The 69,791-nt window shown below is 44.6% G+C and overlaps 3 protein-coding genes and 2 long non-coding RNA genes across 21 annotated transcripts in view; 3 read left to right on the top strand and 2 right to left on the bottom strand.

Moving 5' to 3' along the window:
* kif11 (kinesin family member 11) overlaps positions 1 to 7,334 on the top strand; it is an 11,491-nt gene extending 4,157 nt beyond the window's left edge. Inside the window, exons 9-27 of the mRNA XM_049735340.1 lie at positions 314 to 459; positions 530 to 626; positions 807 to 902; positions 1,211 to 1,299; positions 1,365 to 1,452; positions 1,675 to 1,748; positions 1,815 to 1,908; positions 2,136 to 2,207; positions 2,351 to 2,486; positions 2,617 to 2,789; positions 3,020 to 3,145; positions 3,260 to 3,415; positions 4,214 to 4,353; positions 4,446 to 4,606; positions 4,905 to 5,023; positions 5,209 to 5,431; positions 5,955 to 6,112; positions 6,888 to 6,998; positions 7,121 to 7,334. Coding sequence (XP_049591297.1) covers positions 314 to 459; positions 530 to 626; positions 807 to 902; positions 1,211 to 1,299; positions 1,365 to 1,452; positions 1,675 to 1,748; positions 1,815 to 1,908; positions 2,136 to 2,207; positions 2,351 to 2,486; positions 2,617 to 2,789; positions 3,020 to 3,145; positions 3,260 to 3,415; positions 4,214 to 4,353; positions 4,446 to 4,606; positions 4,905 to 5,023; positions 5,209 to 5,431; positions 5,955 to 6,112; positions 6,888 to 6,998; positions 7,121 to 7,234 — 2,373 coding nt within the window. The 3' untranslated portion in view covers positions 7,235 to 7,334. The remainder of the gene's footprint in view (positions 1 to 313; positions 460 to 529; positions 627 to 806; positions 903 to 1,210; positions 1,300 to 1,364; positions 1,453 to 1,674; positions 1,749 to 1,814; positions 1,909 to 2,135; positions 2,208 to 2,350; positions 2,487 to 2,616; positions 2,790 to 3,019; positions 3,146 to 3,259; positions 3,416 to 4,213; positions 4,354 to 4,445; positions 4,607 to 4,904; positions 5,024 to 5,208; positions 5,432 to 5,954; positions 6,113 to 6,887; positions 6,999 to 7,120) is intronic.
* A 17,736-nt stretch (positions 7,335 to 25,070) lies between these two features.
* LOC125978220 (uncharacterized) lies at positions 25,071 to 29,025 on the bottom strand. Its single transcript, XR_007484930.2, has 6 exons — positions 28,879 to 29,025; positions 28,119 to 28,175; positions 26,387 to 26,423; positions 25,696 to 26,292; positions 25,467 to 25,558; positions 25,071 to 25,338 (listed from the first exon to the last, which is right to left on the bottom strand). It is a non-coding gene; the product is annotated as an uncharacterized lncRNA (long non-coding RNA).
* On the top strand, positions 28,964 to 49,505 carry slc22a15 (solute carrier family 22 member 15). Of its 6 annotated transcripts, none has more exons than XR_007484929.1 (14): positions 28,964 to 29,099; positions 35,630 to 35,758; positions 35,860 to 35,992; positions 36,667 to 36,831; positions 37,010 to 37,139; positions 37,203 to 37,263; positions 43,810 to 43,967; positions 44,039 to 44,179; positions 45,738 to 45,823; positions 47,045 to 47,153; positions 47,230 to 47,302; positions 47,705 to 47,831; positions 48,808 to 48,932; positions 49,374 to 49,505. XR_007484929.1 is itself a non-coding variant. In XM_049735369.1 (13 exons), the coding sequence occupies exons 1-13, from the start codon at positions 29,016 to 29,018 to the stop codon at positions 48,832 to 48,834; spliced, it is 1,443 nt and encodes a 480-aa protein (XP_049591326.1). In that variant the 5' UTR covers positions 28,964 to 29,015; the 3' UTR covers positions 48,835 to 49,372. The 6 variants fall into 6 exon arrangements, 4 of the variants coding, with proteins under 4 accessions (XP_049591326.1, XP_049591327.1, XP_049591324.1 ...); XR_007484928.1 differs by having other exon boundaries at positions 47,676 to 47,831; XM_049735369.1 differs by lacking the exon at positions 49,374 to 49,505 and having other exon boundaries at positions 43,810 to 43,958; positions 47,676 to 47,831; positions 48,808 to 49,372.
* Positions 39,637 to 43,428, bottom strand: LOC137840826 (uncharacterized). 9 transcript variants are annotated; one of them, XR_011087912.1, is made up of 5 exons: positions 42,325 to 43,428; positions 41,510 to 41,882; positions 41,320 to 41,373; positions 41,132 to 41,237; positions 39,637 to 41,042 (listed from the first exon to the last, which is right to left on the bottom strand). It is a non-coding gene; the product is annotated as an uncharacterized lncRNA (long non-coding RNA). The 9 variants fall into 9 exon arrangements; XR_011087917.1 differs by having other exon boundaries at positions 41,132 to 41,373; positions 41,510 to 41,607; positions 41,703 to 41,882; XR_011087918.1 differs by having other exon boundaries at positions 39,637 to 40,190; positions 40,520 to 41,042; positions 41,132 to 41,882.
* On the top strand, positions 49,416 to 60,326 carry LOC125978201 (TBC1 domain family member 12). 4 transcript variants are annotated; one of them, XM_049735353.1, is made up of 14 exons: positions 49,416 to 49,461; positions 49,578 to 49,677; positions 54,493 to 54,619; positions 54,947 to 55,041; positions 55,941 to 56,023; positions 56,115 to 56,232; positions 56,391 to 56,497; positions 56,639 to 56,725; positions 56,813 to 56,907; positions 56,977 to 57,048; positions 57,497 to 57,625; positions 57,692 to 57,801; positions 57,873 to 58,131; positions 59,086 to 60,326. In XM_049735353.1, exons 3-14 carry the CDS (start codon positions 54,506 to 54,508, stop codon positions 59,155 to 59,157), a joined length of 1,341 nt encoding a protein of 446 aa, XP_049591310.1. In that variant the 5' UTR covers positions 49,416 to 49,461; positions 49,578 to 49,677; positions 54,493 to 54,505; the 3' UTR covers positions 59,158 to 60,326. The 4 variants fall into 4 exon arrangements, with proteins under 4 accessions (XP_049591310.1, XP_049591309.1, XP_049591308.1 ...); XM_049735352.1 differs by lacking the exon at positions 49,416 to 49,461 and having other exon boundaries at positions 49,537 to 49,677; XM_049735351.2 differs by lacking the exons at positions 49,416 to 49,461; positions 49,578 to 49,677 and adding an exon at positions 49,699 to 51,146.
* The last annotated feature ends 9,465 nt before the right edge of the window (positions 60,327 to 69,791 follow it).

Below are 69,791 nucleotides of genomic sequence, written 5' to 3'. Positions count from 1 at the left end.
GTCTTCTTTGAGAGCCGTGCATCGAGTTGAAATCGCTTTGCCTTTGGAGAGCTTTTGCATGTTGCATCTTTCAAGACTGGAACATGCATGCCGCCGACTCAAATCAAAGCGTTTCACTTGAAAATGTGCCGTTCTCCCATCGTATCGTATCCGCCTGTTGAGCTCTTCTTTATTGGAGAGACACGCACGTCTAGTTTACTTTGTGCTCTCGTTCCATGTCGCAGGCAAAGGACGACGGCATCTTTGCACTTGTGCCTTTTTCAAACCTGGTTGTTTTTTTGTTGTTGTTTTTTCTGTCACGTGTGCGATCAAGGTGGACCTGGCAGGTAGCGAGAACATCGGCCGCTCTGGTGCGGTGGACAAGCGGGCGCGCGAGGCAGGGAACATCAACCAGTCTCTCCTGACGCTGGGCCGCGTGATCACAGCTTTGGTGGAGAAGAGACCTCACGTCCCGTACAGGTGCAGCTCCCATCCTCAATGTCTGTGCCGCTGATGAGCCAACTGGTGCTGATAATCTTCCTTCCCGCAGGGAGTCCAAGCTGACGCGCATCCTCCAGGACTCGCTGGGGGGACGCACCAAGACCTCCATCATCGCCACCGTGTCCCCGTCCTCCAGCAACCTCGAGGTGAACACTCCCATGAAGATGACGCGGCCTTGGACTTTGTTTCATTGATTCCACTGTTAGGAATCAACGAGTCATTCTTGTTTGTACGAGTTCTGCCTCAAGGGACCGCCGTCGCTCATATGTGAGCCATCTGCTTTTCAATGCGCCAATTCTGTCTGAATCCTGAGTGGCTTTGTGCAGGAGACACTGAGCACGCTGGAGTACGCCAGCAGGGCCAAGAACATCATGAACAAGCCAGAGGTCAACCAGAAGCTCACCAAGAGGACACTCATCAAGGTGACTCGCACAGGGATTCCGCCAATCAGCTCCTGCTGTGTCAATTTGCCGTCGCGGCGTGCACTCATAAGGCGGAACACGGCTCCGGTCTGGTCTAAGTTGAGCTTTAGTGCCAGCCCACGCTCGGTTGCTGAGAAATAAAGGAAGCGTGGACGCTCTTTCTTTTTTTATGGGGATGCCCCTTTTGTGACCATAATGAGCTAATCGCTTTGTTAAGCGGAAGAGCTTTGCAGGGTTGTGGCAAATCTCCCCACAATGATGGCGAGCTCGCGACTGAACACCGCCGTTGTCTTTTTGTCCTCACTCAGGAATACACGGAGGAGATTGAGCGCCTCAAGCGAGACCTGGCCGCCACCAGGGACAAAAATGGCGTCTATTTGTCAACAGAGAACTTTGCGTAGGTTCTGGCGTTGATGCGCATCGTCTGCTCACGCTTCTTGAGCAAAGTTTTTTTCGTTTCAGGAACATGATGGAGCAGCTCACCGCAAATAACGAAAATGTCCTCGAGTACACCGAACGCATTGCCGTCATGGAGGACGAGCTGAAGAAGGTAGACCGTGACCTTCTTTAATGGATCTACTCACAATTAGAGGTGGTCATGTGAAAGTTTGGTACCTTTCTGGTTTGGCTTTTTCTTTTTATGTCCCCATCAATTCCTCTAAACAGTAATGAAGTTGATTACTTGAAGGGGAAAATTCTGAAATGTCACGCCAGGATTTTTCTGGAACCAGATTGTGTCCTTCTCAAATTCAGATGATGTGCGTGTGTGCAGGTGAGCGAGTTGTTTGTGGACACTCAAAGTAAACTGGAGCAGTGCGCCGCCGAGCTAGACGACAAGCAGCAGAGGTGAGGAGGCTGACGCCCACGGCAACCAATCGGACGCCGGGCAATGTTGACTTTCTGTGTGCGTAGGCTGGAGGAGGCCAAAGACAAGCTAGCGAAGGAGGAGTTCATCAGTGGGGAGCTGCACTCAGCCCAGGATGAGCTTTACACCGCCGCCACGCAGGTCCTCCCCCTTTGACCTCGTAGAAAGTCGCAGTCTGTTTGAAGGCTTTTTTTTAAAAACATTCCGCTAAAAGCCCACGTAAAAAAATTGTCACGGTCCAATTTTCCTAATTCTTTTCTTAATTTCTTATTCAACTCTGGTCCAAATGGATCTAGATAGTGATGAAAGATTCACATGTTTTGAAAAGACATTTTCAGTGAAAAACTTTTGGCATGTTGTGTGCACAGCTGCTGATCGCGGCAGATGCCAGCACCTGCGACGTCTCGGGTTTGCACGCCAAGCTGGACCGAAAGAAGCTGGTAATGCTAACTGCGCTAACGGGCTTGTGTAGCGTAGGAATGAATGCAATGTGTCCAGACAGTATACAATGTAATGTGGGCCACATCGCGCTCTTCTGGGCTGGCACGTGTTGTATAAATGTGCCTGAAATGTTAATACGCAGGTGGAGCAGCACAACACAGCGGAGCAGCAGAGCTTTGCCGAGCGCATGGCGGCGGCCTTCGATGATGTGCAGCACGGCGTCCAGCAGCAAGGCGATAAACATCGACTCGTCCTCAGCAGCTACTCGCAGGCTATCGGTACTCGCGCTACCTTCTCAATCTTTGTTTTCTGAAATGAGTGCATTTTGTGGTTTGGCTGCGCGGGAGGCATTCCCTTCACGACAGGCGGACGCGCTAAGCTAATGGAGAGCGCCCTGCTCTGTCTTAGATGGCGCTCTGGCGGGCAGTCTGGCGGCGCTGACGAGCGCGGCGAGTGGTGTGGAGGGTCTGGTAGCCGACACGGGGCGACTGCTGGGCGAGGGCCTGGTGCGCTGGCAGGAGCGCGCGCAGCGCCACCACCAGCTCAGCCAGCAAGACCACGAGGCCCTCAAGGAGCTTCTGGTGAGCTCACACGTTTGTTGTTTTTGCCCACGGCCTTTGCTGTGCTTGTCTCTTTTTCTGTTTTTTCTCACTTTTGCCGCCTTTTCTCTTGTTCTTTCTTCCAGTTTCTCTGGCTCCCGTTTTTCTTTTGCTCACCCCTTTCTCACTTGCTTGTTTTAAAGTTTTCTCTTTTTTTGTTCTCTCCTGTGTTTTTTTCTTATTTTCTCTTTTCCCTCCGTGCGTGCACGTAGGAGGAGCACCAGCGAGATATGGAGGAGGTCCTTCAGGTTCAGACTCTGATGGGTCTTTCAGTGCTCCAAGAGCTGAACGCCTCCCTCAGGACCACCGCGGAGGCGCAGCAAGCCCTGGCCGACAAGGTCGTCGAGTCTGCTTTGAACAAAAACACACAAAAGCAAGCAATGTTGTATAGACTGCTGCGCATGTCACCGTCATCTCCTCACAACCTGCTTTGGCCATATTCCCTGCGTCAGATGGAGGCCATGAAAGAGACGGGCAAGTTCTTCAGCGGCCTGGTTGCGGAGCTCGCGGCTCTGCGAGAAGCCACGGTCGAGAACGTGACCGTCCTGCAGGACCAACGTGACCAGCTAGAGGAGCAGATTCAAAAAGCTCAGGAGAGGAACCGGCAGGTAAGGAATGCGCGGCGGTTGTCTTTTGATTCTTACGTACAACATGATAGCGAACATTAAAATCTAACGCCTCACTCACACCGGGTGCGGAGCGGCTGTGGTGCGGTCTTGCGCCACACATCGCAAGGAATAGAAAGCATTGGAGTCGACGAGGCAGCTTACACTGGCCGCCGTCCGCAAGCCTTCTATTTTTTCCGGACGCCGCAAGCGTATTTTCATGAAGCTGAAGCAATTACACGGCTCAGACAGGAAATTTAGCGTCGGCGTACAAGGTGGATCAGGTATATTTAACAATAAAACTGTTCTGCGAACTTGTTTTTCTTTTAATTCACGAAAACATTCCCATATCTACAACATACAGACCTTCCATTTCAGCTAACTGCCTAGTTTGAGTCGGATATTTGAAAAGGCAAAAAACAAGTTCAAAATAAATTAAACATGACAAAAAAACACTACATAAACACAAAATGTGCTCAACCATGGTAAAAGAGCCAAAGTCCCAGAAATAATGTCCCAAAAACTTGTCAATTTGAACAAAAGGATGGTTATTGTTTACAAGTAGCTCTCCTTTATTCGCTTTCTATCACATGAACTCAACTCTTCAGCGTGTCCTTCCTTCATGGTCTCGTTGGCATAGTCCCATACAATTTCAATAATGTAGCGCTAGTTTTAAGAATGGTCTCTGTATTTTTTTTACAGAATAAAAGGAACAATATGAGAATAAGGTTCCATTTTAATAGCATAATATTTCTATTTGATCTTGTTTGCAACTCGCGCGCTTGCTGCCACCTTCTCCAGAGTACCAAGCAGACCATCCAGATGCTTCAGGACCAGCTCAACCTTCTTGCCGCGGACTCACAGGAGGACTACGACAACCTGCGCTCGTCCACCAGAGCCCTGAAGGCTCCCCTCTGCAGCCTTCGAGAGAAGCTCAGCAGGTGAACTGCCCCCAAGCCTGACAAACCTCTAGCGGGTGAGCCGCCCTTGACTTTGAACGGGCCATGTGCCGGCCTCTTACGTGCCTCCTCAGCGCCTGCGGCTCGGTGGAGCATCGGGCGTCCACACGGGTGAATTTGCTGCGCTCCGATTCCTTGTCGCTGGCCTCCACGCTGCGCTTCCATGTGGACGAGAGCAGGCGGAACCTGGAGGAAACCGCCGGTTGCTGTGAGCACCTGCGGCGCAGCGTGTCAGGTACCCACGTCTGCTCCTGCGTCCTGGTCAGAGTTGATTGACAGCGAGTGAACAATTTGCTCATTGCCTACGCCATCGTAATCACTTCAGGGAGAGCCCGGGTGCAAAAATATCACGTTAAGTGCCTTTTATAATAATCTTGATGCTTTGAAGTTATTGCAATTATTACCAATTATGTTGTTGACAATATATTGAGCCTGTTTCTTTTTTGCTGCATGAAAAAATTTGTTTTGTTGTTTGCACTGGATTGGCGCAATGTTAAATAGCTGGCAACTTGGTCGTGTGTGTGCATATGCAGACGTGCTTCAGCGAGACCGGGCCTGGAGCACAGCACTGGAGCGGCACACTGACGAGCGAGCTCAGGAGCGCCTCTTACTGGCGGCCGAAGAGTCGACCCACGTACAGACCCTCCATCAGGTAGCAGCGGGCCGTTGTGCATTTTTTTCGCATTGTCCCATTTCATTCACCTCATCGCGGCGGCACAGTTGTACAAACCATGCAAGGAAGGAAACTAAAAGACGATACGTGCCTTGAGAGGTCAAAGCAGCTGCGCCAAAGGTTGCTGGGCGCCACTCAGGCTTCCTCCGCCGTCCTTCCTCCAGAGTGTGAAGGCACTCGGTGTTGAACGAGTCCGCGCGTTGAAAGTGGAGCTGCTGAGCCAGCAGGAGGAAGTGCAGCGGGCCCTGGAGTGCACACGGGGCCAAACCACCTTGGATGCCGCTGCCCTGGACCGGCTGGAGGCCGACGTCCTCGAGCACCTGGAAGCTGGTCGGCAGCTCGTGCAAAACTTCCTGCAGGAGGGGCTGCGCCTCGACGTACCCACTGGTAAAACCTTTTATACGAAGCCTGGGACACGCATTCCAAATGTCATTTCCGATGACTGCGGTATAGAAGAGGGATGGATGGAGAGATGGATTTACTTTTTCTGTAAGGGGGAGGAGGAGATTTTCACTGAATAGTTTTTTTAAAAAAATGTTTTTAGGATTAAAGAAACCGATCAAAGATGTTTAATGTTCATCCCTTAATGAAAAAAATACATTCCAAATGAAAAAAAAACACTTCTAGTTGCGATTGGCTGGCGTCTGATTCAGGCTGTACCCCGCTTACCGCCCCAAAACTGCCACAACCCTCGTGTTCGGGTGACAAATGGATGATTCAGTGACTCGTTTTGACGGTAACAACACGTGTCAGAAAATGGATGCAAATGTTGATTGTTTGCAAATGGCTTCATTTGTGAAAAACATAGTCAGACTTCTTTTTGACTGGCTTTAAAATCTGAGCACATGAAATAGCATCATTGGGCCCTTGATTGACACCTGTCCCTGTGTGGCCTGCGACGTGCTCTTAGGTCAGACGCCGCAAAGGCGGGACTTTGTGTACCCACGCCAGATGGCCAAGGCGAGGAGCCGCACGGAGATCCTGGAAAGTCTGAGGCAGCAACGGGACGCCACCAAGGAGGTCGAGCAAGAGCGCGACCGGGGATCTGACGATGACAGATGCAGCCAGGTGCGATGCCAATCAGTTTTTGGCTGATCATTTTTTTTTCTTTCTTTTTTTTCTCCCCCTGCTTTAGTAGATCTAAAGCGACACCGCATTCGGCAATGTCCTTTTAGCTTTTTATCAAATGGGACGAACGCAACGGGAAAAAAATTGCTTGGAGCAGTTCTAGGCCATAGCTCGCCTCTAGACACTCGCATGCTGATTAGACACTGAGCCTGAGTCCAGCCTCTGCTTATTAAATACTTTAGTATTCTTTTTAGAAAAAAAAAAAATGTTGGTTTTAGAAAACCCTGCCATACAAAAACAACGTGGAACTCCACATATTTGAAGTTTTACAATTTTTTTTTTTTTTTTAAACTCTTATTTAGGTTCCAAGTTCCTTCCCGTTTTTTGTTTTCCATGCCACTTCTAAGGAGCGTTGACTATTTGTCAATTTTTGGACTTTGTGGTCAGGCCTGGTCCCTCACCCACCAATAATGGGGCTCCTCTGATTGCATTTCAATTAATTTGAATAGGGGAAATTTGATTTTGACAATGCTATTTAGAAAAGAATTAATTTAATGTGTAGATGAAGGTTTAACATTTTTTGAATTTCAGGGCTCAGTTATTTAAAAAAAAACAAAAAACAATTATTACTTCTCAAAATAAGCTACTACACACATACAGACTCAGTCGCTCACTACAAATGAGCTGGTCCAGCTGCCAGTCTTGCACTTAAAACATGGCCCTCAAGCACAAAAGTGTGTAATGTTGGCGTGTCTCCATCCTGTGCCGTGTTCAGGACTCCCTGGAGGACGAGCTGAACATGTGCAACGAGAACGCGGCCACGGAGGGCTCCTTCGTGGATGAGAACCTGGTCATCAACGAGAACCAGCGCCTTCCCTTCTTCAAGGTGAGCGCCAGCAGGCATGTTCAGTATGAAGGCATAAGTCCCGTCCGGGCAGCGCCATAGCGACGGTGCCTCTCGTAACAACGTTTTAATGTGCTGTGCCTTCATTTGTGTGTGTGCTCTAGCAAAAGAAGGCCAGCAAAAAAGACGGCAAGGTCCTTAGGCCCAAAGTTTGCAACACCCCACAGAACGAGACCACCCCACAGAAGTCCAAACTCCCGCTGCGCTGTCACAACTAGATTTGGCCGTGTTGGCTTTTAGCTGCCCGTTAGCCTTCTTGTTCATCAATTAATCGTAGTCTGCTTTATAATCTGTCAAATTAAACATGGTTATGTGTTCTGTGGTTGTGCTTTTTGTTATGAAATGAGCAACAGTTGTACTGATTCTATATATTATATATTCTCCCACGAAGAATGTGGGAGACTCCCAGGGGAAGTTTCCAAACTTGCGGATGTCCCAGTCGGCGTGACCTTGTCTTGTGATTTTGTACTTGTACTCATCTCTTTACTCAATACTGTGCTCCAAAAATGGGGGTGGTTGTGTAGTTATGGAACCAGTTAGTCAAGGTACCACTGTATGTGAATTCCTATCTTTGTACTGCCATTAAAATGTTAGTTTGATGTTATAAGTACAAGTTTCTTAAGTGTACGCATAGATAAACTAGTGAAATGGTCTACTTCAATTTCGGGGGTTGTTTGCTCATGAACAAAAATGTTTGGCTAATTCATTTTAAATTCTTAGTACTCCTTGAAAACTTTGGATAGTTTTGAAAGGGAACTTGTTGGTCAACTGAATAGATTTTGAATTCATCCCCTGTGAAATGGTCCCAACAGGCATAAGCACTGTACTTAAATACTGAGATTAAAGAAAAACCTAAGGTTTTGAGGAAGGCATTGTCCAATAATGCTCATATTTGAACTATAAGAATATAGAAGTGTGATGTAAGAAGGTTTACAATCAATATGGAGTTCATCAAACATCTATTGATATGCACATTGCACAATAAGTGTACATTGAATCTTTAGAAAAATCAAAGACAAAGTAAAGAAACTTAACACATTTGTACGTTTGAACACCAGTAGGCACGGCTCCAGGAGCTCCTTCCGCTGAGAAAATAATTTCTAAAATCGATGTGTTATTTTAACTAGTTTAACCTCAATTCAATGTTGTGTATTTTTTTTACTTAGTATTTTTTTAAAATTTTATTTAAATTGAGTTTGCTGTTTTTAAAACGCAAGATGCTCCAATATAAAACCTGTCAACAATTTGGTGCTGCCCTCGTCGCGCCAGATCGCAAATCGGCATTTACAAAACCAGGCAATGATCCTTTGTACTTTACAAGCTAGTACTAGCTAGAGTACTCATTGTTTGAATTGACGAATAAAATATTGTTGATATGAAAAAGACAACACGTTTTAAATCAGGCATCGACACAGGCAGTTAGTTCGCTTCCTTCCCCTTGAACGGGTGAGTGGCTTAATTCTCCTTTGGGCCAAATAATACAAGCCAAGCCAATTTATTCTCAAATTGCTGCTGTCTAGACTCGATTTGGGGGCGTTTGAAGTTCATTTCAGGGTGCCATCAGCAAGTTCGTGGGTTTGCTAGGGCTCTGTTATTACTTTCGCTTTTGACGGTGCTTCCTTGGTCGCGCCCGAGTGAGCGTGAGCCATGAAGTAGCTCTTCGGCCACATTAGCTGGAGTGTTAATTGTTAGGGTTTCCAACCGAGCTGGTGCTGAAAGGGCGATCACGGACAACTAGAAAGCTTAGTTCCTATTTGAGGTGGCAGCACCGCGCAGTTGTGTCATCGAAAATCAAATCGGTTATTTAGTTTCAATCGGCAGAAAAACATGAAGCGCCAGGTTTTTTGGTGTCTATTGTTGTGGTCACAGCTTGGCTGCGCCGTGGACGTGTACGTCGCACTGGGGCAAACGCTGACTGTACAGCCTGAGCTTCAAGGCCCCATCAAGAGCTTAGAGTGGAAGCGGAACCGCAACCTTCTCGTTGAATGGGACGGAAAGAGCGTCACGCCATACGACGACCGAGTCTCTTTAGACGTGAGCAACGGCGTGCTGAAGCTCGTGCCCGCGGTGGCGACGGACGCGGGCACGTTTACGCTGTCATTGAACGCCATTCAGCACGATGAGGTCTTCGTCGTCAAGGTGATCAGACACGTACCTGAACCGGAAGTGCAGCCGAACCCTCTGGCGTGCTCCGAGGAATTCGAGAACTGCACGCTGCACTGCGGTGGGAACACAAGCGGCGCCGAGCCTATCACGTATTCATGGAAAACCGAACCCGTAAACAAAATGACAGGACGGAACTGGAACATCAACCGGACAAGCGACTCGATCAGGAGTTTTATTTGCATCATGCAGAACCCGTTGGGCCATAAGGAGAGCCAAGCATTCCCCAATCCGTTCTACCGTGCTAAAAAAAACCCTGAATCTGGCTTGGAAGCCGGTGAGATCGTGGGGGTGATCGTGGCCGTGATCGTGCCTGTGGGCGTGATCTTCACCGCTTTGGTCTACTTGTGGCGCAAGAAACAAAGCAACGTGGAGATCAGCGAGCCCAACGGATCTGCACGTGGTACTAACTTGGAAGCGTTAAAACCGCTACGCAGCAACAATTGACCGGTGTGGTTGCCAGGACAACACAAGGACTGTTACTTGATCGGGACTTCCAATCCAAGCGCAGTCGCCACAGAGACGGATGTCGACCTTTCTGTTGACAGCTTTAAGACTTTCTACTGGCATGAAGATGAAACTCACACAACTTGAATATGTCAGTTGTGACACACAGGAAGTCAAATGTAATCAACTGCTCTCTGCTATGTCTTCTTACATTTAGAGCTTCTGTTTGCTTGTGAAAGAACGCTTGCTCTGCTTTAAGTTTTGAGGGCTATCAAATGTTTCTATTAGTTAATCCCTGTGTGACTTTTGTCATCTGTGTCAAACATTTCCCCCTCAAAATGAAGCGTTCAGTTGAGTTCAGAGCTCCCCCTAAGGCCCTGAATTTTGATCTACACAACTGTTCTGTCTTCATGTACTTGGAATTAGTGAAGGAATGAGGTCAAAATGCAAAAAGTCCTGCCTAGCTACAAAAACAGATATGTTCAAACCTCATTGAATAAAGTACATAAGCAGACAAGTATATTCACATATTAAATAAATAAAATAAATATTTTAAGCATATAATTATACCTACACACCAAATCAATAAAGAAGACATAACTAGACATTTTTGATAAGTGGTGATAAGAAAGGTTTTTATAACTTTATGATCTGATATATTTCTGAGGACTTTGAAATAACAAATGACTTTTGATATATTGCCTACATAGCTTAATGACCCTTAAGGAACTGTGGAATGCATGCCTGATGTTTTTTCTCTGAATCATGGACACGGCCAGAGTCGTCTTGACCGTCCAGTACTTGATTGTATCTTATGTTTTGACTAATGCTAGACGCCAGTTTTTGATTACTACTGAACGCTCTGCACAGAGAGAAATAGTTTGCCTAACAAAGAAAAGATACGGTTGAATGAGGTAAGACAGTGTATGTCCAAGATTGGAGAAGAATGTTTACAGGAAGGTCACGTGGAGATAAAACCAGCAGGTGCCAGAAGGAGCCACCCGAGAACTCGGCCAAAGATGATCGCCAAGGTCGAGAGACGGGATGGAAGACAACAGCCCCCTCCACACACACACACACACCAACAGCCCCCCACCAACACACCGAATCACCCATAACCAGCACCACTCCCATGGAGGCAGACTCTCCTTCGAACTTGCCCCACCCCGAAGACTCATCGCCCATCAATCCCGGCCCACAATGTGCTACTGAATATAAAACTGATCTAACAACCTTGGACTTTGCCTTTTCTGAATGGAGACTTTCCGCTCTTGAAGGGCCCAGCGCTGTATTGTACTTTCCTGAAAACAGAGCTTTTTGAACAAGAATTGTGATTGAACTTAACCAATCTGTGTAAGTCTAATTTCTGCTTCAGTGTCTTTGCATTTTCCTAAATCTGAAGAAATCAAACAAGCACGCAGTGAGTAAATTGGATAACAGGTGATTGGCAAAGGCTTTTGCCATGAGGCGCAGATAACGCGCTCCTTAAATTGTGGACAAAATCTGACAAATGGTAACCCCGACGTGGTTTCTTCAGAAGGGAAAGTGCGTGCTCCAAAAAGGATTCTTCGTTCTCCGCTCTTGCTCAACAGTATTGCAGTCCGATCGGCACAAAAGGTAAGGGGGAAACTTTTTTTCTCTCTCCCAGTTCAGCAATATTGTGGAGTGAAAGCGGAATACAAAAATTAATAATTTCAGCTCTGTGTTCAGGAATGGTGGTTGTATAGAAGTGTGTGTTTGTGTGGAACTTGGTAAAAGTGATTTGTGGAAAAAATTAAAAATACAAAAACAGGTGAAGGCGTCGCTGATATAGCAGGACGGATGCCGAGCGACTCCAATAGTGTGACCTTAGAACATTATAGGGCTGTCTAAGGCGAGGGACATCTGGGATGTCCGAGTCGTGGTGAATTAAGAAAGGTGGTGAGGACTTTGTCTGATCAGCAAAGGGCGCTCACACCGCTGGAACTTGTGGGATGCCAGTGACTAGCATATGGGCACCTGAGTGGCCTCAATAGTAGACACTTAGGAACTTATACTGTTGCCTAAGGTCGGGGTCGATTGGATCGGCCAGGCCACCAATACGAGTCGGGAACTCGTGAAAAAAAAAGAAAGAAAAAAAAATGGTGAAGGCATCGCTGATATAGCAGGACGGATGCCTGGCGACCTCAATAGTGCGACCTTAGAGACTTATATTGTTGTCTAGGGCGAAGGGTAACTGGGTTAACCAGGTCGCTACATAATTGTTGAAGTGTGTCTATGATGATATTGTGTGGAAAGCAGGCTTGGCTGTCAGATGGGACAGCGGCGCAGCTGAAGAAGTGAGTGATTAGTTGTGGTGCTGTTCATGGGATGGAAGTGATGATTTGTGGTTCATGAAGAACAATAAGTTGATTTGTATAAAATTGTTGATTTTATTTTGATTTTGCATGAGAGTTGGAGTCAGAAAAATGGCTTAACAAGAATTTGATAAAGAATGTATATTTAATTAGCATGAAGGTTATATCCCATTGTGTAGTGGAGTTAAACTGTAACCATTTTTGTTTTCAAAAGGGTGCGGCTCTAAAGTTTGGGCCAAACGGTCAGGTGGGCACAAATGCATATTTTGGACAGAGGTGGGGGGTTACATTGGTGGCGAGGCTCTCCGCACTTCAGTTGCCTCCTCCCCCCACCCTTGTTATCAGCTGGGAAGATTGTCATGTCTATGTTGTGGGCCCGTGTGTTTGTTTATGTGTATGTTTGTCTTTTTGTATCAGTTCGTTATAAAGGATGGAATTGCGTTAAATTGGTGCACGGAAACGGTGTGCTAGACAATGGTTGATCAGATTTGCATTGTTAAATGTAAAAATTAGAAATGATAGAATAATCTGAGGGTCGTGGTCAGAAACTCGTCCAACGAGGAGAGTGCCCAGCCCTCATAAAAATGTGAGAGTAAGAGAGAACATACATTGTAGAATTGGATAAAATTAAATTATGATTGCAGATTTTAAATTTAGGAGGAATTATTGATTGGTTATGACATAAGACTATACAAGGACACATGTAAGGATAAGTCAAAGATTTGAATCACTTAGGGTTAAAAACAACAAATAAAAACGACATTGCAAGGGGGGCACTTTTTATCAAAAGAACACCAAGTAAAGTATTAAGTAGTGGGCATTCGTGATTGGGATTAAATTAAGGATAAAATTAGGTCAATGATTAGAAATCAATGGTGCTCTACACAAAAAGGCTTAAATTTTAATGGGGAAATATTTGGAGTACTGTGTTGGTCTACATAGGTCATGGGCCTAGTTTATTTGGTTTTGATTGTGGTTTGGGTTTATTTTGTTTATTGTTAGGTTTTCTTTGTGTTTATTGCTAAGGTGTTCCTTGTTATTCTCTTATCCCCTGCATTGTAAATGTCTTCTTTATGCAGATAGGTTAACAGGCTAGGAATTTAGTGAGGAGATAATTGATCAATTGATGGTGGTTAATAATTGTCCAAATCCTAGTCACATGTTTTGAGGGACCACAGCAACAGCATTATATTTAATTTGCAGGCCATTATTTCGTATGTGATGACAGTGTCTAGATAAGTAGACTGTTTTATCAAAAATGTGAGAGTGAAGGAGGAGGTTTGATTTGTAATCTGGCATTTGGGTGCCACTTTTAAGAGTCTGTGCAGGAGCATAGATTGTTTTTGTTTGTTTTTAAAGATATATTTAACAGTTTATCTCGGTGCAGTAAGGATATAGCAATTTTGAAAGACTTAAAATTAAAAGCAAAATTCCATTTTAATTCTGACACATGCCAGCTAACATGAGGATGGGAAATAAATAAAGGAATGAATACTAGCTCAAATGTGGCATGTGTTTTAAATTGGGCGATAAGACATTCACTTCCAAGCACTATCCTTTAGCGCTGCTGACAATAATAACTTATGAGATGTTAAATCAAGGAGGAGTGTCATATTTGGAACACCGGCGCTGTATGACCTATAGATTGAACAATAACATTCACCGCATATACAACCATGTTGGTAGATTGTTAAATTACATTACAGTTTATTACAAAGGATTTCGGAACTTTATTTGATGATAAACACTGGAACAAGGATTTTAGCCGTGTTAATGGGTAGGGTGGATGGATTACTCAAAAAAAAAAAAGCTTTTGATAAGGGCGGCTTGATAGTAAGATGATGAGTGTGGGCAACTGATAGGATACAATATGTTAATGGGAAGATCTGGGGTGTAAGGAACAAATACTACACAGGAAGATTGATAACACGAAGATAGTTTTGTGAAATTTGTGTCCCAGTGTGTTCTGCCCGACCGCATGGCACAAGTCCTGAACTGAGTCCTTGTACTCTACTGGCTGCCTCAAAATCAACAGAGGACTGTCCCTGGTCATGAGACACCTTTGACCTTTGGGAGAACAACAGGAACTATTATCATGCTTGAAGGGGGCAAGCACAGCTCTTCACAGGACAAGAACCATATAGTTGGTGGAATACACACAGTTGCAGATCAAAAAGAAAATGGACTGAAAGAACAAAGACAAGATGGACGCATTTGAGAATGGCGGACGGTCCAGCCCTGAATCATCATCATGAGAATCTAAGAGGAGAGGCTGCTAAAGACTTGCACGAGTCACATGAAGTCAAACTGGACACATTGCTAAAGACTGCTGAAGCATTACAAAGTTGGTGGAGTGTGGGACAAAAGGGATGGAAGTGTGTTTGGGTGCTGGGGCAGACATAACTGAGGAGTTTTGATAAAAGAGGGAATAATAAGGCTGCTTATTGACACTGAAACGGGGATAAAAAACAAAATACATAGATATGGACAGTGAAGATGCACTGACAAATTATACGACAGCGTGATCAGAAACTTTGTAAAGTGGACATTGATCGATAGAAATTAAATAATTTGAATCATAAATTTTTATATGTAACTTAGCATTTCGAAGACATAATTAATCTAACTGGAATAATGAAATTTCATAATTGGACCAGTGAAAATTTTGATTCGGGCAACAGAAGGCTGAATTGCTAAACTTAATTGACCTTTATCAAAACAACAGAATTTAATTACACATCAACTGCGACTGATTTATAGGATGCATATTTCAGCTTGAAGGGGTGAGGGGCCATAAGAAAGTTGGAATTCTGGATAGTCAGCAAAATAGTAATACAGTAGGGCTTTAAATAACCAATACAATGACATGACCCTTGCGACAATTGATTTAAATGGCAATTTATGATAGGCACTTGGGGTTAGGATTAACAATCCATCCATCCATCCATTACTGGTGCGGCTTGTCCTTACGAGGGCCACGGATGATTAACAATAATAACTAGAATTATTCATTTCTGTAGAAAATTGGGTGTGAAAGCGAAGAGGCTGAATAAAAATTCGGGCAAAGCTACAAGATTATGTTTAAATTTGGAACGTGTTGAATTGGCTAGAAAATTGATAAAAATATAAAAAGAATTTTGTAAAATTGGGCGTGAATTTTAAAGTTGAAAATTTGAAATTTTCCACAAGTGAGAAGTTTTGGAATAGGATGAACAGTTAAAAAATTGAAATGGGTTGAGTCAGTGGAAAAAAAAAAAAAGAAAAAGAAAAAAGGAAAACTAGAAGAAATTCGAAGGGAAAAAACGAAATTTTGCAAAATTTTACCGCAATGTTGGAAGTGAGGATGTGAAATTTGAATTTGAATCTAGAAGGTTAAAAGTGTAATGGAATAAATCAGATGAATTATGTGGAAGTAGTTCAGATAAAAATAAAATAAAAGGAAGAAGAATGCAGAAGAAGTTGAATAATAATAAAGTCAAGGCAATTCAAATTTATTTATATAGCCCACAAGCAAGTCTCAAAGGGCTCCAAATGTACAAAAATTGCCAATTTAAAATACAAGAACAATAAGTGTGAGGGCCACAATGATGATCATGACAGCAAAAATATTTCTAATTGGTTTTGATAGGTACAAAGGGGGAACATGGAAGAAGGTTTTCAAAATTTGTGATATAGCGTGACTCAATTATCAAGAGTAAGTATTTCTTTTTAATTCTAAGAATTGGCATCAACAAAAAATGAGAACGATAATCCAAGGTTATAGTGTAAGTGGCAGGAGGAAGCTGTGTATATTTTTTAAACATAATTTTCAGTATCATTATTTTTTAGGAGGGTCAGTAATGCTTGTGAGAAGATGAATGAAGGAACAAGGTAACAGTAAAAGGGAGTGCTCTAAAAATTTTTGGTTCTTTGCCAGAGGTAGTTATTTGGAGGGATGAATTTAAACTGAAAGCAAAATGGAACTGTTTAGTGGAAGAAATATGGGAAGGTGGAAATATGGAAGTTACAGCTCAACACAAAGTGTCAAATAGTCTAAGTGTGAGATGTGAGCAAACTAAATGGGGAGTTAAATCATGTTCCAGTATTATGCATATTGGCAAACGATGTGAGGACAGGAGACCAGACAATTAGATATTAATTTTGGATTTAAAATAAAAAAGGGAAATTTTAATTGGGGAGAAAATTTTGCGTAGGGAGGGTTCTTTTTACAATTTAATATTGTATGTTTTATGTGTGTGTTGTGGGATGACAGTTTGTCTGTAATGTTGTATGAATGTCAAGTCTGTGGATTATTATTTTTATCATTATGAATTTTATTTTTTTGGTATTATGGATGTTTATTGTACGGAGAGCTGCATGCGCAGCTACAGGTGGGTGGTGGCTTTTGTTCATACAGCCATGTGAGATGCTGCCAGTCGAGTTTCAGGGACTGAGAATTGGTGATTCCAGGCTAGGATGGCATCTGGAGGTACACCGAAGTCCAGCTGGCGATGGGTATGTCACCATGGACATTGTTATTTTTACTTTATAACCATTGTGACACATGTTTTAGAATGTGTCAAAAGGGGGAGGTAGAAAAAAAAGACAAAAAAAACAAAAAAAACCAAAGGGGGGAATTGTGAGATTTTAAGTGTTTTCGGATTTGATGGTTTTTAAGTCTTCAACATGCTGGATGGAGGAGAAGAAGCAGCTTGGCAGAAATGAAGTGAATGGGAGACAACATCATGAGATGGAGCCAAAGCCTGGTAACAAGTGTGAAGAGTTTCAAAATAGCTTATAATAAACTGTAGACCTTCACAAGATAGGATCAAATAGGTGGGAGAGTATTAAATGTAAAAAATTAGAACAATAACATACAGACTCCAAACGAATTGGGGACAGGTGGATTATGAACGTTAAAGTTTGAATAACACATTATTCACGTGATTCATTTGCAGGATAAACAATGGAAGGGATTGATAAACTGAACAAATTTAAGATGATTGCGGAAGTATTATGTCGGAAACAAATAGATTCGACAAGTTTTTTTTCCCTATAAAATGGTGCCGTTTGGGTTTGAAGAACATAGTCGCTTCAAAGGAGGAAAAGCATGATTTAAGATACGTGATTGATCAATGAGAAGGCTATCCCTTGTACCAGGGGGGTCAAACACATTTGTTCACGGGCCGCAGTGTAGTCATAGCTTCTTTCGGAGGACCGGTATGACTGTCATACCCAAATAAATGTGTGAGCACCTCATATTATATAGAGTAAAAGCTACAAAACAAACTGACAAGTAACTCGCTTTCAAATCAGACAAAAACTGGTCTAATATTTAAAAATAAAATATTATTAAAAGTGAAGACAATTTGCAATTCGAGTAATGACACATGAATAAAAAGCACAATTTGTATTCGCGGGCCGCATAAAATCATGTGGCGGGCTGCATCTGGCCCCCAGGCCTTGAGTTTGACACCTGTGCCTTATACAAAGGTAAAGTAGGATTAGAATTTGATAAAACAGATATGGACATCATCATATTCCATTAGTTTAAATTGCTTGCAATACAATTACAAATTAGTTAACACCTGTGTGATTGATTGATTGATTGATTGATTGATTGATTGATTGATTGATTGATTGATTGATTGATTGATTGATTGATTGATTGATTGATTGATTGATTGATTGATTCATTGATTCATTGATTCATTGAGTGACTGAAGGGCTGAGTGACCGAATGGGCAATTGTTTGATGTCTGTCTGTCTATACGTATGTACTATATATGTATGTGTGTATTTCGTTATTTGTTTTACGTATGTATTTCGTTATTTGTTTATGTATTTCTCTTTCACATTTTCTTTCTCATCTTCCACTTCTTTCAGCTGCTCCTGTTAGGGGCCGCGACTGCAGAGCGATCGTTTCCATATCTTTCTGTACCACCAACCATCTGCATGTCCTATCTTTGTCTCTGCCACACTCTCCATAATTTTGGCCACTAGATTTCCAAGCCTCGCTTCTAACATTCTTTCCGATAACTTCATGCTTTGCTTAATCAACATAACACCTCTGTAGCTACTACAGTTCTGCGCATCGCCGTGGTCTGAATTAAGAAATAGAAGTCAACACCTTTCCGGGGAACTTCTCGCTTTTTAAAAATCTCCCCTGCCATCTCTCCTTGATAGTTCCATGCTGTCACTGGAATGTCGTCTAGGCCAATTGCCTTTCCACTCTCTATCTTTTACAAATGTCTGGGTATGAATTTTATCTATATTTATTTTTCTCACTCATTGGCGGCCCCACAGAGGGACTTGTAGCGGCTCCACAGAGGGACGTGGTGTGCCAACAGAGGGACCCTGGTGGCATCAACGATTTTGGTGACCTCAGTAAAACTGAGGTCAACAGAGGGAGTGAAGGAATGAGGTCAAAATAAAAAAAGTCCTGCCTAGCTACAAAAACAGATATGCTCAAACCTCATTGAATAAAGTACATAAGCAGACAAGTATATTCACATATTAAATAAGTAAAATAAACATTTTAAGCATATAATTATACCTACACACCAAATCAATAAAGAAGACATAACTAGACATTTTTGATAAGTGGTGATGAGAAAGGTTTTTATAACTTTATGATCTGATATATTTCTGAGAACTTTGAAATAACAAATGACTTTTGATATATTGCCTACATAGCTTAATGACCCTTAAGGAACTGTGGAATGCATGCCTGATGTTTTTTCTCTGAATCATGGACACGGCCAGAGTCGTCTTGACCGTCCAGTACTTGATTGTATCTTATGTTTTGACTAATGCTAGACGCCAGTTTTTGATTACTACTGAACGCTCTGCACAGAGGGAAATAGTTTGCCTAACAAAGAAAAGATACGGTTGAATGAGGTAAGACAGTGTATGTCCAAGATTGGAGAAGAATGTTTACAGGAAGGTCACGTGGAGATAAAACCAGCAGGTGCCAGAAGGAGCCACCCGAGAACTCGGCCAAAGATGATCGCCAAGGCCGAGAGACGGGATGGAAGACAACAGCCCCCTCCACACACACACACACACCAACAGCCCCCCACCAACACACCGAATCGCCCATAACCAGCACCACTCCCATGGAAGCAGACTCTCCTTCGAACTTGCCCCACCCCGAAGACTCATCGCCCATCAATCCCGGCCCACAATGTGCTACTGAATATAAAACTGATCTAACAACCTTGGACTTTGCCTTTTCTGAATGGAGACTTTCCGCTCTTGAAGGGCCCAGCGCTGTATTGTACTTTCCTGAAAACAGAGCTTTTTGAACAAGAATTGTGATTGAACTCAACCAATCTGTCTAAGTCTAATTTCTGCTTCAGTGTCTTTGCATTTTCCTAAATCTGAAGAAATCAAACGAGCACGCAGTGAGTAAATTGGATAACAGGTGATTGGCAAAGGCTTTTGCCGTGAGGCGCAGATAACGCGCTCCCTAAATTGTGGACAAAATCCGACATTAGCATTATCTTTTTTGCAGAGAAACGAGGGGGGGGGGGTGCTCGCGCGCGCGGTCTGGGAGGGCAAAACGTGTTGATCATGCCTGTTTTTTTCTTCAAAATATGATAGAAATCAAATTATTGGGGAAAACGTTGGGCGTCCCACAATGACCTTTTGTGGCACAATTGCCTCAGTTGCTGCTGTGCTCTTTTTAGTTCCACTTGTTCAAAACAATACAAGTTTACATTAAGAATATACATTGTGTGTAAATTACATTATGATGCTGTCAGTGACGTGTGGTGAGGTTCATGACTGGGGAGGCACTGACGCACAGTCCAGAGTAAATGCAGAATTTAGAGCACTGCATGCTTCCGTCTGCTGAAAAGCTCTATGCAGATTATTTCATTTTCCAGCATGATCTGGCACCTGCCCACAGTGCCAAAACTACCAGTAAATGGTGTACTGACCATGGCATTAAAATAACTATAAAAATTCATCGATTTTGGTTCAAAATGATACAAAACTACTGAAATTAAAAGGAAAATGAATTTATAATAAAAACAAATTTTGTTTTTACACCTTTTCATGATGGCAGGGGAGACGTGGCCTCCCTTGCCTCCTCCGACCGCACGTCCCTGGATGCTGTTCATGAGTTGTTCATCATACAGAATGCTTTTCTGAAGATTGTCTATAATTCATATTACTCTCATAAAGTTTATGTTCATAACATTACACTATGTATTTTTTTATACACATGGCAGTTAACCATCAAAATTGTTGATTTTAACAATACAGGTTACCAGAACAAGGTGCCTGTCACAAGTTGGGTGAATTGAATGTTTCTTTCGTGTGAATGTTTGTGTTGGAATAATTGTTTTTGCAGAAGTGCTGGTCGGCCTGAACCGGAGGCCTCATATGTTCGCTCAAGCAAACATATCTGTCTCGCTCTGCTGTGAGAGGCCCTCACTAGTTATGAACACAACACCTTTGTTCTTTGTTTAGTTCAAGAGAAGTTCATTCTCTTTTATACCTTGTAGTTTCTATTCAGAAATTGTTGTTGACCGGGAAAGTTTTTAAGTTATCCCATATTTACTCAATGTTTGTTTAAGTAGACTTCATGCAAGTTATCTCATATTTACTTAATGTTTGTTGGAGTGTTTCCACGAGAGGTATCTGATTATCCATCCATCCATTTTCTGAACCGCTTAGTCCCCACGGGGGTCGCGGGCGTGCCGGAGCCTATCCCAGCCGTCATCGGGCAGTAGGCGGGGGACACCCTGAACTGGTTGCCAGCCAATCGCAGGGCACACAGAGACAGACAACCAATCGCACTCACACTCACACCTAGGGACAATTTGGAGTCTTCAATCGGCCTACCAAGCATGTTTTTGGAATGTGGGAGGAAACCGGAGTGCCCGGAGAAAACCCACGCGGGCCCGGGGAGAACATGCAAACTCCACACAGGGAGGGCCGGAGGTGGAATCGAACCCGCACCCTCCTAACTGTGAGGCGGACGTGCTACCCAGTGCGCCACCGAGCCGCCGGTATCTGATTATTTACTTATTATTATTATTGTAAGAAACTTAGCAAGAAAGTCTAGAGCATTGTTTTACAGGGACACGGCACCCAGCACGTTTGGAGATCGCAGCCAAGGATGAGGCTGCCAACCAAAAGTCAAAGTCAAAGTCTGATTTATTTTCAATTTCTTTACATGCCAAGACATACAAAGAGATCGAAATTACGTTTCCCACTATCCCACGGTGACAAGACATGATGCACACTTGCTCCATTTTTTCTCCTCTTATTTATTTATTATTTATTTATCGCTCTTATTCATTGTTTGTGCCTTCTTGTTTTTACTTTTTGTTTACTTGTATGTATATTGTGTACTGTGTGCATAGAGCAGAATATAGCGCAAAAGTACAGGATGTTGCGCAGGAGGGGGGGAGAGAGTTCAGGATCCGAACATCCTGGAGTATGAAGCTGTTAGGGAGTCTGGTGGTGCGGGAGCGCAGGCTCCCGTACCGCTTCCCAGAGGGCAGAAGATCAAACAAAGAGTGAGCGGGGTGACTCACATCACACACAATCGTGGTCGCCTTGCGGGTGAGATGGGAGGTGTAAATGTCCTTCAGGGAGGGTAGTGAAGCACCAATAATCTTACCAGCTGTGGTCACTATGCGCTGCAGGGTCTTCATGTTGTATTCAGTGCAGCTACCACCCCACACAGCGATACAACTGGAGAGGATGTTCTCAATGGTGCCACGGTAGAATGAGGTCATGATGGCCGGAGAATTTTAACTAAATGTTAAATGAAGAGCAATAACAGTTGTTTTTCAGAGTTAAATAAAATACACGCGTTGATACACCTGCTTTTGGGGGAATGAAAACAAGGGATTTCAAGCAAGACTTAACAGACATACGTCTTGTTTTGTTGGAACACAACGCACTGAGCATTTTCCGGTCTGAAAGCCATCTATTATACCGCTATATGGTGTCTAGACATCTAGGCTAAAATCAGGCTAAAACACGTGAAAGTTTCATAGACGTCTATTCTTAGACGTCTAGGCATAGCCGTCTATTCATCTATTATTTTTACGTATGTATTTGTTGATTGAATTACGCATTTTTTAAATTACGCACTTTTACTACATTATTGGCCCGATATTTAAAGAAACATGGCCAATTTACTTGCCTTCCACATATTTGCCCAAGTCATATTTCAATATTTTTGGTAAAACAAGAAAAAACAATTTTTACAACACTAACTGGTATTTTTCATTTTCCGCGTTTCCTTATGCTCGATTGTTAACATATCTGGTTGAACTTTTTGTTACAATATCAATTAAAAGTAGACTTCAATCACTTCACTGGATCTGTAGAGATTGAGTGCTGAGGGGTTCAGTCCGTGGGGGTCCATGCAAATCGCAATTCTTACCTTGACTCGTGCCAAAATGACATATTCAAAGTGCATTGCGTTGTTATAACATGACACCATACTATCTGTGTGTATCCATTTTTTTCTTTGTGTAATGTTTTCTTTTTTATGCTTTATGCTTTTTTATACTGTGAATTAAAGAATGAATGTGAAGGAATGGGGTCGAAATACAAAAAGTCTTGCCTAGCTACAAAAACAAATATGCTCAAACCTCATTGAATAAAGTACATAAGCAGACAAGTATATTCACATATTAAATCAAATAAAAGAAGCATTTTAAGCATATAATTATACCTACACACCAAATCAATAAACCCATGTGTTTATGACAACAAGACATAACTACAGACAACAAGACATAACTACACATTTTTGATAGGTGGTAATTGTTAGTAATTGGTAATTGCTTCACTCGGCATGGCGTGCTAGTTGTCTCTCGTCGCCCGTTTGCCTTCAAATCAGCAAATTTGCAAGCAGAATCAGGACGCAGTGTGGGCCCCTGCTGTGCCGTCCAGCTCGCTTGTGTTTTTCGATCGAGGAATCAACAAAACCTTGAGCTCCAAGCGATTCTCTTAGAACGCCGGAGTGACTTGATTGAAAGATGGCGGACCGGCGGCGAAGGAGGAGGCGCGCGTCCCAAGGTAGTGACGACGATGACGACGATAAAATCGAGATTAAGATGGCCTTGAAAGACCTGGCAAACAAAATGGACGGAATGGTGGAAAATGTAGGAAAAATAAGTGGTCTGGTTGAAGATGTGAGGAAACTAAACAAACTACTCGCGCTGAAGGACGAGAAAATTGCGGAGTTGGAAAAGAGAGTTGACGAGTTGGAGCAATATACACGGACAGATGACGTGATCATCAGCGGTCTGAAAACCACACACCGCACATACTCCAACGTCACCCGAGGAGAGAACAACGAGGAGGACTTGACTGAGGGAGAAAAGCAGTCGCTGGAGGAACAGGTGATTCAGTTTTTAACAGAAATGACATCACCATTCATAAGGAGAGTATCGCCGCCTGCCATACTCTTCCCAAAAGAAATGCACAATCAGAGCGAACCATCATTCTGAGATTTGTAAACAGAAGACACAAAACGGAGCTTTTGAAACAAGGAAGGAAACTGAAGAACACACAGGTGTATGTGAACGAACACCTTACGAAGAGGAACGCCAAGATAGCCAAACGTGCGAGGGTTCTGAAGAAACAAAAGAAAATCTATTCAACATGGACAAGAGACCGTAAAATTTGGATTCGCACAAATGGTTCACTTGGTGAGGAGGCGAGGGTCCTGCTTATCCGGGACCTCAAAGACGTGGAGAAATATGAAACTGCATAGCCGAATAAAACATCCTCTTGCTGCCCAGATTTATTATTTTTGTAACTGTTATACCTTCGGCCAATTGTTTTTTGGAATTACTGGAAAAAGTTTTATCCTATTGTCGCTGGACTCTTCTTGGAAGTACTCTTTTTTTCATATTGTGGATGCCTTTTTTGCATTTGAAGAGCACGGCTTGGTAGTGGTGAGTAGGTATCTTGCCGGATTACTGGTAATCAGTAGGCGAAGTGGATGTATGTGCAAGAATGGTTTACAGGAATGAAACATGGAGATAAAACCGGTAGAGGTGCCAGAGGAAGAGCGGCAAGAGAAAAACAACCAAGAACCCGGCCATAGGTGATCGCCAAGGCCAAAGACGGGATGGAAAACAACAGCCCCCACACACACCGAATCACCCATAATCAGCACCCCCACGGAACCAGCTCTCACCGAACCAGCACCCACTCCCATGGAATCAAACTCTCCTGCGAACTTGCCACACCCCCTGACTCATCACCCATCAAACTCGGCCCACACTGGCATGTGCAACTGAATATAAGCTGACCAAAGAACCTTGAACGTTGCCTTTTCTGAATGGAGACTTTCTGCTCTTGAGCATGGTCGCACGAAAGGCCCAGCGCTGTATTGTACTTTCCTGAAAACAATAGATTTCTTAACAAGAATTGTGATTGAACTCAACCAACCTGTGAAAGTCTACATTTTGTTTCGGTGTCTTAGCCTTTTTCTAAAACTGAAGAAATAAAACGAGCACACCTTTTCTTTCTTTATTTCCCAGTCACGTCAACTCTGGAGCTATATGTGTAGCACGCTAGTTTAATGTAACTTAGCGCTTTGTCCGAGAATAAAATTAGCATGAACAGACCCTCATCATGGAAAATGCTAAAAGAAATGGATAAGAGCGACAACGAAAGAGAGACTGAGAAAGTGTGTGACGAAGTATATCTGATGCTATTCCAATCCGACACTGAGGAGGTGGTTTCAGTGCACAGGAGGAAGATGAAGACGGCTCTCAGTGACTTTTACTGGTATTTTTTTTTTAACCAGCCCTGTTAGTGCTGTGCTACCGGGTTGCTACTTTGTTACCGCCGTCTCAGTGACTTTTACCGGTATGTTTTTTTTATCCAGCCCTATTAGTGCAGTGTTACTTCGGTGTTGCTGCGGTATTACTGCCGCATTACAGGCAGTGTTTGTTAAGAAATGTTAAGGTATTTTATTAAAACTTTAAAAAGGCTTTCTGTGTACCGTCTTTCTTTGTTAATAACTCGCGTGCACATGCAGCTTTTAGTACCTTGGGGCTTATTTATGAAATAAAAAGAAAATGTTCCCCTAATTTTTGCTCGTGCGGCTCATCATCAGGTGCGGCTTACAGTCCAGAAATTACGGCACATACTCTTTATGTAGGACATATCAAATAAACAATACAATCTGCTCGGCCAAACACAAGGGGAAAACAAAATAAACATCACTCTCTTGTGGGCTTTTGCTAGCCCCATCTGCCACTCAGCGCTGGAGCCTGTTTTAATTCTAAAGCCATTGCTGTCCTTGTTTTATCACCCGAGGCCTTTTTGTGCATGTCCCCAACAGCTTCTACAAAGATGAACTCGATGGACATCGGGCACCACCCATTGTTGACCTTGGGATTACTCTGTAAAGAAACATATGAAAAAAACGACTACCTGTAAAAAAAAAAATGTTCAAAAAATGTCAGTCGCACATTTTGAATATGAAGCAATCGCACACGTATGAGCAGACAGGTTTTTTTTCTCCATTTACCAGCGCTAACAAAGCAGTCTTCTTGATGGCCCTCTTTGCACGAGTCACACCACCACGCATATTGAACGTTGTCATTGTCATTTGTGTAGAGTCTACAACAGAAGAAAATGTCAACATTGAGAGCAATTACACCACCACATCGTGAGGCTTCACAGTCTTACAACAGTCAGACAACAGTCAGACAACAGTCCCTTTATAATCTACAGTACCGATGTCAAACTAATCATACCTGTCCATGGTCTTCTTAGAAACATGCATGTCTTCAAATGGCCCCTCCAAACACAAGACTGCTTTGCAATCTGTATATAACAAATTATGAACAGTGTCTCAGAAGAGTGGAATTACTTTGGGCCAAAATTGAATTGAGGACTTTTTTTCTCGTAAATCAAGAAAAAACAACAGAAAAGTCAGTAACTGTGATAATACAGCAATTAAACCAAACAGAACCCTACAGGTTCCATTTGTACGTTGTCAAGAGTGAAGGGAGGACCACAACATGCAAAATTTTGACAAACCAAGCTTAATCATTCTGTCATTCAGTCTTGCATTCTTTTATTTCGATTAGCTTCATAATGTCTACTGAATGCTATCCGTAGATTCTTTTATTCAGACAAATGAAAGAATTTTGTTCTTTCATTTGTCTGAATAAAAGAATCTACGGATAGTCTTGCATTCTGTTTGTCATTTATTTCCTTGGACATCATGTCAAAGGTCTCCAATCAGTCTATGGACAACTGTTCACTCTCCGTGCCACATTATGAACGAGAGTTGAGAATCCTCAGCCCAGGGATTGCCAGAAGGGTCTTCACGATGACCTTCAGAAACTCTGAGAATAAACAGAAATAAAATACTCACTTAAATTACTGCAGCTATGACTTCTTTTTAAATTACTAATGCCTACGAAAAAAAACCTTCCTTACTTTTCCCTGTCATGGGCGTTTCACACTCACTTCCTAGCTGTTGAAGAATGAAACAAATGTTAGCTGCAAGATTTAAATCAGTGGTTCTTAACCTGGGTTCGATCAAACCCTAGGTGTTCGGTGAGTTGGTCTCAGGAGTTCGGCAGAGCCTCCACTCTGCGGAGGTCTGAACACACCTGATTTATCGTGTAAATTCATGATGACGCATATCTGAACTGGTCTCACAAAGGTAACACCAGAAGTCACACTGATTTGCAGGTATGTACTGAGGAGCCTCGGTTTTCGACCACAATCCGTTCTAGAAGGCTGTTCGAGAAGTGAATCGTTCGATTTCCGAATCATGTTTTCCCGTTACAAATAATGGGGGAAAGAAAATCCGTTCCAAGCAAAAAAACAAAACAAAAAAAAACGCCTTTTTTAAGCATTTTTTCATTTGCGCATTTTTGTCCGATCGCGCAACTGCAGCGCGCTGGTCGCATTATTGTCACAGAGCCGTCCTGAAATTTAGAAAAGATTTTTAAAGTCCTGATGTACTTTCCAAAGTTTAAGTGGACCTCAGTGCGCAAGGAGCTTAATTTTGTCCGATCGCGCAACTGCAGCGCACCGCCGAATGCGTAAACGTAGCGCGCCGCCGACCGCGCAACTGCATCGCGCTGGTCGCATTATTGTGACAGAGCGGTCGCTAAAATTTAGAAAATATTTTTAAAGTCCTAATGGACTTTCCAAAGTTTAAGTGGACCTCAGTGCGCAGGGAGCTTAATTTGGTCCGATCGCGCAACCGCAGCGCGCCGGGCACTCACTGTCGCATTGCTTTAGGAGCTCTTTGTGTTTTAGAATAGGCTTTAGTGCTCCCACTTGCTTCCTTTGGAGGCATGATTAGACTTTATGCTATCCTCAGAGTAACGAGAATGTAATAACGAACGGAGTCAGTTGGCATGCGGGTCCTCTCGGCTCATCTCGCGAGGTTCGACAACCGAATTTCGTCCGACATCCGAAGCAAAAAAATCTCGATTTTTTTGTTCGAATACCGATTTGTTCGAGAACTGGGACGTTCGAAAACCGAGGCTCCACTGTAATTTGTTTGCAAGGTCATGCATTGTGTTGGTTTTGTTGTTTGAACAAGGTGATGTTCATGCACGGCTCATTTTGTGCATCAGTAAAAAACATCCATGTCTTGAATTTGAAAAAAATTAAATATTTTTCACTAAAGAGGGGTTCGGCGAATGCGCGTACGAGACTGGTGGGGTTCGGTACCTCCAACAACGTTAAGAACCACTGATTTAAATGAACCATTTTCAATTATAAACTTTGCCCTGTTTGAAAAAAAAATGATGGCATTCTGTCTGTGCCTTTGAATGTGGTACAGTTTAATTTGGCTGTTGTACATATCCAATAACGTTATTTTAAAATAGTACTGTGTAGAAATAAAATTGCTTGTTCTAGTTGTTATCCAAATGATGAAAATGTACAGGGTAAACCTGTTTTTTATTTTGCACTTTGATATCCGCCCCGGTTTCCGGAGTGTGAAAGACAAGGCAATGAATGACATGTCATAAATGCAAGTTCGATATTGAAGATTGCAATTACAACATACGCTTTTTGCATATGCTCGACAGTGGCTAAGCATACATAAGTATATTCAAACCACCAATAACATATCAATTTCAATAGATAACACAAGGCAGTTGAGATTACTTCTACAATCAAGAATAATTCTACAATCAATCTGTACCTTGTGGAGTTCGGTCAGTTTTTAATACAAATGCTCCTCTTTCTCCAGGCTTGGAGTCTGTGTTGTTAAAGGGAAAAAAGAACAAGTCTTATTTGACAATTCACCCATTAACCGCTGTTAATCACATTACACAACACATTTTTAACTTTTGAAGTGATTTGCCTTAGAGTTCCAAGCCAGCACCAGCATCGCCGAATGGACAAAAAAAAAAAAAGAGTGAATGGTTTTGTAACTTTTTTGTACCCCTGGGTTTTAACATCATTGCCATGCCATCAGAAAATCTCAAATTAGTGATCTATACTTACAGTTTGATCTCTTTTTTTTTATAATAGCATCGCGATTTTTGAAAGCGAGCTGGTGACATCTGCAAAAGCAATGCCATTATTTACATTAGTTTTGAATTCAAATATGAATTGCAAATGCATACAGCATAACCACTTGTCAAAAATAAAATTTACTTTTTAAATGTAGGCTACTCATACAGTTATAAACTTTCAAAAATATTTTATTCACTTTAGATTTTATTTACTTAAGAAAACCATTAGATACAATATGCAGCGACATGAAAGAAACCTTTTGGAATATGAAGCAACTTTACTTTAGCTACCATTAACATTTGTGTCAGAAGCTCTTCTCTTCCAAATGATAAAACAACTAGTCATGTAGCGAATTATGAGAAAACGAAGTACAAGCTAGCAGGCACGTCAAGGACTCAACTCTAAGCAGCCTTCCTTGGTGTATTTCAGGAGGGATGATTTACCTTATAAGAAGCAACAGTCGTCGACTTAAACTCCAACAAAGGCGCGGGTAAACTTTACTTCTTTGAAGCTAACCCGGAAGTGCTCGTCGTCGTACCTCTTGTTTGTTTCATCATCTGTGCTGCAGCTGTCTATCGGGATGGACGTGGAGGAAGCTTTTCAGGTGGTCGGGGAGTTCGGCGCCTACCAGAAACGAGCCGTCGCCGTCCTGGCTCTGACCCAGGTGAGAGTTGGCCAGCCTCAAACAATCGACTTGAGTAAAAACAACTGCAACACCAAAAACAGTGAACCCGAGCAAAAGCAGCAAACACGTCCGAGTGGCGTTCGTGTAGTGACGTGGCGATTTTCGAACTCGTGTATGTTTGCATAAAGACGCGACTCGTTCATATGTTGGGCCACTATGCAGGGAAACACTTAACCCTTGTCGCAACCCATATTGTGCCAAATTACGCTATTGGGTTGAGCTTATTTTCTATTGCGATGTTTGCGACAACGAGTCAGTAATTTATCCGAATCACTCTTTCGATTTGGCTTTCGTTGAACATGTTTGCGTTGATTTGCTAAGGATTTGTGAACAAATTAGTCCAGGGTTTGTTGATTTTGGTCCCTCTGCGCGGACTCACGGCGGAGTTATTTGAAGTCGCAGCTGATGACGTAAACCACGAGCGCCCACTGATTCAAGTGTCAAATGTATGCCTCCACTTATATTAATGACTGCACAGTCTGTATTCTCTCGTGTTTTCTTGTAAATTGAAAGATCGTTGAAAGAAACGTTAAACGTAATCGCTTCATGTGATTACAAACCGGTGTTACGGTTCAACTCGCTCCCTTGTAAACTGACTCCCCAAATCCAGTTGCGGCCGTTTGGGCAAAGCCAGTTCAGTAATCTTGTGTTTCGTAACTGCAGATTCGTCACAAGCACCATTAAAATTGTCGGACTGCAAAACTGTTCAAATCCTTAACGAGTGGAACGAAACATCCCGTTTACACTTTCGACTGGCTGCACGAAATTGGAAACAGTAAAAAAAATAAGATATATAAAGCGGGACTTGAACCCGTGACGCAAAGTAGTACTGATTCACCCGAAGTTCGATCACGTAACCACTATGCTACGAGCCACTTTCTCGGAAGGTGGCAAATTACAGTATTTATAATTAAAACCAATTTACCGAGCGAGGGTCAGCGTTGATCTGGTGCCTAGTGTGTATACACGCCCATGTTAACTGGCTCGTCCGAAGCAACTTGACATGGTCGCGTTACCAGGCTTCACGACGTCCTGGCAGTAGGGCATTATGCATTTATGACATGATCAACTTTGCAGATACATAAGGAAATGTTCAAAACACAAAAACAACGGTATTACCAAAGTTCTATTTATCGGCTTTGCGTATAAATGAGTGTTGATGCGTGTTGTTTAAGATATTCATTGTTGAGCAAGGAAAACAAAGATGTGGAGTAATAGTTGGTTCTTTATTGGCAAGATCTTGGGTTGTTTAATGGCAGCCAGTACACGAGGCATGGCAGCAGATGACCATCCTCATTCTCTAGGTCAGGTTTTATACTGTCCGGAAAAGGCGGGAAAGCGTCACCTAACCATTTGGTATCTGTGTATTGGAGACACTGCCATGTGTGCATGTTTGTTTGTTGTTGATCTCAAATGACGTCACGTTCGCTCATAAATATTCAGCGGATGCGAGCAGTCGGACAAACATTGGACTGGGTGACTACAGCTGCACGCATCATTTTGGAGGAGGACGACGTACCAGGAGCGAAATTCCAACACGGTTTTATTGCCAAACATAGTGTGGAACAACTCAAACGTTGGCTAACATGCAGATGCCGCAAAGTCAGCGGGAAAGAAGCCGTTTTGGTCGAAAGGTAAGCTTTATTTTGCGATAGCGCTCTCACTCCGGTAAGGTCCTGCTAGGTAACCTCGTGTTGCTTACATTCCTGACAATTAATCGACAAACATAGTGTGGAACAACTTAAACGTTGGCTGACATGCAGAGACCTTAAAGTCAGCTGAAAGAAAGCCGTTTTAGTCGATAGGTAAGCTTTATTGTGTGATAGCTCTCTCACTCAGGTGAGGTCCTGCAAGCTAACCAAGCTAACCTCGTGTTGCTAACTTTCATGAAAATTAATCAACTAACATAGTGTGGAACAACTTAAATGTTGGCTGATACGCAGAGACCTTAAAGTCAGCTGGAAGAAAGTCGTTTTGGTCGAGGGTAAACTTTATTGTTTGATAGCTCTCATTCATGTGAGGTCCTGATAGCTAACCTCGTGGAAATGAAACATTTGGAAGTCACAACTTGTTTGTTATTATGTTATCAATAATATTATATATATATTATTATTATTATTATAATGATGCAGCTAATGCAAGGGAGGAATACACAGGACCTTTACCGATCCATCCTTGAAATTATGATTGTAAGTGATTTTAAAAAATATACTGATCCATCCATTTTGTTTGCACAGATGCCAGCATGCGGTCAACCAAAAGCTTCCCATTGATCCATCTGTAGACGGCGGTGCGTGGTACGACGTAAAAGCTGCATCAACGTCAAGTTCAGAGAAAGAAGGTCCTCAACCACCGGATGGAGATTGGAAAGATTTCCCTCAATGTGGCATTCCGAGACATCTAAAAATTCTGAGTATGAAATAACAGTAAAATCTAGTCTATTGGGGAAAAATTGGGAAATGTAATTTATTCAATAAACAAGCTTGTGAATTTCTAATGTATCTGTTTTTGTTCCAATGTGTTAAATATTTTGTGATTGTGCAATCATTAAAAGGTTTAAATGTGCAAGTTTAAGTTTATTGACAAGTGTTTTTAATGCAGGCAGTTTGCACAGATGAAATTTTTTTCCTCTCTAATACACAATGCCTATTAAAATTGGTATAGTAAAGCTGCCTCAATTTATATAACATGTGGTTCTTGAAAATTAACTAAGTAGCCAGCAACAAAAATCATTTGTGAAAAAACTGGCTGCAGAGACACAGTCTTTAGGTCTATATATAGACGTAATTTAGACATCTATAAAATAACGTAAAATAACCTAATATAGACGTCTAATTTAGGTCTATATATAGACGTAATTTAGACATCTATAAAATAATTTAAAAAAGACGTCTATATCAGGTTACAGAAATAACCAATTCACATGTACGGATCAATATGCTTGTTAAACACAAATCCAAACAACTTCTGTACATTATTTATACAACTTACAGCTGGTTCAGACATTAAAACGTCGAAATATGATCATATTTGTTTTTAATTTAGATGTCTATTTTAGGTCTATACCATAACCAATTTTAGACGTCTAAATTAGGTCTTTACGAGACCAGACGTCTAATAGACGTCTATGGCTGACGGGGTACCCTGAATTGGTTATTTCTGAAAACTGATAGGTTATTTTATAGACGTCTAAATTACGTCTATATATATATAGACCTAAAATAGACATCTAAATTAGGTTATTTTAGGTTATTTTATAGACGTCTAAATTACGTCTGTATATATACCGAAAATAGACGTCTAAATTAGGTTATTTTAAGTTATTTTATAGACGTCTAAATTACGTCTATATATATAGACCTAAAATGGACGTCTATATTAGGTCTATCTGTAGACTTAATTTAGACGTCTATATTAGGTTTACACATAGACCTAATTTAGACGTCTATATTAGGTCTATAGAATAACCTAAAATAGACGTCTAAATAGACGACAAAATTAAATGCATCAAATATGAAATATTAAACCCAAAACCGATCTGAAATTTGAATTTAATTGAATTGGATTGAATCAGGGATGAGAATCTTCCGTGGATCCACGGATTTCCGGGTTTTTTCCGTCGAGAGTATCATTTTCATGAATCATGTAGATCCGTTGTGAAAATAGTTTTTATATGGGGGGGGGCTGGCAGCAGTATTGCGACAACAGCCGCCTTATTTTCGGCAGCATTTTGGCGCTACTTTCGTCACATCATTTGCCTAATTAGCAAAAGTTTTAGCCAGCATGGCGAAAGTTTTAGAGAAAGAAGACAAGGATCGTGCCAGGGAAATAGACAAGTCGAATGGGATCAGGAACTGCTTCAAATGGGCCTGGCTCGAGAGCAGCGTCATTTTACAACTCGGAACACAGTCCGTAACCACCTGCCTGACGGAACATATCTGTAAATTAGATGTCCCGGGGAAGGTTTCGTGCATTCTTTGTCAAGATGTGATCAGCTATGGAGGTCGTGGCGCTTCGAACATTAAGGAGTACATCAAAACAAAAAACACAAAGGTACGTTTTTACTTTTACAAGCATGTCGGAAACATGATGTTACATGTAAGCTAATGTTAGGCTATTGTCATGATATCGTTAAAGAATAAATCTTCAATGATAGATAGATGGATGGATGGATGGATGTTGCAAAAAATTAACAGTTTTCATGAAAAGGAAAAACTCCAGAATTGATTGTGCCATTTTGATGCATTATATTCACCTCGGTAGCCCACCAAGCAGGAATATTTTTTTAACAAAACTGTTGAAATTGAGTGATTAATGGTTTTGGGGTTGCTATACTGCCAAAATCCAGGAGTTTCCGGGGAGCTTTGCCCCCTGAGCCCCCTCTGGGGGCATTGCCCCTGGCCCCCTGCGGCCCCCAATGGGGGCCTGTGGCCCCCAATAGGGGCCTGTGGCTACTTTTCAGAGTTTTTTTTTCATTTGCCGTTCTTATCCCTGTGTACTGACCATGGCATTACTGTCCTCAATTGGCCTGCCAATTCCCCTGACCTGAACCCCATAGAGAATTTGTGGGGTATTGTGAAGAAGAAGCTGAAAGACACCAGACCCAACAATGCAAATGAGCTAAAGGCCGCTATTGAAGCATCCTGGGCATCCTTAACACCTCAGCAATGCCACAGGCTGATTGCCTCCATGCCACGCCGCATTAGTTGCAGTAATCCGCGCAAAAGGATTCCCAACCAAGTGCTGAGTGCATTTATGGACATTTTCAAATGTTAGATTTTGTTTTGCTGTTATAAATCTTTTTTTTTTACTTGGTCTGAGGAAATATTCAAATATTTTGAGATAGGATATTTGAATTTTCTTAAGCTGTATGCCATAATCAGCAATATTAAAATAATAAAAGGCTAGCAATATTTCAGTTGATTTGTAATGACTCCAGAATGTATGACATTTTTGTTTTTTAATTGCATTACAGAAAATAAAAAAATATGTGCGTGTTTGGTGACATTATTTACTGTAAATCCCTGCAGTTTTCAAGTTCTACCCAGCGAAAGCATTTCTCTCGGCTCCTCCACGGCTTTGGAAAAGATATGAAGAAAACTCCCCACATATGATCCCGGTCAGCATATCGCGAGTCGCTCCGGCAGACTCTAAAGCAACAGTGTTTTGTTGTAACCATGATAGGTCCGTTAATGTTATTTCAGATAAAAAATAGCGTGTTGGTCCTTTGAGCTCCAACTGTTAACTACCTGTGCGGCTCTAGTATATGTCCGATTGCGGCGCATGCGCAGTTCGCTGTTCTAAAAATAGTAACTTTGGGGTAATTGTGACAAGCCCCATTGGGAGGCCACAAAGCTCTGGGTGCTGTATCCGTGTTCTGATTTAGCAGTTACGTTTATATACGATAATAAGAGGATTTGCATATATATGAACATGAGTTTGTCTAACTTAACAAAATATGTACACGTTGCTGTTTCTTCTTCAGTGTGGAGAGGACAGAGTTTCGCAAAGGACTGTCTGTCATGCGACGCACGAAGAGGAAGCGGGTGGGATACAGAATTGTTCACCACTGAAAAAGTACACTTCCACAGCCCCCCAGCCAAGGATGGCAGATACTTAAGGAATGGGTCAAAGGAATGGTTCACCACTGAAAAGTTACACTTGCACAGCCAGGGATGGCATAATGTTTTGTTAAGTTTAACATAAGAGCACTCTGTACAATACTGAAATTAAAAAGGCCATATAGGCAGGTGAACACACACGCACAAACACACACGCACAAACACTCTCACACACACACACACACACACACACACACACACACACACACACACACACACACACACACACACACACACACACATTTAGTTTAATATTCAGTATTCTATATTGTGCAAAGAGTGTTTTCATGTCAAACTTAACAAAACGTTAAAGCATCCTTGGCTGGGGGGCTGTGCAGTGTACTTTTTCAGCGGTGAACAATTCTGAAACACAAGATTACTGAACTGGCTTTTCCCTAACGGCCGCAACTGGATTCGGGGAGCCAGTTAACATGGGAGTGAGTTGAACCGTAACACCGGTACAGCGAATAACCACGTTTTCTGATCAACATATAAGACAAAGGCATTGGGTCACCTACAGCAGTTTGATCACTACATTCATCAGTGATTTGGTGTTTATTATATGAACAATGGGGGAAACTCTGTTCGGTGAAAATCTTTGCTGTTCATTCTGATGGCAACAAGTTAGGGTGTAAGAAAGAGGTACACAGATAATACTGACAGATAATAATGACCTAAAGCAAAAAAACACCACAAATAGAGAGAGGCATAGCAATTTTTTGCGAAATAAAGGAATAGTTATGGGTTGTAAAGCTAAAGGAGGAACAGTTTCGAATATGTCCTTTCTATCCTACGAGAGGACTGTGAATGTAACGTACAGAATACTTGATGATCGAGTCAGCACATGTAGTGCACATGTCTGACCGCACGTGTGTGCGTGTGTTTCAGGTGTATATGGCGTGCCAGTCCATGTTGGTGGTTTTGGTGGGAGCGCCTCCAGAGGTGCACGTGGAGAAGCACGATGGCGTTCATTCGCCGGTCACATTTTTCGGGGACGTGGACTCCATTGTGACGGAGGTGAGCGAATGTCCATGCGCTGCTCCCGCTCTTCCGGATCTTCCGGCTCCTGCTCCTCCGGTTCCCACTCTTTTTATCCCGCTTGTGTTCTTCCTCCGCAGTGGCTCCTGGTCAGGCAGCAGTCCTACAAAGTCAGCTTGGCTGGATCGCTATTCTTCGCTGGCCTCCTGCTCGGGAGCTTCGTTCTCGGGCCTCTCTCTGACACCGTCGGCAGGAGACCCGTCTACCTGACGGGTGAGGGCGCGTCCAAACCTAACCCAACGGCGTAACGATGAACAGCGTGACGTGTCTCCGTCACCCGTGACATGAGAACGTGACATATCACATAACGTAACACGCGGGACAAGAAAGGCCTGCCATGACAACGTGACAGCAAAGTTGTGATCGTGACAAGACAGGAAACAACATGAAATGCACGCCAGTGCATGCTAACACGCAACCAACATGAGGCACGGGCACATGCGATGACATGTTGTGACATCCTGACATGACACCACGTGACATACCAACACAACAGGACAGGAAAAAAGGAGGAATGACCACTTGGCCTGAAACACATGACAGTGACAACATGACACGCAAAGACAAACCACAAAGCATGTGATGATAAAATTGCACAAAACGTGACACACCGGAGACAGGAAACGTCCGACATGTCATGAAAGCCATACGTCGTGACATGAAAAGCAGCACATTGACATGACGGAAAAATAATAGGTATGAAACCCATGACATGACCAGATGACGTGAAACATTGTTTTGTTCATTGAACGCATTTAACGTGTATGACGACACATTTGACCACACAAACCCGCGAAAACGAAACAACACAATGCATAAGGCGACACGACAAGAAGCGGCGCCCTTTTTGTGACGAGGCGTGACTAGCACGACGTGTTGGGCCGCAGCGCTGTTCCTGGAGGTGCTCCTGGGTTATGTGACGGCGGCGTCTCCGAGCTACGAAGTGTTCGCCGCCTCTCGCCTCCTGGTGGGCCTGATGAACGGCGCCATCGGCCTGGTCTGCTTCATCCTCACGCAAGAGTACGTGGGCAAGTCCTACTGGGCCGTGACTGGTACGCCACCCGCTTCCTTGTCCTCACTTAGCCACCCAAAATTCCGCCTTTGAAGCTCTGGGGTAAGCCGAGCCCCAAATGCACTTTTCAATGTTTTAGTACTTAAAAAAAACGAGGAGCCGAATGGAATGGCGTTATTTGCATTGATTTGTTGTCTCTTTTTTTTCCCCCACGCCAGGGACGCTGACTAGCATGACGTTTGCGTTGGGAATCGCCCTCTTTGCGGCTCTGGGTTTCGTCATAAGGCCATGGAGGACGCTCGCGATAGCGGCCAACACTTGGGGAGTCCTCTGCTTCGTGCTGTCCACGTGTGTGCCCGCGCTGCCGCTGCGGTCCCTAGCCTGCGTCTGACCCCTTGCTCCTTTTGTCAGAACGCTTCTGGAGTCTCCTCGCTGGCTCTACTGTCGCCGTCGCACCCGGCGGGCGCAGGAGGTCAGTAGAAACCGTTTGCGGGCTCGCTTTTTGGAGGCTTTTGCGTTCAGCTGAACCGTCCTAAGCAGAACTCACGGAATACGCCAGTTGAACTTATCCCTTGACCACACTCGTAACTGAAAACCCTTACGCTGCATTGTAAAATAGTATTTCTTGAAACAGATTAATTGATTTTCAACATTGTTTGATGTAAGGTGGCTCGGTGGCGCACTGGTTAGCACGACCTGCGTGAACTTGGCCCCCCCAACCTCGCAAAATTTAAGGAAAATAGTCCGATTCGTTTGTGCTTCGTTTGTGCCGGTTTGTGCAGCAAAAATCATCGTTTGTGCTGCTATGGTTTTTTAGTTATAAACGATTATTTTATAGGTCATCCAGAGTTCACCCAGCCCCCCCTTTCCCCCCAAATGGACCCAAAATGGTACCGTTCGTTTGTGCTTCGTTTGTGCTGGTTTGTGCAGCAAAAAGTTTCGTTTGTGCTGCTTCCGTTTCGGAGATATTAGACATTTATTTTTTAGCGATGACGTCATCGAGCCCCCCCTTTTCCTCCAAATGGACCCAAATTGGTACCGTTCGTTTGTGCTTCGTTTGTGCTCGTTTGTGCAGCAAAAATTTTCGTTTGTGCTGCTTTCGTTTCGGAGATATTACACATTTATTTTTTTAGCGATGACGTCATCGAGCCCCCCCTTTTTCTCCAAATGGACCCAAATTGGTACCGTTCGTTTGTGCTTCGTTTGTGCTCGTTTGTGCAGCAAAAATCATCGTTTGTGCTGCTATGGTTTTTTAGTTATGAACGATTATTTTATAGGTCATCCAGAGTTCACCCAGCCCCCCCTTTCCCCCCAAATGGACCCAAAATGGTACCGTGCGTTTGTGCTTCGTTTGTGCTGGTTTGTGCAGCAAAAATTTTCGTTTGTGCTGCTTTCGTTTCGGAGATATTACACATTTATTTTTTAGCGATGACGTCATCGAGCCCCCCCTTTTTCACCAAATGGACCCAAATTGGTACCGTTCATTTGTGCTTCGTTTGTGCTGGTTTGTGCAGCAAAAACTTTCGTTTGTGCTGCCTCCGTTTCGTAGATATTACACATTTATTTAATAGCGATGACATCACGTAGCTCCGCCCCCGTATTTACTTCCAAATGGACCCAAAATAAAATAGTGCCGTTCGTTTGGGCTTCGTTTGTGCTGGTTTGTGCTGCAAAAAGTTTCGTTTGTGCTGCTTCCGTTTCGGATATATTAGGCATTTAATTTCTAGCGATGACGTAACCTCCAAATGAACCCAAAATGGTACCAATTGATTGTGCCGCAAAACAAATTTGTTTGCATGATTATAATCATACATCTTCATTAACCCCGTGTCATGTATTTTATTCTAACAAATTTTCACTTGACATCATAACTCTTCAATTCTTACACATGTATTATCCAACTAATTACCATGCAAAGTGACCTCTGCAGTCCGGTAAGACATATCGCAACAGGGTGGCGAAAAACAAAGACGCGCAACTTTTTCGAGCGACAAATACACAACTGATTATATTTGTCCTTCAACTAGATGCCCAAACAACCATCAGTGGACAATGATTTAATTGTTGCAGTTCTCTGCTCCTCAAAAGAGGCCATACTTGAAAATGGTAAGGTAGCCACTCCAAGTGCTACTGTGTGGAGAGATCTGAGTGACCAGTTGGAAAGGAAGATGTCTGCAAAGGCTCTGTACACCTTTGTTAAAACAAACAGACACAATATCTGGTCAGCTCTGGGATTCAGTCATGATGAAACTGATCCTGAAACTAGCAGTGAAGCAAGCTCGGAATGAGGCCCTGAACGGTCATTTCAGCTTCATATTCCTTTTGACAAGTGGATGGAATTCATTCCGGAAAAGGCTGAATACAAAGATAAGAACCGTCGAACCCAAAAAAGAGAATATAGAATTTTGAAGCCTGGCATCTGGACCCACATCATAAATGAACAAATCTGGAAAACAGTCCAAATTCCTTGCACATTTGTTTTTAAAAGAGCCAAGGTCTATCCATTGGTCTCAAATAATTATATCGAAATCAGAGGATACTGCAAGGAGTGTCATGGCCTTCTCAACATTAACTGTGGCGAAGAGCCAGAAATGAACAGTCCAATAATATTGAACTGTTTCATTAAGAACAGTGATGACTCTCTGCACACTGGTAGCTCAAAACGGTTTCTATCTGGACAGTTGCGTGTCCAGGTAGCCAAGGAATTTGTGAGAGCAGGTTGGAACCACATGTATGGCGAGCATCACAGGCAAATAAACTGATGACCTTCGGAGACCCTGAGCCAAGCCACCAGCCAAATTTAGCCACCCTGCGCAAGGCAAAGCAAGAGAAAAATGATTTGCCATTAGGTGACAAAAATCCAATTTTATCATTGCAGATGTTGAAATACAGTGCACCTCACAGTGACAGCATCAAAGACATTGGACTTGACAAGTTTTTCTGTCACTATTGGAGTCAAACACAAATGCATATGTACAAGAGCTTAAAGAAATCCCACCCAATATTATGTGTTGATGCAACGGGCTCAATAGTTAAAAAACTGATGAGGCCGAATGGCATGTCTGGCCATATCTTCCTGTATCAGGGTGTTATGACAGGGCATACCAGCTCCAGTGTCCCAGTCGTGCAGATGTTGTCAGAGAAGCATGATATTAATGCTATCACACAGTGGCTGAAGGAATGGATCCATGCAGGTGCATCTGCTCCTAAAGAAGCAGTAAGTGACTTTTCGCTGGCGATTCTTGGAGCTCTAGTCAAAGCTTTTACCCCTCATCCTGATTTGAAGAGCTACATCAATGAGTGCTTTAACATTTCACATGGGAATCAGCCTGGACAGCTACCCCCATGTTTTGTCAGGGTAGATGTAGCACACTGTATTAAGATGATCTGCCGATGGGACTGCCTGAAAAACAAAAGACCTCGTGTTAAGGATTTCTTTGTCAGATCAATAGCACAGCTTCTTAAGTCACAATGTTTGCAACATGCAAAAGAACTTCTCCGTGCTATCACCATTGTGGCACTGAGTGAGACAGAGGGTAATGACAGTTCTGGAGCCCCTATCCCATCAGAAAAGTGCAAGAAATACTTGAGAGCGCAAATCGCGGAGGAATTTGTCCCCATTTCAGATGAGGAAGATGAGGGACAAGAACCAGGTGATGCATTAAACCAACACATCCAGACTAATGTCCGACAGTGGGTGACAGAAATATGTGAGGAGAGCAGGTCACTTGCCATGGCTGATGGGGATAGAGACAACATCCACTTCCTCCCTGAGATTATACCCCAAATAACAAGACTTGGAAGTTACTTGCCACTCTGGACAGCAATAATGGTCCCTCTCTTCAAAAGCACCAGCATCACTGCAAGTTCCGCAGCTGTTGAAGCAGAGTTCAAAAACATAAAAAAAGGCCTTTTCAAGCATGAAAGCCTACCCATTCGTGTGGACCGGTTTGTTGCTCGTCATCTTTCCTTCATTGAAGGAAACATGCGGATTTGCTTTGCAAAACAAAAAAGTGAAAAGGATGAGTGTGATGCCACGACTGTCAAAGAGCCTGACAACGTCTGCAGTACTTCTCAAACTGAAGTAGTAAACAAAAGGGAAAAAAAATCTCATCCTGAAGCGGAGCCAGATGCATCTACTGACAGTGCAGTTGAAAACTGGAGAGGTTTAGCGGTCCCACCGAAGAAAAGAAAGATCACGTCATATCTTTCTCCTTGTCCTGAATGGCTGCATATTGATACACGAGTGGGCTGGAAAAAAGTCAAGGTACCATTGTTGAAAAACGGGAATCATCAACAGCCTGTTAACTTCGCACATCAAAAGTGTTTGTGCTCAATACCTGTGCATTTGATTCTGTCTTGCAATGCTTATGCTGTTCTTTCTGTGAAAGTTTTTCATTTGAAAAGACTGTTCTGAACTATGAACATGGGAACCAATTCCTCCACCTGGTGAAAACCATCACAACACAGGGTGTGAACCAACAGGTATACTCACAGAGGGCAGAACTGCTGGGGCAAATATTCAAACCTGTCCTCCTGACCTCTGGTGCTCTCCAAATTGATGCACAATGCCACATCTCCACTGTAATTGAGAGCGCAATGAGGAATATCCCAAGTGTTCATTTGATAAAACAATGCTCCTCACAGTACTGCAGTTTAAGCCAACAAGTAACGAGGCAAGTTTCAGTTGTTTGTGTAAACATTGCTGTCCTGCAGACCTGTGGCATGGCTTCTCTTCAGACTGCTGCTGAAGAGGGACTCAGTCTTCCTGACTCTCTCTGCCTCAGGCCAATAGAAAACCCTTCCCAGTGTCCGTCTTCATTCGAAACACAGGACGACAGTACAGGCAAGGCTCTGTGTTCAGGTAATGTCACTCACAGCTACAATCTGGGAGAGTTTGTGTGGATTGACCTTGGTAGCAGTTGCAAGGAAGTTGCCTTGCTTGAATTTCCCTCCAGTCTGGAGCTAAAAGAGAAGACATTTACTTTAAGAGCTGTCATTGGCTTTGAACCAGGACTGACCCAGGATTCTCTTGGCCATTATGTGGCATACTGCAGGAGGACTGCATATGCCTGGGAGATCTATAATGACCTGGGAAGTGGAGTAAAAGCAGCATCAGTAAACACTAAAATCTTCCCGCATGCTGTGTTCTACACATTGCAGTGATACATTGTTTGAATTGTTGTAAAAAATGTTGATGATGTTCCCTTTGACAAAGAAAGTTATTTTTTCACGTTTTCAAGTTTCTTTTTCTGGCTGTCATCAACTTCACATACATGTATTAATTGTTGCATTAATCAATGTTTTGGAACAAACATAGACTCACCAGGTATTTAGGTTGCAGTGAACCTTTTACACGTCAGATTTAATTGAAAATAATGATCATATAGGCGTAATGATAACAAGGGAATTAATCGATAAGCACAATAAAAAAAATAAGAACAGAAATATCCTCGTACCAAAAGCCGTTTCCCGCAGTGAAAGTTTTCTGCAAGATAAAAAGAAGAAAAAAAAACGAAGAACATAGTATTACCTTGTATTCGTCCTACATCAGGAGCATTCCAGTCCAGGAGCTTGAAATTCGCGACGAAATACGGTTACGTCATCGCTAGAAATTAAATGCCTAATATATCCGAAACGGAAGCAGCACAAACGAAACTTTTTGCAGCACAAACCAGCACAAACGAAGCCCAAACGAACGGCACTATTTTATTTTGGGTCCATTTGGAAGTAAATACGGGGGCGGAGCTACGTGATGTCATCGCTATTAAATAAATGTGTAATATCTACGAAACGGAGGCAGCACAAACGAAAGTTTTTGCTGCACAAACCAGCACAAACGAAGCACAAACGAACGGTACCAATTTGGGTCCATTTGGAGAAAAAGGGGGGGCTCGATGACGTCATCGCTAAAAAATAAATGTGTAAAATCTCCGAAACGAAAGCAGCACAAACGAAAATTTTTGCTGCACAAACCAGCACAAACGAAGCACAAACGCACGGTACCATTTTGGGTCCATTTAGGGGGAAAGGGGGGGCTGGGTGAACTCTGGATGACCTATAAAATAATCGTTCATAACTAAAAAACCATAGCAGCACAAACGATGATTTTTGCTGCACAAACGAGCACAAACGAAGCACAAACGAACGGTACCAATTTGGGTCCATTTGGAGAAAAAGGGGGGGCTCGATGACGTCATCGCTAAAAAATAAATGTGTAATATCTCCGAAACGAAAGCAGCACAAACGAATTTTTTTGCTGCACAAACGAGCACAAACGAAGCACAAACGAACGGTACCAATTTGGGTCCATTTGGAGGAAAAGGGGGGGCTCGATGACGTCATCGCTAAAAAATAAATGTCTAATATCTCCGAAACGGAAGCAGCACAAACGAAACTTTTTGCTGCACAAACCAGCACAAACGAAGCACAAACGAACGGTACCATTTTGGGTCCATTTGGGGGGAAAGGGGGGGCTGGGTGAACTCTGGATGACCTATAAAATAATCGTTCATAACTAAAAAACCATAGCAGCACAAACGATGATTTTTGCTGCACAAACCGGCACAAACGAAGCACAAACGAATCGGACTATTTTCCTTAAATTTTGCGAGGTTGGGGGGGCCAAGTTCACGCAGGTGTTAGCACGTCCACCTCACAGTTTTGAGGATGTGGGTTCGATTCCACCTCTGGCCCTCTCTGTGTGGAGTTTGCATGTTCTCCCTGTGTCCGCGTGGGTTTTCTCTGGGTACTCCGGTTTCCTCCCACATCCCAAAAACAGGCCCTCCAAATTGTCCCGAGGTGTGAGTGCGAGTGCGAGTGGTTATTCCTCTCTGTGTGCCCTGCAATTGGCTGGCAACCAGTTCAGGGTGTCCTCCCCCTTCTTCCCCGATGACTACTGGGATAGACTCCAGCACGCCCGCGACCCCCATAGGGACAAGCGGTATAGAAAATGGATGGATGGATGGATTGTTTGATGAACTTTATTGATTGCATCACTGGCAACTTTTGATTGGAGGTGATGCGCTACATGGCTCTGATGAACGGTCGCCCTGCGCACAAGCTGACCTTGCGGCCGGCCGGAGGCGGCTCGGGCGGCCCAAGCGGTTCGGGCATCCTGCAACTGGCCACTCATCCTCTCCTCCGTCTCAGAACGTTCCTGCTCATGTATGTCTGGTGAGTGCCGCATGTTGAGCTAGCGTAACCATGGCAACAGCAACAAATGGGCTGGAAATGCGCGTGTCCAGGTACGCATGCAGTCTGGTGTATTACGGCCTGACACTGGGCGCCGGGGATGTGTCGGGAAACCGTTACCTGAATGTGGCCATGTCTGGCCTGGTGGAGCTGCCAGCCTACCCACTCTGCGTCTACTGCATGAACCGACCCTGGTGAGGCATGGATGCACGCACGCGCGGGGTGTGGAGGAGCCTTTAGACCAGGGGTCACCAACACGGTGCCCGCGGGCACCAGGTCGCCCGTGAGGACCGCATGAGTCGCTCGCAGCACTGTTCTAAAATTAGCTCGAATAGTGGCACTTGTCAGTGAGCTGCATCTATTTATTTTACAGTCAAACCTCGGTTTCCGATTGTCCCGGTTCTCGAACAAATCGGAGTTTGAACAAAAAATTCAAAATTTTTTTGCTTCGGTTGTTGTACAAAATTCGGAGGTCGAACCTCGCGAGATGAGCCGGGAGGACCCGAGAAAACCCGACCGCGCGGCCCGGATGCCGACTGACTCCGTAGTTATTGTATTTTCGTTACTTTGAGGACTGTATTAAGCCCTAACAATGCCTCCAAAGAATGCAAGTGGGAGCAGTAAAGCCATCCTAAAACACAAAGACGCTCTTAAAGCAATGCGACAGTGAGCGCCCGGCGCGCTGTGGTTGCGCGATCGGACCAAATTAAGCTCCCTCCGCACTGAGGTCCACTTAAATTTTAGAAAGTACATCAGGACTAAAAATATTTTCTAAATTTCAGCGACCGCTCTGTCACAATAATGCGACCAGCGCGGTGCAGTTGCCCTGCAGTTGCCCTGCAGTTGCCCTGCAGTTGCCCTGCAGTTGCCCTGCAGTTGCCCTGCAGTTGCCCTGCAGTTGCGCAATCGGACAAAATTCAGCTCCCTGCGCACTTAGGTCCACTTAAATTCTGGAAAGTACATCAGTACTTTAAAAATATTTTCTAAATTTCAGCGACGGCTCTGTCACAATACTGCGACCAGTGCGGTGCAGTTGCGCGGTGGGCGACCGCTACGGTTGCGCGTTCGGCGGTGCGCTGCAGATGCGTGATCGGACAAAAGTGCGCAAATGAAAAAATGTTTAAAAAAAAAAAGGCGTTTTTTTTTTGTCTTGGAACAGACTAAAATTTTTTCTATTGTTTGTAATGGGAAAAATAGATTCGGAATTCGAACGATTCGCTTCTCGTACCACCTTCTGGAACGGATTGTGGTCGAAAACCGAGGTTTGACTGTATTTTTGCGATTCTTGTTAAAATCACACATGTGAACTGGAAATGACAATAATAACACATAGTGAAAGCTAAATTGAGCAAATTGGCTATTTCAGAAGTGTGTGTCAAACTGGTAGCCCTTTGCCTTAATCAGTACCCAGGAAGTAGCTCTCGGTTTAAGAAAGGTTGGTGACCCCTGCTTTCGACTGACTTTGGAATGATAGTTGGCAGCCAGCCGTCGAGTGTCAAATGAACGGCCGGGTCCTTTTGCTTTGAGGCTGTCTCATGTCTCTGCTGCTCTTATCAGTCATCTACTTGGAAGGAAAGCAACAGAGTCGACTTCCTGACTTGGGGATGAAAGGAAGAGGCGCGAGACAGACAAAAAAGTAGCCACTGTCACGATGACAACATTTTTTGTCCACATGCCGTAGTTTGAGTAAAGACACATGACAAAGACATCAGAGAAAACCAAGGCAGGGTGGATCTTTAAAATGTCTTTCAGGGCCGGCCGGAGGAAGAGTTTGTCGGCTTTCTTATGTTTGTCTGCGTGGGCCTGCCTCGTCGCCATCTTCATTCCAGAAGACGCGGGTAAGACACACTGACAAGGTGGGGCCAAAATAGATTGCGTGCGCGTCTTTCCATCCAAAGGGAGGTCTGGGACCATTTCATCCATTGGTTGGATGAAATGTCCTCTTGGTTCCGTGCAAAAGTTTACTTCAATTGTGCATTGTTGAGTGAAACATTTGGCCCCTCAGTTGATGAAGAAGAACAAAACCTTTGTTAAGTGGGTGCGCTCGCTTGCGCGCTTTCATTCTTATAGAGCAGGGGTCGGCAACCCAAAATGTTCAAAGAGCCATATTGGCCCTAAAAAAAATAAAAATAAAAAATACCTGTCTGGAGCTGCCAAAATCTAAAAGCCTTTTATAAGGCAATATAGACTGTCAATACAGTGTGTATCTCTGTCATTTAAACACTGCAGCACAGCCTCGCAGATGTCCTCCCCCCGTGTTTGACCTTTTAGTGGTATCAATTTGATCATTTCTTCTTGCGGCCTATTAGAGTTCACGTACCTGCATAGCAGCGCTGTCTGTTCAATATCGGTCACGTCACACAACTCCTCACAGGCGATTGAGAAAGCTGGAGCTGAATTGATGTCCTTGGTTTGTTGATCGGTGATATTGTTTGCCATTTTAATAACCCTTTCCTTCACTGTTTTTGCGGAAAAGAGGCATGTCTTTAATTTTCTGAATGATCTCGGTTTTGTTTTTGAAGTCCAAAAATAGGCACTCTGATATTTGAATGAATGAATCCTTCATGTACTCGCCATCGGTGAATGGTTTTCCACACTTTATTATCTCCCGGGCTGCAACAAAGCTTGCAGCAGTTGTAGAGTTTGGAGATGCGATCCACTTCTTGAAACTGTTTTTTCGGTCCTCGAATTTCTCCACCAGCACTGCAATTGCACCTTTCCTCTCAGTTCTAATTGGGTGATCGGAAGCAAATTTAGCATGCTCTAGCGGAAAATGTTGCTCCAAATTGCTCTTCTTGTTATTTGACAACTTCTCGTTGCAAATTAAACATGCAGGCAATCCTTCAGCATTGGCAATGAAAGCAAATAGTTCAGTCCATTCTTTCTTAAGCCCTCTGCTCTCATCATTTTTGCAAAAGCTCCAGTGAGCCGCTAGGGGAGTGCTAAAGAGCCGCATGTGGCTCTGGAGCCGTGGGTTGCCGACCCCTGCTATAGAGCGAAAGGAAGGAAGAGCAGAAACTCAAGTGTGTGCGCGTGCATGCCTGCGTGCGTGCGTGCAGAGACGTCACTGGGCGTAACCTCCTTGGCGCTGTTAGGAAAGCTGACGGTGAGCGCGGCCTTCAACATCGTGTACGTGTACACGTCAGAGCTCTACCCCACTGTGGTCAGGTGAGTGGAGGCCGGGCCACCTTGGCGTCAAGCTACATCTGGCGCTAGTTTCTCACTTTTGTTTGGCTGCTTTCAGGAACGCCGGCCTGGGAGTTTGCGCCATGTCCTGCAGAGTAGGAGGAATTCTTGCTCCCTTTGTGCCTTCCATGGTGAGAACGTCCTGCCTGCCTTCCTTCCTTTTTGCCTTTTTTCCTGCCTGCCTTCCCTCTTTTCTCCCTTCCTGCTTGCCTGCCTGCCTTCCTTCTTGCTTACCTTCCTTCTTGTCTTCCTTTCTTCCTCCCTTCCTTTCTTCCTTCCTTCCTTCAAGACCTCCTTCCTGCCTCCAATATCAGGCTGGCGTGCTGCCAGCCGCCATACATTGACAGCAAAATCTGGCTCTTATTCTCTGGCAGCTCTCGGCGACGGAAGGGCCGCTCTTGACGCGGTTGTTTTTGCTTGTCTTTGATACCAGTTGTGAATTTTGCGCCGCGACACTCCCTTTTCCCCGGCGGGCCGCATGTAACGGTGTTGCACGTCTGACAGCGGGCGTTGGCCGCGGCCGTGCCTTTCAGCGTCTTCTCTTTGAGCGGCCTCTCCGCTGGCGCTTTGGTGCTCCTGCTGCCCGAGACCCTTGGCGCGCTACCGGCGCACACAGTAGAACAGCTCCATCCCGGCAGCCGCCGAGTCCTGGAGAACAAGGTGAGGCATGCTCGCAAAGGCACATACATTAGCTGAGAAGGATGTTTGAGTCAAATGATCGATGGCATGCACTCGGTCGGAGCGCGGTACCTGAACTGTTTGGGGCCCGAACCAAGCGCCTGACAAAGCCCGCTTAGCCTTCCAAGTATCTATACAGAACACAGATAAAAAGACTTCTGGTGTCTCGCCAGTATTAGCTGGTGTCAAAAGTCATTTTTTAATACAAAATGGACCTCAGTACAGCCGTGTTCCTTGAGCTATGCTTTGAATTTGCGAGTTGATCCTGTCCTGGGTCCCAAAATCCATCTCAGGATCACCAACGCATGAGAAAATTCGACAAGATAGTCCTGCATTTGTCCCCAATTCCAGAAATTGCACAGGAACAAATGTGAATCGAGAGTGGCTGGACGTTGTCGAGTGTGCTGCCGCCACGCTCTGAAGCGCACTCGCATCTCCAACTTTGCCGGAAACTCGAGACCAAACCGTTGCTCCAGTGGTGGCTCGTTTCTGGAAAAACTCCCAAGTTGGGGCGAGTGACGGCGCTTGCGTTTTAAGGCATCACCACAATGAACAGTATGAATAAAAGCGCGAGGAATTGTGACAATTTGGTGGACTCGAATAGTTGGTGATTTGAGTCAAGTAAAAGTAAAGACCCAATGATTGTCACACACATCTGGGTGTGGCGAAATTTTTCCTCTGCATTTAACCCATCCCCTAGGGGTGCAGTGAGCAGCGGTACCGCGCTCAGGAATCCTTTGGTGATCTAACCCCCCAATTCCAACCCTTGATGCTGAGTGCCAAGCAGGGAGGCAATGGGTCCCAGTTTTATAGTCTTTGGTATGACCCAGCCGGTGTTTGAACCCACAACCTTCCAGTCTCAGGGTGGACACTTTACCACTAGGCTACTGAGCAGTGACCCTGGCGTACATTTCAGGTTGTGATAGTTTGCTGCATGCTTTGCTCTCCTGCTCCTCAGCCTCTCCTCTACCAAGATGACAAATAGCAACCCGGTGGTAAAAGAAGCCACCGGCATCATCTGACTGCTCATCGGACCTCCGACTGGCAACTGTTCTTCCCTCCCGAGTGGGCGGGACCAGTGGGGTAGGCGCCCAACATTGCAGAAGAGCTTTTTTGCATTGCTGCATCGAATTGTTTCACAATCAAACCGGTTTCAATGGTGATATTTATTAGTCACATGTACACGTGTTCACTAAATTGTCCATTTTTTTTTTCTTTTTTTGCATGAAAAGTTGTCTTTTTGTAACCCTTATAACAGAATGCTGTATTTGGACAAATGGGAACACATACAACATATTGTCAATGTTTCCCTGTCTTGATGACCAGGGAACGGCTGAAACCTACCATTGACTGAATTGGAAGTTGTTTACAGTCTGTCCATCATGGGGAGCATCATATTTGATCTCAGAGGCAAATTTGATATTGTTGATGAAAATTCATCAAAATGGCTTCGTCATGATTCAACAGTGATTCAACTGATTTTGGATAATAATAATAATAATAATAAAATGTTTTATTTGTAAGGCGCCTTTCAAGGCACTCAAGGTCGCCGATAAGGATAAGAATGCTAGCGCCCCAATGGGATGCGTACTGAAAAGAAGAAAATGAAAAGGTGACATGAACACGGACATAAATGTGAATGCTATATTGATCAAATGATGGATTCTCTCTTGTTGTCTGTTTTGTCATTTGTATTTGTGTTGTGCGTTTTGAAAAAATATTCAAAAGGAAATGAGAATAAAACAAAAGGCGAAACACAAAGTGTCCGAGGCTACTGCATGCAAATGGCGGATGCTGACGAGCGACGAAATGGTGTCTGTAACTAAAGGTGAGTTCAAACAGTGTCCAGACTGCTTTGAGTTGAAGGATTGCTGGTGTAGTTCTGGATATGGCCAATAAGTGTCAACAGTGTCCAAACTGCTTTGAGTTGAAGGATTGCTGGTGTAGTTCTGGATATGGCCACTAAGTGGCACTACTGAATGAAAAAGGAGCAAGGGGTGAGTCGCCGGTGATGTCATTGTTGGGCGCTTTGAGTTGAAGGATCGCTGGTGTATTTCAGTTATGAACAATTGGTGTCGCTACTGCATTAAAAAAACGGCGAGTAAGTTGCCAGTGACGTCATTGTTGGGTATTTTTCAAGATGGCGTCGGACAGTTGCTGGCATACCACCGCAGTCGGCGACAGATGAGGGGAAAAAACGATAGCAGGCGACGTTGTGGACATTTGTTGTCCTTTTGTCCGCAGACCGACACTAAATCGCTCCGCCGGAGAATGCTGGGTTACCTTAAATGAGTGCGTCGTGCCCGGATAGCGTCAGTAAGCCCCCCACCGCCCCTTCCCTGGTGCGTGCGGCTAAAATGCGACTAAGATGCTAACCGCTTCTCGCTGTGCTGCTGGGCCGACCGGGCGGTTCGAGGGGCGAGCCGGTCGGTGGGCCTGAGACTCATGCATGGCGGCGCCGAGGGAGCCCGCGGGCTCTGTGGTCGTCGACGTGAACGACAACGAGGAGGATGGCGACGTCGTCAGACGACCGGTCGCGGCGTTGGCTCTCAAATGTTCCGTGACGTGCAGAAAAGGTGACGACGCTGTCAGGATGTTGGACTTAGCGGAGCGCTGCCTCCGGGACCGCTGCGGCCTTAACGGAAGCGCCCAGTTGTGGGGTGAAGTGGAGGTGGCGACGGCTGGACGAGGAAGAGGAACCGGCCACCCCGCTTCCTGTCCAGCTGCCTGCGGGGCTCGAGTGTCATCCGAGTTGACGGCTTCCGTCGGGCCGCCGTGCTCGGGAAAAGTAGCGGAGACGTGTCCTCGCTCGGAACCGCAGCCAGGCATCATGCTCAACGGGTGTGCTGACGACGGCGTCTCAGACTGGCCGACGGCGGTCCTCAATGGAGGCTGTCATGCCGCCACCGAAGCCCGAGACAACCGCAGCGACCCGCCCGTCCTCGCGGACGCTCCCGAGCCGGCCCGTAGAGCCGCTGGACCGCCCTCAACAGAGCCGTCGGCCTCCTCCGAACTGAGCGAGGACGACACCTCGCCCTCCGAGGAAGAGGTGGACAGTGTCGAGCCTGCCTGGGTCGTCAGGCCTCAGACGTTGAGGACCGAGGCGAACCTTAGCACGTCGCTCAGCTGCGACGCCACGCCGCTGTCGCCGTCGACCGCCGACCAGGGCGACTTCTGCTTCGGGGAGCAGGGCGGCGAATTTCAGGGAGCTTTCGAGGCAGGCCGCCGCCAGAGTGCACCCGAATCGGACCTCAGAGTGCAGGACACCTGCGACGAGACCGGTCTCGCTCCCAAGAGGTTCGGAATTGTTCACTTCTTCACCAGGTACAACGCTTGAACATCAATGAACGATGTGCGAGGGATTTGACAAATGTGTGAGGAACTTCCTTTATGTCCTTTTAATTACAAGAGAGGATATACTGCTAAAGAGTCAGTTTAGGGCTGCGACTAGCGATTATGTCATAGAGTAGCTGCAACATCTTTTTTTTCCATTTTCTTACATTTATTTAAAAAAAAAACATGACACGATCTCCAATTGACAGTGCACCAAATGGATTTGGATTTCGTCTTGCTTTGTAACATCAGCCTGAAAATAAGCCAAAAATGTCAATTGGTGATTTCTAAAGCCAACATTGCAAATGTTACATACTTTATAAGATTATTGCTTAGTCATCAATTCATTGATTATTTGCTGTTCTGTTAATAAACAACAACACAGTTTCAATTCTGAAGACAATCTTTTGTCTGACAGACAAGTATGCCATCTGCCTCAAATCACTTCAATGTGAGTGAAGGTACGAGTTGCGACACTTCATCTGAATCAACAGATTTGCAAAATGAATCAACCGCTGATTTGCTCATTAGTCATATAGAGACCTTGACTCTTTAGAAATGGTGGAATTTCTGTTGTCCCCCATGAAAGCAGACTGATGATCTTTGCGTACTGTACATACTTTCAAAGTAAGTCTGAAATTGTCCAGCACGTGCTTTTATGAGAAGGCATTCCGGGTTTTCTGATGGCTGTTACGGACCAAATGGGCAACTGATCCAGAATCGGTTGTAGCATTTTCTGCACCATCAATGTGAAATGTCCTATTTTTGTATCGAGGGTGAAGCAGTTCGAATAATGAATGGAAAGTAAACATTTTGATCCGATCTGTCGCTGAATTTAACGGATAAAATCTCCAGATGATTATTGGAGTCATTGTAAAATGCGGGCCTCGAGCGAGCGTAATGACGGGACTACACAGTAATTCGGAAGAACCGCACTCCTCGCAATGCGTGCACGTTACCACGGAGACATGGCGCCAGTGTTCCCTCTAAGCCAGGGGTGTCAAACTCGTTTTTGTCGCGGGCCGTATTGTAGTCATAGTTTCCTGCGGAGAGCCATTATGACTGTAAACGCCTTATATTATTTACAGTATAGGCTACACGGTAGTGATGGGTCCATGAGGCGTCGTGTATCGTTTTGACACATTGCCGAACTGTATTGACTGTGTCGATACTGTGTCGCTGACTGCTGACACCCGCTGGACCTTAAAAAACCTAGTTGACAGACTCGACTGACACTGATTTGATGACCTAGTATATACATTAATTAATTTAAGTAATTATATTTTATATTGTATTCTTTCACACATTCATTTAAATTGAAAATATATTTTATTTTTTAGTTACAGTCAATCAATAATGTGAACATGTCCCATAACATGAAAATCTAAGTGAACGTGTTGTGAAAGAGGATGCTTGTGCACTGGGATTTGTTTTTTACAAATTTTAATTTAAAACAGTACATTTTTCCAATGTTTTGAAATTGAGCCTGTTGCGCTTTTTGGACACAATTTCTCCCGCCGTTGAAAACACCCACTCACACGGCACAGATAAGGCTGGAGTGCAGTGCAGTGTAGTGGGTCTTTTGATTGTCCCAGTATCTGACTTGGGGCTGCTCCATAATTCTTGATAACTTCGAGGATGAACCATAAAAGATTAGATATTGTTTTAGCAGATCCATCCCGTTGACAATGCGCTTCCTTTAACAGAGCTTTGGTGCGCTTCATTGACAGACTATACTGCTGCTCGTTCAGTCACATGACTTTTTTAAAGCGATACGCGCACCGACACGGGGCTTTGCTCTGAGCTCGACACATGCGCCGACGCATCGGTGTTGCCGGACCCATTGCTACCAGCTCAGTGGCCTAGTGGTAGAGTGTCCACCCTGAGACTGGAAGTTTGTGAGTTCAAACCCCGGCCGGGTCATACCAAAGACTATAAAAATGGGACCCATTGTCTCCCTGCTTGGCACTCAGCATTAAGGGTTGGAATTGGGGGGTTAGATCACCAAATGATTCCTGAGCGTGGCACCACTGCTCCTCACTGCTCCCCTCTCTCCCAGGGGATGGATCAAAATCACACGGGGATGGGTTAAATGCAGAGGACAAATTTCACCACACCCAGATGTGTGTGTGACGATCATTGGGACTTTAGCTTTTAACTTTTTACTACACGGCAAACTAATGAATAATTAGTTTTGAAATCAGAGACTTGTCAAAACTGTTCAAATTGTTTAAAAAGATGAATGGTAATAAAAATTGCTAGCAATATTACTGTTTTGAATAAGTGAAGACAATTTATAATTTTAGTAATAACACAAAGTCTATGCAAAATTTGCCTTCACGGGCCACATAATATGATGTGACATCAGGCCCCCGGGCCTTGAGTTTGATACCAATGCTCTAAGCTGTGCTGCTGCGCAATTGCGCACTGCTTGCGCAGTCTAAAATTCAGCATAAACTGATTAATATCTAATGTTAGACGTAATCTAATTAAGTGGATGAATGATTTTCTTTCTGTGCCTTTTTGTAGTGTAAATCAGTTGTGGCAGGTGTCCAGCCAATGATATGATATGATTCACTTACGCTACATAGCCAATAGCATTGACAGTGCCTGAAAATGTGTTCTGCCCATTTGTGCCGTGCAAGTTAGCTACCTAACAACAGTGCGGCGGAGTCAAGAGATGCAAATGCTAAGTGAGCTAACCCCTTATCATGGTGACACCTCTACTCACCAAGCCAAAGTAAATAAGAGATGCTGCGGTTCTTTTAAGATAGAATGGCTGTCGGAATGTGTGCAAATAAAAGAACAAAGGGTGGAACTCGGTGTGACTTTCTCTTTTTTGAGTGAGAAAGGTCTACTATGCAAAACATGCAGTGAAGCCAAAGTGGCAGGCGAGTTTACGGATGGAAAAATATGGACTGAATGGTAGTTTGGCTACATCAAGCGTCACATTCAGCAGAAATGTCATTTGAAAGCTGTTGGAATTGTACAAAGACTCAAAATGGGACAGGGGATCGGTACATTATCGCGAGAGAGCGCAAAAGACCGACAGAAAAGGAACGAGCTGTCACACAAAACAAAATCCAACCCCCGAAGTTCTCATTGACAATATTTCATTTATTTATTCATTTGATTTTATTTATTTATTAATCAATCAATCTGGTGTTGCAGGGAGCTGTGTTTGCACAGACGTTTGAAAAATTAGAGGGAACATTGCATGGCGCAACACCTCACGCCATGTCACACTTCCCGCCCGTCTTTGCCCGCGCTTCCTCTTTCCACTGTAAACTTGCACCGTCCCCGTCTGCAGGAGCCTGTTCCCTATGAGAGCCAAAGAGTCGGCTCCACCGTCCCACGATGCGCCAGGGTGGCGACTGTTTGGCAAGCCCAGAGATGCAGGAGAAGGAGGAACTGCGTCCTCGTCCTCCATGGAGCAGGTTGGTGTGATTGTTGCATTGCCTGGTGGGCACGTGGTCTGGTGCATGTGATCACAGGATTGATATGAGTATGTCCTTGTGCGGGTTCGGGGGAGCCTGTCTGGCACCCGGGGAAAGACGCGGGCAGAGGCGGGCCTCATTTGGACAGCGCAGACTGGTCAGCGGTCAATGGCAAGGCACATGTAGACATAATGTCATCTAAATCCAAATCTGTAAAAGGTGTTCCAGCCAGTCACGCCACTGAACACAGCTTTCCTTCCGAAACTGACTGCGGCCCCTAATGCTGACTCTGGTGGATTGACACTGTCTGTGTTCGATTGTGCGCAGGTGTCCCTTCGGCGCCCCCCAGCGGCAGGCAGGAGGAAGAACTTGGACTTCGAGCCCCTCTCCACCACAGCGCTCATTCTGGAGGACCGCCCGCTGTCAGTACCTCTGGTGCAAGTGCTTGTTGAAGCCTCAGCATCTGGCTCCATAAGAACCAGCGAGTTGTCTAAATAGTACACATAGCGCCAGCCAGGCTTTCTTTTGCCCCTTTGGCTCGAAATTGTTGTGTCAAATCTAACAAGTCAAGTAGCAAGTCGTAGCCCTGCTAGTTATTAGATGTACAGTAATCCCTCGTTTATCGCGGTTAATTGGTTCCATGCCCACCCGCGATAGGTGAAAATCTGCGAAGGAGAGAACATACGTTATTACAATATCCACACAAGGATTTTATGAACTTTTATTTCATTTTTAAACACTTTTAACTGATGGTAGAGGGTTGCACTTGCCTGTCTTGTTGCCTGTCTTGTGCGCTTCATTCCTGCATATGACGATGTGTGTGAGTGTGTGCGTGCGCGTGTGCGTTTGAGTGAGACATTAAAAAAAAAAAATCCGCGATACACCGAATCTATCTGCAATATTTGTTTTGAAAAAAAATCCGCGATAGAGCAAGGCCGCGATAAGTGAAGCGCGAAGCAGCGAGGGATTACTGTAGTTGCAGGTACACAACCAGGATCAGTAGCTGCTATCGGCACAAGTTCCAGTCGGTGTCGTGGGACATGTAGAAGGAGCAGTACCTGCAGCGATACCCTGAGCAGTAATAGTGTATGTAGTAAAGTACAAGTAGTTATAGTACAGCTGGTAGGTACATGGTGGCTAGCAAGTAGTCGTAATGCCAGCAAACTTGAGTGCCACTCAAGTGGCCGCAACTCATAGCACCACCGGGAGTACGGTTGGGCGTTCTCCCTTCATTGTGGCCTTCCGCATTCTGCCTGTGCAGGGTTGTGGGAGTGTGAGTGAATGAGCTGATTCGTGTGCCTCTGTCTGATTGGCTCTTAAGGAACCTTCCCGCCAAATCTGAGGAGGAAACTCAAAGACACAAGCTCGAGTATGAGGAGATGGTGGCCGGGGCCAAGAGGAGAGGTAAGGCTCTCTTTAAAAGAGGAGAAGAAAAAAATCATTCATCCATTTTCTGCTAAGAAAATGCTGATTGTGTTTATTTTGCGTGCGTCAGAGTTGAAGGATGCACAGAAGAAGAGGCGTCAGATGAAGGAGAGACATCGACACGAGGACAGCATCTCCAACGCCATGGTGGTCTGGAACACGCACATCCTGCCACACTGGAACGCTGTGTGCGTGCCTCCCTGTCTGTTATAATAGTTCACCGTGACATATTTTGTGACTACCTGCTGTGAGGCCATGCACTCGCCATTGAGGCGTGTGTGTGGGTGTGCATGCGTGCCATATTTCATTTTCATGCGTGCGTGCGTGCGTGCGTGTGCGCGCGCAGGAAGGCCACACGTCGCGTGAGAGACTTATGGTGGCAAGGCCTCCCTCCCGGCGTGCGAGGACGCGTGTGGAGCCTTGCCATTGGAAACGAGCTCAACATCACGGGGGGTAGGTGGGCCGCCTCCCCCTAATCTAACTGCAGTCATTTTTTTTTTTGATGCTAGAGCCAAACCGGCTCCTCAGACGTTGCCTTCCGAGGCTCATCGAGTGCAAGGGCCACATTGACATCTTTGTGTGTTGTTCCCACAGAGCTGTATGACATCTTCCTGTGTCGCGCCAAAGAAAAATGGAGGAGCTACAGCGAGACCAGCTCGGTCAACAACGACAGCGAGAGCGGTGGGCCCCCACCCCACCCCCCCACCCACACCTACCCCGCCCCCACCGTAGCATGCCCGCCTTTGAACTCTGCGGTTTCCTCGACAGATGGCGGCACATCGCTGGCAGACAGAGAATCCAGCCTGGAACTCATCAAGCTGGATATCTCTAGAACCTTTCCGTCGCTCTTCATCTTCCAGAAGGTTTGGCTGCACCACCGTCGCCTGACAGCAAGAGCTGCCTTTCACTTCCTCCTCATTCCGTGCGCGCAGGGCGGTCCCTTCCACGATGTCCTCCACAGCGTGTTGGGAGCGTACACATGCTACCGACCTGACATCGGATATGTAGGTCTGACGCACGCACGCTCACTCTTGATTTAGTTTGCAAATGTTTTAACAAAAGGCCCTCAATATGTGTTGACCTCAATGTTGCACATTTTTGGGCTGCCATCCCAACGTCAGTGTTGGCGCCATTCCATATCGGGTCACGTCTCATCATTTTGGAATTTGGATCACCATTTCCGGCTCTCCTTAACATTTTTAGCACGTGCGCAGGATTGCAATGGTCGTGAGCGAGGTGCCGTCAATCCATCCCAAGTCATGTCATTGCGCAAGGGATCTTATGGCACTCAACAAGTGCAGTTTGGCACGTACTCATGCAAACCCGGCGCTTTTCAGTGTCCAATTCAAGCGCGTAGCTTAAGGTCATAGGAGTCCCCAACCCACCCGCACCTTGGCTTCAAACAGTACGAGTGCGTGGCACGCGTGTACACTACGTTGCGTCTTTGCGCAGGTTCAGGGGATGTCCTTCATCGCTGCCGTCCTCATCCTCAACCTGGAGGAGGCTGACGCCTTTGTCACCTTTGCCAACCTGCTCAACAAACCATGCCAGATGGCCTTCTACCGCGTCGACCACGACCTGGTACGCTTGCTCACTTGCTCTCACGCACGCACACATGCATGAGTGACGTGGCGTGGGACGTTTCAGATGCTGAAGTACTTCGCCGTGTTCGAGGTGTTCTTCGAGGAGAACCTCCCGCGCCTCTTCAGCCACTTCAGGAGTAACAAGCTGACGCCCGACCTTTACTTGATCGACTGGTGAGTCGGCCGACAGCCCGGTGGCGAGAGCGGGGCTCTAACCCTAGCATTTGCATGGGTGGCGGTGGCAGGATCTTCACGCTGTACAGCAAATCCCTGCCTCTGGACGTGGCGTGCCGTGTGTGGGACGTCTTCTGCCGCGACGGCGAGGAGAGCCTTTTCCGGACGGGCCTGGGCATCCTACGCCTCTTCCAGGACGTCCTGCTGCAGATGGACTTCATCCGCATGGCGCAATTCCTCAGCCGGCTGCCCGAAGACCTCCAGGCACACGCGCTCTTCGCCGCCATGGCCGCCACGCACATGATCAGCAGGAATCGCCGCTGGGCTCAGGTTGGTGCAAAAAGACAACAAACAAACGTGACTGAGATGGAGCGGTACAATGGCACAAAAAAAGCCCACTTTGAGCTGGACTATCTGTTAAGTGCTTTCTGCGAGCATTGACGTCTTCCTGGCTCACTCAGGAGAATACTATCCAATATCACGCTTGGTTCTGGGTTTCCCTGAATGGGATGATACCAAAAACACGGCCGGCCCCCGCTAATTTGTTGTAATTGGCAAAAATAAGGAAGCCGACAGCGGGGTCACTTATCCACAGCAATTTCCATGGCAAAATTATTAACTTATTATTATTAAGTTATTGATTATTCAGGCAGTATTATGCATAGTCACATAGGGTGCGTTACACACTATCCACAGCAATTTCAATGGCAGAATTATGAATTAAGTTATTAATAAATTATTGATTGTTTGGGACGTATTATGCAGTCACATAGGGTGCGTTACACAAGCCAGGCCACAAGGTGGCGCCTGCCGTCAGGCGCTTTTTGGCCGAGTGAGCCTTTCCGACAAAAAAACCCCAATTTTCAGTCTTTTCATGATGTCATTAGAGCAGAGAGTCCAAAGTACAAAACCCATCCTTTTACATGATGTCATTAGATCAAAAAGTCAAAAGTATAATATTGCAACAAGTCTTATTTTTGCTGGAACATGGTTGAGCACTGGTTAGAATGGTGGCGCACTCACGACGCCTCACAGTTCAGTGCGGGGTTCGATTCCGGCTCCGGCCTTCCTGCATGGAGTTTGCATGTTCTCCCCATGCCTGTATGGGTTTTCTCCCGGTTTCCTCACACATTCCAAAGACATGCTAGGATGGACTACCTTTGTGGGAATGAAGCGGCCCACGTAATTGATGGGTGGATTCGGGGCGCTTGGTTTATTTCAATGAACAGCAAGCCTTTTGAGTATGGAGGCAGCCTGTCAGTCATTTTGTCCTTGTGCTCTCAGGTCTTCTCATCACTGCCGAAAGACAAAAACAAAGAGACGGACAACATCAGAAGCCCTGCTCTCAGAAGCTAATGCTAGCCAACCCTATAGTAGTGTCGTCGTCATCCCTCCCATCCAGTGGGACGCCGCCTCAGCCACCCCCAATACATTTTGGCATCTTGCGCTTTTTGTTGATGCTTGAGGGCGTGAGAGATTTTTTGGGCCCTGTCAAAGGAGAACAAATGGACATTATTGAGTGACATGCACAACCCACACAATGAAAGCTGACTGACAAATTAAACATGTTCTTTTTTTAATGTCATGCACACGCATGACATGCAACTCGTAATTGAGAGATGTATCCATCTTGCGTGTAACTTGCTAAGTTGCTAGCAGTCCTTGAGGACGGCTGTGCAGGCATTGGCTGTAAAAGTTGTGTTGGTCACGTCTCCAAAAAAATCCAAGACCATTTCAACTTTTTACAATGGAACAATTCATCCGTTCACTATATTAGCAAATATGTCCAACTTCAAAACGTCCAAATAGATTTCAACTTTGAGATTATACTCTGAAATCGGATTCGCTTTTGTGTCTCATCAAAAGCAAGACATTTTTAGTCATCCATGTTTATGTTGGAAAACAAGCAACATTTTCACAGAGTCTCTATTACAAAACAAAGCGGTAACCGACTCAATCAATTCATGGCCCACGCAAGTTGGTTTGCAGCTGGGGGATGAAAAACATGTAACCTGTTTTGTTCCCTTCACAAACAACACCAAATCATCAACAATCACGATTAATGAACAACCGTCATGAAAATGATTTTGCTGCGTCAAGCAAAACTTGCCAAAGTCAGTGTGGAAAGTCCAAAGTGTAAGTGAAGCAGGTAGCCTTCGTGGTCCTCTTCGCGGGTCTGATGTTTTGTCCACTAACGAGCACTCCATGAATGGCAACAAAGACACCGCTAGGACCCACTGGCAACCGCCCTGTTGTCACACTCCCGATCAGGAGGGAGCAGTGTTCCAGCTAGGAAAGATTTGAATGACGAGAAGTTGACAGTCATTCGTCAATCATGCATTGTGATTTGAGCAATTGGATGTTTTTGGTGAAGTCACACAATTACGTTCGATTCAAACCTTTTTTTTTTTTTTCCCAAACATCGGGACAATGCTTTTGAGCATTTCTTTTATTGTAAACTTGTACAGTTTTTTTCTAACGCTTTAAAGGTTATGTAAATAAAGCACAGAAGAATCACAAAAATGTGTCACGACTCGACCCCGGTTGTGTTATTATATGTAGGTTGTCATTGTTTCTGTCCGTCTGTACTCGCCCCTCCCTTCCTGTGTCAACTCACAATCCATGTACTAAACACAGTCACCTGCCTCTCGTTACCTGTCTCGTATTTAAGTCCTGTCTGTGTGTCACTCCCTGTCGGATCGTTGATGTCTTTTTGGTTCCTGTCGTTGTCAAGTCTGTTTCGGTTAGTCAGTCTGTTGGTCGGTCAGTTAAGTTATGTCAGTTTGCCGGTTCTGCTAGTTTGTTCCCCTTATCCTCTCTTCCAACTACCTTTTCCCTCAATAAACCCTGGTCCAAGCTGCATTTGGTCGCCCTGCTCCATTCCGATCCGTGACAAAATGGCCTTTTCATTATGAGTTACTATAGAAATAAAAAGCCTTATTTTACATGGTCATTTTGTTAGTCATCGAGGGTCAATGTTAGGTGTTAGCTTATTAAAAATAGCCTTATGGTCATTCTTATTAGTAAATCAAAGCCTGACCATACATGGTAATTTTTTAAATATAAAACACAAGCCGTACTATACTTACTATACATAGTCTTTTTTTTTTTAACAAAAAATCTATACATCGTTATTTTCATTTACTACTAGCTTTATAGTTTGGCTTTAATTTATTGAGATGTCTTTAATCACTGCTTGGCCTTATTTGGGCTTTATTGTATTTAATGTAAATGGTAACACTGAAAAAGGAAAATCGAAAGTCGATTTTAAACAAATATTTATCACGCAGGGCATTCACTTTATCTGACTCTTTAGGAGTACAAAAAAGTGGAAAATAATAAACCAAAATGAAAGACATTCTTGTTTGACAAAAGTGTCACTATCAAATTGGACCGAAATTGGCATTAGAAAACTAAAATATAGTACAAGGAACATAAAAAAAAAGTGAGAGAAGATGACAGCCATACAGAATGCAGTGTTATAAACAATATGGAGGCTGTCGTCATTGCTGGTGACAAGAAGGCCAGTCGGCTCTTGAGGTACAGAGAATGATGGTGGTGAAGATGATAACCTTTACACTCCCAGGAGTCAAAAAAAGACTTTTCCAGACAGTAGTCTGAAGAAATAAAATGTTATTTACCACCAAGTCACGTAGTAGTCAACGAAAAAGAACACACAAATATATGCGCGCTGAAGACAACTGTATGGGTTTTGCATGAAAAGCAACAAAAAATGTCAGAACAAGTTGTATGCAAAGGTTTGGGCACCCCTAATAATTTTCAAGATTTTCCTTTATAAATCATTGGTTGTTCAGATCAGCAATTTCAGTTAAATATCTGGCATAGCAGACAAACATAGTGTTATTTGAGAAATGAAATTAAGTTAATAGGATTTACAGAAAGTGTGCGATCATTACTTAAACAAAAGTAGGCAGGTGCATAAATTTGGGCACCCCAAAAGAAAAATGACCAATATTTAGTAGATCCTCCTTTTGCAGAAATACCAGCCTCTAAACGCTTCCTATAGCTTCCAATGAGAGTCTGGATTCTGGTTGAAGGTATTTTGGCCATTCTTCTTAACAAAACATCTCCAATTCAGGGTATTTAAGGTGGCCAGTTGCAAGTTGTTCTCCTCTTTGCATCTTCTCTGAAGAGTGGTAACATGGGAGCCTCAAAACAACTGACAAATGACCTGAAAACAAAGATTGTTCAACGTCATAGTTTAGGGGAGGGATACAAAAAGTTAGCTCAGAGATTTCAGCTGTCAGTTTGCACTGTGAGGAACATAGTGAGGAAATGAAAGACCACACGCGCAGTTCAAGTTAAGGCCCGGAGTGGCAGGCTAAGAAAAATCTCAGATAAGCATAGGCGAAGGATGGTGAGAACAGTCAAAGTCAACACACAGAGCAGCTCCAAAGACCTACAACATGATCTTGCTGCAGATGGTGACACTGTGCATCATTCAACTATTCAGCGCACTTTGCACAAGGAGATGCTGTATGGGAGAATAATGCGTAAGAAGTCTTTTCTGCTCACATGCCACAAACAGAGTCGCTTGAAGTATGCCGAAGCACATTTGGACAAGCCAGTTTCATTTTGGAATAAGGTTTTGTGTACTAATGAAACTAAAATGTAGTCATTTGGACATAAGGGGCGGTATGCATGGCGGAAGAACACAGCATTCCAGGACAAGCACTTGCTACCCACAGTCAAATTTGGTGGTGGTTCCATCATGCTGTGGGGCTGAGGCCAGTGCAGGTACTGGCAATCTTGTTAAAGTTGAAGGTCTCATGGATTCAGCAGATTCTTGCAAACAATGTGCAAGAATCAGTGATAACTACCCCAAACACTGCTCAAATTCTACTAAGGCATTCAATCCAGAGGAACAAGTACAACGTTCTGGGATGGCCATCTCAGTCCCCAGACCTGAATATTATGAAAATCTGTGGTGTGATTTAAAGTGGGCTGTCCATGCTCGGAAACCATCAAACCTGACTGAACTTGAGTTTTGTTAAGAAGAATGGTCAAAAATACCTTCAACCAGAATCCAGACTCTCGATGTCATTTTTTGTTGGGGTGCCCAAATTTATGCACTTGATTGCACACTTTCTCAAAATCCTATAAACTTCATTTCACTTCTCAAATATCACTGTGTTTGTCTATATTTAACTGAAATTTCTAAAGAAAAATCTTGAAAATTATCAGGGGTGCCCAAACCCTTGCATATGATTGTAAATGGTGTGGACGTTTTCAGTCCAAAGCTCCTTTTCTTAGCCCTTTGCACCCTAACCCTAACCCTTCACGTGTTCAGCAAAACCTCGCCCAAAAATCCAAACCCTCACATATGCAAACAAGCGGACTGTGGAGCAGCTTTGCCGGCGAATGCAACACAATCGCACAAAGCAACAGTGACCAAAAAGAGTGTTTAAATCATCATTTACTCATCTCATATCGCCAGAGCAGCGAGGTGTGAGGAGCTCGAACTCAACAATCAGCGCTCCTCCGTCTCCTCGTTTCACGGAAACGTCTCCTTTAGATGACGTCGCGCCATTGAAAACAATGAAACAATCAACTGCAAGGCATCGGCGGCCTTGGGCCGAACACAAGGGCTGACGAAATAGTGTCATCAGTGTGTGCGTGTGCCTGCATGAGTGTGCACGCGTGTGCATGTGTGTGCATGTGTCAATCTCCATAGCAGCCTGTCAGCTCAGGTATTTCCAAAGGGGAGGGATGGCCGGGGGGGCGGGGGGTGGGGGTGGGGGGCTCCTGACCGATCCCAGTCTGGGGTCTTTCCTGTGGAGGCGGGGCCGGAGAGGAAGTGCGAACCGTTGCCCCAGGGGTCTCCGAGATGGCACGGTGGGGAGGTGGGCGGCGGCTTCCAAATAAAGCACCAAATAAAGCAGTCTAAGTCCGCTCCGAGGAAATCCGCTTGTCGTTACTGAGGAGTCAACGACTGCAACACAGAGATTTAGCTGTTAGCGTGTTTGCCTGGCAATGAAAAGTTTCTGCGCTGGATGCTCAGCTCTCACATTACAAAAACATGCCAGCGTGCTCGCTTCAATCAAACAAACCCTAACCCCAACCCTAACAAATTGGAAACACATTGATGAAATGGGGTCGAAATACAAAAAGTCCTGCCTCGCTACAAAAGCAGATATGCTCAAACCTCATTGAATAAAGTGCATAAGCAGACAAGTATATTCACATATTAAATCAATAAAAGAAACATTTTAAGCATATATTTATACCTACACACCAAATCAATAAAGAAGACATAACTACACATTTTTGATAGGTGGTAATGACGAAGGTTGTAATAACTTTATGATCTGATTCTGTGCACTTTGAAATAACAAATGTTTTTTGATATATTGCCTGAATACCTTAATGACCCTTAAGGAACTGTTTAATGCATGCCTGATGATTTTCTAAATCACGGACACTGCCAAAGTCGTCTAAAAATGTTCAGTACTTGATTATATTTTATGTTTTGATAAATGCTAGACGCCAGAGGGAAATGTTTTGCCTAACAATGAAAAGATATGTGTTAAAAGATAGTGTCAGAAGAACAAACAAACACATGCATGGTAAGTGGTGAGTAAGAACTCAGGGAACATTAACAAATTGATGATGTCACAACCAAAAGTTCACATAATTCCGTACAAAACAACAAAATTGAAAGAATGATGAATGGGCGGTGTGCGACAGTGGGCGAAGTGGATGTATGTGCAAGAATGGTTTACAGGAAGGACACTTGGAGATAAAACCGGTAGAGGTGCCAGAGGAAGAGCGGCAGGAGGAAAACAACCAAGAACCCGGCCAAAGGTGATCGCCAAGGCCGAAAGACGGGATGGAAAACAACAGCCCCCACACACACCGAATCGCCCAAAATCAGCACCCACCTCCACAGAACCAGCTCTCATCGAATCAGCACCCACTCCCATGGAATCAAACTCTCCTGCGAACTTGCCACACCCCGTGACTCATCACCCATCAAACTCGGCCCATACTGGCATGTGCAACTGAATATAAGCTGACCAAAGAACCTTGAACGTTGCCTTTTCTGAATGGAGACTTTCTGCTCTTGAGCATGGTCGCACAAAAGGCCCAGCGCTGTATTGTACTTTCCTGAAAACAGAGCTTTCTTAATAAGAATTGTGATTGAATTCATCCAACCTGTGTAAGTCTAAATTTTGTTTCGGTGTCTTAGCCTTTTCCTAAAACTGAAGAAATAAAATGAGCATGCGGTGAGTAAATTGGATAACAGGTGATTGGCTATGGCTTTTGCCGTGAGGCGCGGATAGTGCGTTTCCCAAATTGTGGACCAAATCCAACAACATCTTTGTCTTGCAATGACGCAAGTGGCGACCAATCCAGATGATGTCAGGGGTGGCATACTTCTTTTATCCACTGTGAGCAGAGTGGCAGAGTGCAGAGGGCCCAGGTGTGGCTCATCAGGCTCGTTAAAGGTGAGCTCTTAAGGAGCATGCTGTCAACTGCTCGTTGCCTGAGTGTCCCTTCAGTGTGATCACCTCCACGGTTGTGCCTCTAGCTCAGGTATGGGCAAACTACGGCCCGCGGGCCACATCCGGCCCACGGGACCGTTTAATCCGGCCCGCCAACCCTAAATAAATTGTATTATTAAACATTTTTTTGGGGTAATTTTGCCTGCTATGACTGCGTTTCCCCAGTAGATGGGGAACCACTCGCCTGCGCATTTACTACCGGAAGCCGTGTCAGAAAGCTCGGTGCACACTCACAAGTGCGTGTACGTACTCAGTAGTACGGAAATGTCGCACTCGCGCTCTATTTGTATCAGTGCCGAATTTAGAGCATGGGCTGTGACGACAGCATTCTTGTAATTTGCGCACCGAGCTTTCGGATACAGTTTTACGCTAAAGCCACCCACAATACTTCCCCTGGAATCCTTCCATTAAATTGAGTCGCCCAAGGAAAAGCAAGGTGGACACTGAGTGCCGAGTGTTTAAAAAGAGTGGCCAATTTGGCTCGACGTACGCGACGTGACGTTCAGCCACATGAACATCAACACCTCGGATCTAAGAATTGCCACAACAAATTTTACTTCAGACTATGACACACTAGCAAAAAAAAGGGAGACCAACAACACTGTTCCCACTGAAAATGAAGGGGAGGCTTTCAAGTTTGTTGTAAAAAAATGCATTTTGAATATGATCTGTACAAATAGCAGGGATTGAAACTAGCGACCATTCTCATTTTCAAACAATGCAGGATGCTCAAGGACATTGATGCACCACCTGTTTGTGACTAATCTTAACCTGTAAAGTTCTTAAGGCTTACTTTAAGGAAGTGTTTCCCGTTTCCTCACCTCTGTTACCAGGTGTTTGTGAGTTAAAACTCTGCTCTGATTTTCAGATACCCCTCACCGTGTTGCCGTTTTGATTACTTTATTTGGATGTATGCTTTCACCGATTCTTCAAGATGATATATTTGGTCAGAATGTTTGCCGTTGGATGTGATCTCATAAGATCTTTCATTAATCTGACCTGCAGGCACTGAAGTGATAGAGACTGTTATTCATAATAACAGTGTCGTATTTTATGAGAATCACTGATAGCAGTTTTTTAGGGATGTTTTTTTTTTTAATGCTGTTAATAAATGCATTTGTTTTCAAAAAACTTTTTTTGAATATCCATGCTTTACTACCTACTAAAGGCCAAAACCTTTTATGCAATGACCTTTACAGGTCATTTATATTACTTCACACAAACACTACATCCATCTGCTCCTGGTTCGGCCCCCCGGTCAAAATTTAGAACCCAATTCGGCCCGCAAGTCAAAAAGTTTGCCCACCCCTGCTCTAGCTCCTCGCTCATAGATCTCGCCTTGCTCTTTGACGCCACGTTCTTCAGATCCTCTGGTCTGCAGTAAGATCTCCGCCACAGCCACGTTGAATTCTCTGACCAAGTCTTGTGTATCCTGCTCGTAGATTACCTCCACCGATCACCGCCAAGATCCACCCCGTTCTGGCTGAACTCCACACGCTCCGCCGTTGCTGCTCCCGCTCCGTGCTCCTGTCTCCGATCATCCTGCTCTACCTCCACCGCAGCTCCTCAAATCAACACTCCTCACTCATTCTGGACGTCTGAGTTCGTTTTTCTACATGTGGGTCAACTCAATCGCTAAAACGATGACAGATGAGGCCAACTGGCTGCATATGAGTGGTGAGCGACTGGTCCAAATGAGCACTGAGGCCGACTGGAAGTATGTGAGTGATAGCACCCATCTTAAGCCTCCCCAAAATATTGTTAAGCCTTGGCCGACCAAACGTTGCAGGAAACGGGCTGTTGCTTGGCAGGAACAGATCAGAAGAAACCTTTGCTTAAGTCCAGGAACAGATCAGAAGAAACCTCTGCTTAAGTCCAAGCCCTTTCTGCATGGGACTTTGCTTTCCAAGTTGTGAACACAACACGATCTCTTCACACTTTCTGGAGCGCACCCTCGAGATCAGACCGCCATGTTGTAGGGTGATGAAGAATCAAGGAAGCACTACCTGTTAGTTCCACAATGTTACACAACCTCAGCCTCAAAATCCAACTCATTTGGCATAAGAAGGCCACTCTCGACCAAAGATTCGCACCGGAGGGGAATTAAGGCGTAGAACTTTTCAGGCACAGCTAAACACACAGTCACATCCTGACTGAATGAAATGTGACGTTGAAAAGTTCTCACGAGGTCGCCACTTGGCCGTCCATGCTCTCGGCCTTCAAGAGTTGGCAGACGAGTGGAGGTGGGGGGGCTTGGGCATCACTTATAAAAGGCATATTCGGATAAGCTGGCATGCGGTGGGGTCACGCCGTGTCCTTTGCCAGAACAGATTGTCATGACCTAATGAGCGCTCGGTGGGAAAGTCCTGCTCGGACCCCCTTGGTTCTCTCTGCCTTTGCACCTGCGCCCCTGTAGGGCCCCTGTAGGGCCCCCCGCCGCGGCCCGTGCGTGCCCCCGCCCCTTCGACCTCAGTGTTTGCATTGAAGGCAGGAAGCGGGCGAGTGTTTAATGAGCATCCACACAAAGGCGGCCAACATAGAGCTCATTGAGGTGATCGGGGAGGGACCACTGCTCAATTGGGTCACGGGTGTGATTGTTTGACAGAACGGCCAGGCCAGGACAAGGACGGGACCGGGCCGCAGGAGTGGGCAAAGTTCAAAAATCCCCTCGGCCTCATCGAGAAGTTTGTCACAGAATCTGTTGGCGGCGGCTGTCAGGAGCCATTAGCGGCCATGAAAGGCCTCGTCGATCAAAGGGGGCTGCCCAAGGCTGCGGCGCTGCGCATTTAATGACAATTTACAGCCTTTTGTTCTGGAGCCTTCAGTGGGCATGATCTCATTACAAGGGTGAACAGTTAGCGCTGGGACACTGGCCAGCCCATTTGCTGCCTTTGCCGGGCCCTCGCCGCGACCCGCTGCATGGAAGCCCTCATAGCGCACCTGTGCCGCTGCATTCGGGGCTCGGAGTGTCCGGGCTCATTAATTGGAAGGCGCGGCAGCCTTTGACCCCAATGATGCCAGGCGATGGCGCAAACAGAACAAAGCAATTGGCTGTCGGCCTCTCCGCTCAAACGTGCCAACATGGGTGTTGCGGGTGGAGAAAAAAAAATAACCGTGAGCAAAACACCTCTTTATTCTTCTGCCTCTCTCTTTGCCCCTCTTCTTTTCTTCTCTCCTCTTCATCATCGCTGGCTTTGTTGTTCACGTCACGCAGAATCCAAAACTGGCAATAGCTCAGATCCTGCACACAACCCTCAAACTCACAGTAGAAGAAATGGTTTCTTGTGCTAGCAACTAGTGTGAAGCAATTGAGCTATAGTATTTTACTTGGAATAAAAAGGATGTCACACTTGACACTGAGCTTACTTGGTCGTTGTAGAGCAGGGGTAGGAGAGTCCAGTCCTCGGGAGCCGCTGTCCAGTCTGTTTTCCAGGTCTCCCTCCTTCACACACCTGATTCAAATGATCAGAGTCGTCATCGAGCAGTTGCAAAACTTTCATATTGGAACTGAGCCACATTCAAATTTGTAGTTTCAAACTGATGACACTTTGATTTACCTCAGATCAGTTTTCAATCTAGTCAGATTAACATTAAACGATTGATGTGCACGATTGCGTTAGGGGCACATGTGCGTTTTGTCATGCTGCGTATGTGATTTTCCTGTGTCACGTTGTGTGTGTGCGTGCATCAAGTTGCATCATGCATGTGTGTCTGAGAGAGTTAGGATGCTCACAGGTGCATTCTTTGTCCACTGTGCGTGCGCTGACGCCGGCGTTTGTGCCTTTTCGGTGACCCCCTCCCTTCATTTTCCCGGTGACATGGGCTGACGTTGGAATGACGAAAGTTGCGATGATCTGATTTGTCCGGCGTGCGGCCGGGCGTGAAATAGGCTTGTGGTGCCGTGCCGCCGTTTGTGTACTCGCTGAACCCAAGCTAACGAGGCGTCCGTGTTCATTAGCGGACAATTGAAAGCGTGAACACAATTGACCTTGTGTGTGACCTTGTATGTGTCCTTCCTCACCAGCGAGCTGTCACGGCCTGCGTCTAAATGGAGGCAATTAGCCGCACATCTCACCCTCAAGCTGAGCTGTCGTGGCAGCGACAAGACATGGCCTAATCCAGGGGTCGGGAACCTTCTTGGTGGACAGAGCCATATACATGCCCATTTTATAATTTTAATAATTTCCCGTGAGAGCCATACCATTTAAAAAAAAACAATAGGCTAGATACAATTAAATGCATGTATTTTAATTAAGACCAATGATTTTTGGAGTGTACTAATGTATTCTTTTTAATAACATCACCAAAAGAGCCATATCTGGCTCGTGAGCCATAGGTTCCCGACGCCTGGCCTAATCAGACCTCTGCCCCCTCCCTCCTCACTGGCATAATTGGATCCGGACCCTCCTAAATCCCCCTGCCACAGACCCTCAAGTTCAGAAATCGAGCAAAACGTGAAGACAA

This window comes from Syngnathus scovelli, chromosome 12 (genome assembly GCF_024217435.2).
Source record: "Syngnathus scovelli strain Florida chromosome 12, RoL_Ssco_1.2, whole genome shotgun sequence".
Classification (NCBI taxonomy): Eukaryota; Metazoa; Chordata; class Actinopteri; order Syngnathiformes; family Syngnathidae; genus Syngnathus; species Syngnathus scovelli.
Note: the sequence above shows the minus strand (reverse complement) of the source record. Positions and strands in the feature narration are given on the sequence as shown.

Excerpts from the sequence above, each read along its gene's own strand:
- slc22a15 (XM_049735367.1), top strand. The coding sequence starts at position 29,016 with ATGGACGTGGAGGAAGCTTTTCAGGTGGTCGGGGAGTTCGGCGCCTAC. Across the intron at positions 44,180-45,737 it reads TACTGCATGAACCGACCCTG|GGCCGGCCGGAGGAAGAGTT; the intron begins GTGAGGCATGGA and ends AATGTCTTTCAG. Across the intron at positions 45,824-47,044 it reads CTTCATTCCAGAAGACGCGG|AGACGTCACTGGGCGTAACC; the intron begins GTAAGACACACT and ends GCGTGCGTGCAG.
- LOC125978201 (XM_049735349.2), top strand. The coding sequence starts at position 50,299 with ATGGCGGCGCCGAGGGAGCCCGCGGGCTCTGTGGTCGTCGACGTGAAC. Across the intron at positions 56,908-56,976 it reads CGCTCTTCATCTTCCAGAAG|GGCGGTCCCTTCCACGATGT; the intron begins GTTTGGCTGCAC and ends CCGTGCGCGCAG. Across the intron at positions 57,802-57,872 it reads GACCTTTACTTGATCGACTG|GATCTTCACGCTGTACAGCA; the intron begins GTGAGTCGGCCG and ends TGGCGGTGGCAG.